We start from the raw sequence: 72,089 nt of genomic DNA, 5'->3' as shown, positions 1-72,089 counted from the left end.
AAATTCAGCCACAAATAATTGACCACAACTCTGTTAGGATATATAGACAAGTACCTATGAAGAGTTTCCAGCTGTACTGTCATTGAGGCCCGTGTTTTGAGAGCCTTTGGCTGTCCTCATTGCTGGCTGCTGCTTGGGGAAAATGATCCCACTGTGCCATGAGGCTGCCACTCAAAAGCAGTTGGGTGATTATGACCACAGTCAGAACACTCATGGTTGAACTTGCATGGTGAGGGCAAACATTTACCTGCAGAATCTCAGCAAACAAGCATCCCAATATCTCAGGATATTGGAAGGATTCATGTAGTGGAATCCTTTTCCTCCTCTGCCTTCCTGTAAGGACCTCTAGTGGAGCCCATTGCCAGAATGCTTACCAGTCATGAATGCAAAACTTCCAAAATTAATAAATATGTTTATAAATAATCATGAATTGGTAATAATACATATATCCAAAATCTGAATTCAAGGATTGTGCCATACACCACCCAAAAGCTTTTCACAGCCAGGAATATCACTAACTAAATGCCAGTGCCATCTGATTTTTTTTTTAACTTGATAGCCTAAAGTTGAGAATTCTAAGGACCAGACCAATCGCTGCATAGTAGGTTTATTAGATGTTGTAAATGAGGCAGATCTATCCATGGACCCAGTTCTAGTAATAGCTCTATCCAGGACAACTTGAGGATAACCTCTATTCCTAAATTGAGCTAACATAATTTTTGCTTCCTTCTCAAATTCGCTTTTTAAAATTTTTATTGGTTTTTACAATATCTTAACAATCTCGTTACATCTAATTAAGAAAATATAGACTTCCCGCTCATCAATCTGCACGATTCATTAACTATACAAGTCAACCATTGCTATAGTAATTCAAAACATATATCCTACACATTGCAAACTTGATTTTGCTCTACCCAACCTGCTATGGTTACTAAATTTCAAACCCTGCTGAAAGGTCCATATTAGAAAAATAGTTCTTTAAGTATAGTAAGAATGGTTTCCAATCTTCTTTAAAAGATTCCAAGTTTTCATCCCTTATCAGTACTGTAAGTTTTGCCATCTCAGCATATTCCAAAATTTTTATCAACCAATCTTCTTTTGAGGGCATTTCATTGTCCTTCCATTTCTGCACATATACTATTCTGGCCGCCATGGCTGCATACATAAAAAATGTTAAGTTTCTTCTGGAAAACTCTCCTTGCGTTATTCCCAGCAGGAAGGATTCTGGCCTCTTAGGAAATGTCATTTTAAAATTTTTCTTCAACTCATTAGATATCATATCCCAAAAGGCCTTTGCCTTCCCACAAGACCACCACATATGAAAAAAAATTCCTTCACAATGTCCACATTTCCAACATTTGTTTGGAACATTTTTATACATTGATGCTAATTTTTTGGGTGTCAAGTACCACCTATACATCATCTTATAATAATTTTCTTTTAAAGTATAACATGCAGTGAACTTTAATTCCATTTTCCATAATTTTTCCCAAGCTGCCATATCTATATTATGACCCACATCTTGAGCCCATTTTATCATAGTCGTTTTAACCACTTCATCTCTTGTCTCCTCCAAAAGCAACAACTTATACATCTTAGAAACTAATTTTTCATTGTTTTCACACAGCTCCTTCTCAAATCTCGACATTTGATTCTCAAATCCAACTTTAAGATCCTTCTTATAGATTTCATTTAACTGATGGTACTGAAACCAGTTACTAACCAAATTTTGTACTTCGAATTTACAGCCCTTTTCTTGGAAACATAACAAATCCCTATAGGTACCCCATTCAGATTGCATATTTGTCTCTTTACGTGCTAAAGCTTCAATCGGGGATAACCATAATGGAGTTTTAGATTCCAACCATTTTTTATATTTTACCCACACTCTCATTAGACTCCTTCTTACATAATGATTAAGAAAATCTTTATGCACTTTACTTTTATTGTACCGCTTCCTTCTCAAATTCCATAGGCTCAGTGGCAATGCGTTTAATTCTTAATAGCTGACTATAGGGAATGCTGTCTTTCATTTGTTTAGGATACCAAGAGGAATAATGTAAATAAGACCTTCTATCAGTAGGTTTAGTGTACACTTCAAAAGTAAGATATCCATCATTATTTACCCGTACCCTTGTGTCCAATAATGGAATTTCACAATTATTAAACTGACCTGTAAAATGAATCAGGATGAACATTGTCCATCCATTGCATAAATTCCTGTATGTTATCAGGATTGGTATAAATCAAAATTCCCCCATGTGGAATGCGGAGCAGCTATTCTGGTGGTGGTGGGGAATAGAAGAAGTAATGTTGGCAGGTCAGCAGGCCATTTCAGGGGAAGGGTGGCCAGAAATTTAATAGCTGTCTCCCCTTCCAGCTGCCCTGTCAGCTCTTTGACCTTGGGAAGCACTGCCAACAACCCACATAGCCTTACCTTGCTCCTTTGCAATGCCAGATCGGTCCAAAATAAACCTGAAGTCATCCATGATTTGGTTATGGATGAAGGGGCTGACCTGATGTGCATCACCGAGACTTGGTTGGGGGAGGCTAGTGGCCCAGTCTGGTCCCAGCTTCTTCCTCCAGGGTATTCTGTAGAAGAGCAGGTGAGGGGACTTGGGCAGGAAGGTGGAGTGGCTGTAGTCTATAAGGATAACATCTCCCTTACCAGGGTCCCTGTTAGGGTATCAGACCATATTGAAAATTTGTACTTAAGTTGGGGGACCAGGGATAGATTGGGACTTCTGTTGGTGTACCGATTGCCCTGCTGCCCAACAGAATCACTTACTGAGCTTGCGGACTTAGTAGCATAACTTGCGTTGGAGTCTCACAGACTTCTGGTACTGTTCGTTTTGGGACAAACTTGTCCGGGGCAGCTCAGGAGTTCATAGCGGTCATCACAACTATGGGCCTATCCCAAGTGGTCTCTGGTTCGATGCATATTACAGGTCACAGACTTGATTTGGTCTTTTATTCTGATCAGGGTGGTGTTCCATGAGTGGGGACACCAGTGATATCCCCATTGTCATGGACGGATCACCATCTGGTTAAGGTTGGACTTACAACCACCTACAACCTCCGCAGGGGCGAGGGGCCTATTAGAATGGTCTGCCTGAAGGGGTTATTGGATCCGGTAGGATTCCAAGAAGCCTTGGAGGGATTCAGTGTTGGCTCTGCTAGTGAACCTGTTGATGCCCTGGTTGAGAATTGGAACAACTTGCTCATGAAGGCAGTAGACACGATTGCTCCTAAGCGTCCCTTCTGACCCGCTTCAAAATTGGTCCCTTGATATACAGAAGATCTATGGGGGCTGAAGCGGCAAGGTAGGTGACTGGAGCGCAAGTGGAGAAAGACTCGACTGGAGAAAGACAGATTACAACATGAAGCACATCTAAAGATCTATGCTCAGGCAATACGTGCGTCACAGAAGCGGTTCTTTTCTGCCTGTATTGCCTCTGGGAGTTCATGTCCAGCGGAGTTGTTCAGGGTTGTGAGGGGACTAGTATCTACCCACCCTTGAACCAGAATTTGGAATCATCAGTTACCCGCTGCGATGTGTTTAAAGAATTTTTCGCAGATAAAATCTCTCGGATTTGGGCCGACTTAGATGAAGACTCCACAATTAATTTGATGTCAGAACTGGAGGTGTCTATTCCTCTTATGTTATTCGAATGTGCGGGTTTCAGTTTGTGACTCCTGAGGATGTGGACAAGCTGCTTGGGGCTATGAGGCCTACCATTTGTTCTCTTGACCCTTGTCCAACATGGTTTGTTCAATCTAGCAGGGAGGTTGTTATAGGCAGCCTGGTGGAAATCATAAATGCTTCTCTGAGCGAGGGCAAGATGCCTCCTTGTCTTAAGGAGGCAATTATTAGACCTCTTCTAAAGAAGCCTGCATCATATCCCTCAGAGTTGAGCAATTATAGGCCTGTTCCCGATCTCCCATGGTTGGGCAAGGTAATTCAGAGGGTGGTGGCCTCTCAGCTCCAGTCGGTCTTGGAGGAAACTGATTATCTAGACCCATTTCTAACTGGTTTTCGGGTGGGCTGTGGGGTAGAGACTGCCTTGGTCGGTCTGAGGGATGATCTCTAATTGGGAATTGACAGAGGAAGTGTGACTCTGTTGGTCCTTTTGGACCTCTCGGTGGCTTTCGATACTATCAACCATAGTATCCTTGTGGAACGTCTGAGAGTGTTGGAGGTGGGAGGCACTGTTTTACAGTGGTTGCACTCCTACCTCTTGGACAGATTTCAGATGGTGACGATTGGAGATTGTTGCTCTTCAAAATCTGAGCTTAAGTATGGTGTCCCACAAGGCTCCATACTTTCTCCAATGCTTTTTAACATCTACATGAAACCGCTGGGAGAGATCATCAGGGGATTTGGAGCTGGGTGTTATCAGTATGCTGATGACACCCAGATCTACTTCTCAATGTCAACCGCTTCAGGAGTTGGCATATCCTCCCTACATGCCTGCCTGGAAGCAGTAATGGGCTGGATGAGGGAGAATAAACTGAAGTTGAATCCAGATGAGACAGAGGTACTTATTGTGTGGGGTCAGAACTCTAGAGACAATTTTGATCTACCTGTTCTGGATGGGGTCACACTTCCCCAAAAGGAACAGGTTTGCAGTTTGGGAGTACTTCTGGATTCACACCTCTCCCTGGTTTCTCAGGTTGAGGCAGTGGCCAGGGCTGCTTTCTATCAGCTTCGGCTGATACGTCAGCTGAGCCCGTTTCTCAAGATCAGTGACCTCAAAACAGTGGTACATTTGTTGGTAACCTTCAGACTTGACTTCTGTAATGCCCTCTATGTGAGGCTTCCTTTGTACGTAGTCCGGAAACTTCAGTTGGTTCAGAATGCGGCAGCCAGGTTGGTCTCTCAGTCATTTTGGAGAGACCATGTTACTCCTCTGTTGATGGAGCTACACTAGCTGCCAATAGGTTTCCGGGCAAAATGCAAAGTGCTAGTTATAACTTACAAAGCCCTAAACGGCTTAGGCCCTGGGTATTTAAGAGAACATCTTCTTCGCTTTGTGCCCCACCACCCATTGAGGTCACTTGAGGAGGTCCGTCTCCAGTTGCCACTTACCCGTTTGGTGGCTACACAGAGATGGGTCTTCTCGGTTGCTGCCCTGAGATTGTGGAATGCGCTCCCTCCTAAAATAAGAGCCTCCTCATCTCTGGCAGTTTTAAAGAAACTTCTGAAAACACATCTCTTCAACCAAGCTTTCTCAGCTTTTTAAAAATTGTTTTAAAATCATTTTGGCTATTTAATTGGTGTTTTATGATGTTTTAATTGTTAATTATTATTTTATGCAATTTAATAATTTCTGTTTTAATTGTTAATTGATTTTAATGGTGTTTTAATGTAAACCACCCTGAGCCTTTTGGAAGGGCGGTATAAAAATTTAATAATAATAATAATAATAATAATAATAATAATAATAATAATAATAAAGATGTCATCTATATATCTCCAGAACATATAGATCTGAGAAAGAAATGGATTGACACAAGGGTTCAAGTAAAATGCGGTCTCAAGAGAGTTCATAAATAAAATGGCTACATCCAGAGCTACTGGTGAACCCATAGCAACTCCTCTAATTTGAAGATAAAATTGCTGCCAAAATTTGAAATAATTTTTCTCAAAAATGAGATCCAAGAATTTCATCAGAAAAAACGTGGGAGGATATTTATCAAGTTGAGAATCCAAAGTGTCTTCAACAACCATTCTAGCCTGTTCAAGAGGAATACAGGTGTATAACGATTTAACATCCATGGTCATAAGGACTGAATTGGGAGGGATAAACTTCCCTTCAACTTTTTGAATGAATTCACGTGTGTCCCTGATGTAAGTAGATGTTTTTAGTACAAAAGGTTTAAGATAATAGTCTATGTATGTAGCGAGGGGAGCTAAAGCAGTGCCAGAGCCACTTATAATAGGCCGACCTGGAGGAGGACTAATTCCTTTATGTATTTTAGGCAATACATATATAACCGGAATGCGTGGAAACTTGTTCACCAAAAAAGTAGCTTCCTTAGTGGAGATAAACCCCATAGTCAGAGCCTCTTCCACTACTATCTTAATCAGTTGGATAACATTATCAGAAGGGTCACTATTGATGGGAGCCTAACTCTCCCTATCTGCTAACTGCCTTTCAATTTCCTGAATACAGTCATTTGTGTTTAAAATGACAAGAGCTCCCCCCTTATCTGCATGTTTAATAACTATATCTGGATCATTGGATAATTGCTGAAGTATGTCTCTCTCCTCATGAGTAAAATTAGAGGGACCTTTAGATCTAAACCTCTCTCACTGTTCAAGTAAATTCAAATCCCTTTTCATCACTTTATGAAACATTACAATTGCCGGGTTGTCCATAGTAGGTACAAATGAGGAAGGGACCTTAAATGGATCCTGCTGATATTCCCTATTAGATCCAAAATGTGATTTCAGTTTCAATAGTATGATTAAGTTGTATAGATCAATACAAGTCCGAAAGGAATCATACAGTGGTTTAAGAATAAAATTTAAACCCAAAAGCCAATATACGTAGTTCATGAGCTGTAAATCATCTAGAACAGGGATCCTCAACCTTGGGCCTCCAGATGTTCTGGGACTTCAACTCCCATAATCCCCAGCCCCAGTGGCCTTTGGTTGGGGATTATGGGAGTTGAAGTCCAATAACATCTGGGGGCCCAACGTTGAGGATCCCTGGTCTAGAACTCAAATTTACAATGGGGGATTCTTGAATTGGGAGCGAGGTCTCCCTCCCCTCCCAAAAAACCAGGATGTACTTAACAGCTTTAGTTCCACATTCCAAAAAGGCTATTTTCCTTCTCAAAAGATCATCTTCCTCTGATGAATTACCAGTATCAGTTGCAGACGAATCTAAATCTGAAAGTGGCTCTCTCCAAGATACCCCCTTTTTGGTTTATTAGTCACGGGCCTAAAAGACCAATTGTATATATGTCCACTACCATAATCCCTTTCATATTTCTTATTTTTGAATTCCTTCAACTTATCCTTGAATGAATTGATCTGTGTCTCAAGCTCCTGCATCTTAGCATCCATATCATCTTTAGAGTATATAGCACTGAGCTTACTTTCAAAGGTACCCGTCTCCTCTAGTATATTTTGAAATTCATTCATAGATCTTTGAATGATCAATAATATTAAATCTACAGAGCAAAATTTCTGACCATCTAGCTTTAAATGTTCTATCTCTATCAAACAGTGCTGGAGGTTTCTGAATACGCAAACCTCTGGGTATTTTGAGATGTTCTACATATTTTTTAAGATAAACTGCATGTAGATGAAACTTGACCACTCTCTTGCTGAGATACAATAATTGAGACCACTCCTCTCCTGGGTTTGGGGAGGCACTTTCCTCATGGAGGGGGGCTCTGCTCTGCGTGCCAATGGTGTAAGAGGCTTGGCTGTCAAGCTCACGAAATGGGGCCTTCTCAGTCATTGCCCCCAGGCTTTGGAATGCTTTCCCAGCTGGTATCTGCTCCTCAGCCTCTATCTCAGTTTTTAGAAAACAAGTAAAGACTTGGTTCGTCACCCAGGCTTTTATATGAGAGTACAGTTTTTGCTGCTGTTGCTCTGTGTTTTGTTTTACCATTTTATGTAGGTTTTAAAACTTTTATATAGATATATTATTTTTATAGTTAATGTCTGTACTTTTTATATTTTAAATGTGCATTGTTTTAATTATACTGTATACCACTTTGAGATTATTTTAATGAAAAGCAGTATAGAAATTGAAACTGAATAGAAATTACAGACTTACTGTATAGCATGAGGGAAGGTGCTTGCCCTCATCCTACCTTTTAAATCCCTGGAAATGAATACTGGTAGATGTGTCAGGCACACAAATTGATCATTCAAAAGAACTTGGTTCATGTGCTCAGAGCTATGGCAAGGAGAAATAAAAAATACAGAATGAAATTAATAGCTAATGCACTCCCCTTTTTGCCTTTGGTTCCACCTCTCCCTTCTTTCTATGCTTGCTCTCTCCTATTTTCTGCCCTGAACTATGGCCTTTGACTTTACTTTTTCTTATAATCAAGTGACATCTTTCCCCCCACTGAAGTAATGCTAGCTCTGCTGAATCCAGATTGCATGAAAGGAAATTTGCATTTCAAGGCAACTTTTCTATATCAGCCTTGTCTCAAAGATGGGAGCCCTTGGTGCCAAGCAGGAATGAAGAGATAGGGAGGGGAAAACAATTATGCAGAGAGACGATAGGTACGTGCTTTGATTTGGCAGCTTCTGGGCAGCCTTTTTCAGTACATGCAGTGCTTCTTGTCAGCCTTTTTTTGATGCCAAATCTCATGGTGCTATATAGGAATTAGTCTGTCATTTCAAGGCTGAAGAAAGCTGATACAGAGAGCCACAGTTCTATACCACCACCATCACCTCCCCCCGCCCACAAAAAAAAATATTGCTGGGGATCAAATCAAGGCTGGCTTATACTGTATAAATGAAGGCTACGTTATTCCACATAGTAAACTGGAGGCATTTTCAGATACTCAGCCAGCAGTATGGGAGCTGTGTTCCACTTCTGGGAACTGCTGATGAATGTTATACCAACATGGGCACGGCTGCTCATGTGGGTCTATCCCACTTAACTGGTACTGTGCCAAGAGGGAGTATTTCCATTGCGGAGAACCATCATGAGACTGACCCTTTCCATTAGGGGTACACACGGAACTGGTTTTGGCAGTTTGGTTGGAATTTGAACCGAATTCGAACCAAACCGTCAGTCTGAGAGCTGCCTCTGTCAAACTGGCTGGTGGTCCAGTCCATTCAGTTGAACTACTTTGACTCAGTGTGAGGGGCTCTGCTTGTAAAGGGGACTCTGGTGAGGATTCCCCTTTACAAGCAAAGGAGAATCCTCCCTCTAAAAGGGTTCTAAGGGTGGCCAGGAGGGCAGCGAGAGGCGGGCACTTGACCAGCTTCAGAGGTGTTGTGGCGGTGGTGGCTCCTCTAAACCTCTCCAGCACCCTCCCTCAGCAGCGCAGGCTGGCAGTAGCCCAGTTTTAGTCCCGACAGATGCACAGAGGCTATTTGCATGCATGGAAGTCATGCAAATGGCCTTCACGCATCCGCAGAGGCCAGAACTGGGCCACCACCAGCCTGTACTGTTGGGTGGGGGGAGCACGAGCAGAGTTTAGAGAAGCCGCCGCCTCCAAAGTCGGTAAGGTGCCCTTTCATCCCCCCTGCCTTGGCTGCGCTTAGAATCCTTTTAGAGGAAAGATTCCGCTTTGCTTGTAAAGGGGAATCTTCACTGGATTCCCATTTATAAGCAGAGCCTCTCAATCCAGGCTGAACCTGGTCAAACCAGTCCCTATCAAACTGGGCCTGACCAGGTTCGAACTCAGACCTGCTGCCTTTTTTTGAGGCCAGTCTGGTTTGAGTTCAAACCGGTCAAACCAGCCTGTATCCACACAGCCCTAGTTTCCACATGGTTGCAATAGCCAACACATGCTCCCTAGCAGCATACAGCAGCACCACCATCACCACAAGAAAATGGCTCCTATGCTGTTGGTTGTGTCTGTGAAGGAGGCCTTGGTAAGATGTTCATGAGCAGTTTTTTGTCATGTGCAGTTTTCTCCATATTCTACTTTGCTTAAATATGGCACTACTCTGTGAGATTCACAGGCCTTCAATGAGTAGAAGTTTCAAAGTTTCGAAGCTTTGATATAATCCTCCCCAAATATTAGTTTCCTGGAGGGTTTCATTCTTGGAGAAAACAAGTCACCTCTTAATTCCCCCCCCCAATTACTTTACAACTTTATTCCAGTGCATAGTATTAGACTATGCAGGGGGTGATAATTTGCATAGGAGAAAGAAGAAACATTATGATTACGTGTTTATAAATTAAAAACAAAGTAACAAAAAGAAATATTTTCCATTTAATCTTCTTAAGCATTTTCAGTTAATCTCTTTTGAAAAGTCTTCTGCTAAGGTGGCATAAATGTATTACAACAGGGACTCTAACTCAGCATGGAACTTGTCTAATCTGGCTGGAATACTGTCTCACATATCACTGTACCTAGTCAATATTCTATTATTGTAAGTTAAGTGGTTTGCTACACTATTCTGGTGCAGGCTATTAGAAGGCATGTTACCTAATTTCCTAAGCAATAATGGGATAAACAGTATGCATTTTTTTATTATAAAAAACTAACAATTGCCTCCTCAGAGTTAATGGCTTTTTATATACAATTGACACTTGGGATACTGAGTCATAAATCAGAACAAAATTAAATGCAAAGTCTGTGAAGATTTTGGAAAATGACAATTTATTACAGTTCTAAGGTGTTTAATTCTACCTGGACTTACCTTGATCTTCAGATGTATTGGAGATGTACATGTTTGTTTATGGTAAGTTTGGTTACTGTCCACAACTGAACATAAATTAATAGCAATTTTAATGCTGCCAATGCTATCAATGCTCAGGAATATGACTGAGCCACCTCAGAATGCTTAGGGCATTGTTTGTCAACATCTCCTTGTACTTGGGAAGCACAGTCATAAGGGTAAAAGCTTCCTATAAGCAGTCTTTGTTGTTTAATGAGATTTTTCTGCAGGGGTACCAGCAAGGGCCCCATCACAGACATTCTGAAGTTATACAGTTATATGGAGGCTTGCATCACGCGATCCTGAAATGAACAATGATGAAATGTATCTTGTCCTCCTGCTCCAAAGAACACTAGAGCTCCATAACAATGAGCCAGCATGGTGTAGTGGCTAGAGTGCTGGATTAGGACCGGGGAGACCCGAGTTCAAATCCCCATTCAGCCATGATACTAGCTGGGTGACTCTGGGCCAGTCACTTCTCTCTCAGCCTAACCTACTTCACAGGGTTGTTGTGAGGAGAAACTTAAGTATGTAGTACACCGCTCTGGGATCCTTGGAGGAAGAGTGGGATATAAGTGTTGTTGTTGTTGTTATATAATAATAATAATAATAATAATAATAATAACGGCCATTGGAGGAATGCTGTTGGGGGTGGATAGGGATAGTTGCTCTCCTCCTGCTAAATAAAGAGAATCACCGCTTTAGAAAGCTGCCTCTGCTCAGTATATCCTAAGACATATTTAATATTCTACCGAATCTTCTGCTTCTACTGAACCTCTGTGAAGCAGTCTTCTGTTGTATCTGACCATTGGTCCATCTACCCCAGTATTGCCTACAATGATGTCTGGCAGCAATTCTCCAAGTTCAGGCAGGAATCTATCTGAAGCTACCTTGGAATGCCAGAATTGTACCTGGCACCTTCTGCATGCAAAGCTATTCCATTCTGTTCTATTCTATTCTATTCTATTCTATTCCACTTAGTGCTTAAACCCATGCAAGTGAGTTTAGGATCACAGAATATGCTCTCATCTACACAGTATTTTTGTTGGAGGGGAGAAATTAAGTTCACCCCAATTTTAGCAAAGCAAGCATGTGTGGGAAGAGCAAGACCATTAAAGAGTATCTTGAGACAAACTAAGTTCAAAAGCAAATAGGTTTATTTCGGAAATTACACACTTGGAAAGTCTGTACCTATGAGCTTTCTATCATCATAGTGCAGAACAGAGAGGGAGAAAAAGAAGCCACGTGGCTAATGGAGAATGCAGCGGAGCAGGGAATAAAAAGGAGGAAGTGAGAAACCCCTGAGAGTATCAGACTACCAATCAGAGAATGCCAGAGCAGACAGAAAGACAACAAGAAGAGGGAATAAAGGGGCAGGGCTGACCCTAGGGGATTGTGGGGCGGAGGGTGAACCAGCATGTTCAAGGCCTCCTTAACATTTGATACTGACTGATGACATACTGTGTGTAAAGCCAACGAGGTGTAGTGGTTAGTGGACTAGGACCGGGGAGACCCGAGTTCAAATCCCCACTCAGCCATGAAACTAGCTGGGTGACTCTGGGCCAGTCACTTCTCTCTCAGCCTAACCTACTTCACAGGGTTGTTGTGAAAGAGAAACTCAAGTATGTAGTACACCGCTCTGGGCTCCTTGGAGGAAGAGTGGGATATAAATGTATGTATGTATGAATAAATAAATAAATAAATAAATAGTGGGAGTGAGTGAGTGAGTGAGATTGGACATGTCCAACCAACTTGGACATATAGTGAATTTTTAAGGAAAGAAGTTAAAAGCACAACACATACCCCTTGCTTCACAGTTCTCACTCAGACCTTTTGGATTGCCAGCCAACTTGAGCATAGTGCAATTATGGAAGGAAGGAAGGAAGGAAGGAAGGAAGGAAGGAAGGAAGGAAGGAAGGAAAAGTTTGTTTATTTTGCCGTTTCCAGTTAGCTGCACTTTCACTAGGTGTGTAGTGCTCTATGGACAGAGAGAACTCTTTCTGGCACGTTTACCCAAGAAGGGAAAAATTATTACAAATCAAAGGATTGACCAATCCACTTCACATTAAATAAAACAGATCTCTCCTACCCTGCCCCACATCTGTGCTCAATATCAAAGCCCTATGCCAAGCCATTCCATGGGATCTAAAGGGTGAGGCAAAAAGGGGATGCTTTACCCATTTTTATGAAGGCAAAGGCCAGATTCATCTACATGGGAATGGAATGATGGCATATTCAGAATGTTTTCCCATTTTCTGCCATGAAACAAACCATTTATAGGACCTTTTTGATGGGCTTTAAAATTAAAAAAATTAAAAATATATATATTAACCAATCTGCTTCAAATTAAACAGCTCATCCCCCTGCGCTGCTTCTATGCTAAATCTACACTGGCTGCCGATAAGTTTCTGGGCAAAATACAAGGTGCTGTTTATAACCTATAAAGCCCTAAATGGCCTGGGCCCTGGTTACTTAAGAGAACGTCTTCTCCGTTATGAACCCCACCGCCCATTGAGATCATCAGGAGAGGTCCGTCTGCATTTGCCACTGGCTCGTTTGGTGGCTACTCAGGGATGGGCCTTCTCCACTGCTGCCCCAGAGCTTTGGGACATGCTCCCTGGTGAAATAAGAGCCTCCTCATCTCTGACAACTTTTTAAAAGTTTTTAATGATGCACCTATTCACCCAGGCTTTTAATTAAATATTGTTTTAACAGTTTTATCATCATTTTAAAATGATTTAAAATTTAAATTGTTGTAATGTTTTAACTTTTACTATGTCATTTTATTTTATTTTTGTTTTAACTACTGTTTTAAGGGGTTTTTTTGTTATTTATTTTAACTAATATTTTAACTTTCTGTTGTTTTGTTGTAAACCTCCCAGAGATGTGAGTTTTGGGCGATAGAAAAATGTGTTAAATAAATAAATAAATATGCCAAGTCACTCCAGGTGATCTAAAGGGTGGGGCAAAAGGGGGGTTGCTTTACCCTTCTTTATGAAGGCAAAGGGCAGATTCCTCCACATGAGGGTGGCATGATGGTCCGGGAGAGGGGCTTCAGTTCCAGAAGTATTTGTAATTTTCTTCCATGAAACAAGCCACTGATAGGACTTTTTTGTGGTTTTAGAAAAAATAATTAAAAAATAATTAAAACCAACAGATTGTCTACTCCACTTCGCATTAAATATAAAGCCCTCCCACCCTGCCCAACACCTGTGCCTGATATCAAAGCGCTATAGCAAGCCATTCCATCAATATACAAGGGGCCGGGGGATAATCACAAAAGGGAAATCTCATATCTTCCATTACTGGCTCTGAGGAGGAAGAAGGCACAGGCTCAGCACATGGCTGAAGGGCAGGGAAGAGGATGTGCACAGCACTCGGGTGTGAAGCCAGCACTGGCCACTCTGTCTCCTTTCTTCTCTGCTGCCTGCAGGGAGCCACTGTCTGTCAGCCCTCTCTGGAGAGCTTCAGGGAGGCTGGCAGACAGGACTCTAGAAGCCCCGCCCACCCACCAAACAATTCATAGTTGGGTGGGGGGAGCTGTAGCTGGGAGCGTGCCCCAGTGTGTGGGGTGCCTTTCAATGGCAGGTAAGCTTTCCTATCCTGGCCAGCCCCATGCTGCTGGTGCATGGGGCGCAGAGGAGGCATCTTGGAGTCTGTGTTGGCTGCAGGGAAGGGAGGCCGGTGCGGAGGTCTGCAGAGGCTGGGGGCGATTGCCCTGGTTGTCACACCCTAAGGACAGCCCTGTAAAGAGGAAGATTCTTCTTCACTATCTCTGCTCCCAATGTCCCTAGTGGTCACTAGGATAGAAGGTGCAAACAGACAATGCAACTGGAACTGTGTCTCCAACAATTTTTCCACTGCTACTACATCACAAGTGTTAGTAACTCCTGCTAGGAACATATTGATTGATTGATTGCATTTCTATACTGCCCTATATAAAATCTGAGGGCAGTTTACAATTTAAACAAACAGCAACTAAAACCTTAAAATAATATAAAACAGATTAAAAATATTATAAAGCAATCTTTAAAACTTTTTAAAAAAATAATAAACTAAATGCCTGGTGAAACAGGTGAGTTTTCAAAAGTCGTTTAAAAACAACCAGAGATGGGGAGATTCTGATTTCATTTGAGAGTGTGTTCAGTTCCTTGGGGCAACTCTAGAGAAGGCATGGTTCTGGGTCGCCACCAAGCAACCCAGTGGCAACCGCAACCAGACCTCCCTCGATTATCTTAATAGGTGGTGGGGCTCATGAAGAAGGAACTCTCTTAAATACTCTAGGCCCAAGCCATTCGGGGCTTTATAGGTAATAACCAACACTTTGCATTTTGCCCAGAAACTAATTGGCGGCCAGTGTAGATCTTTTAAAACAAGAATAATGTGGTCTCTATGTGTGGCCCTGGAGACTGACAAACCTGGCTGCTGCATTCCACACCAGTTGCAGTTTCTACATGCAGTTTGCATGTAGAAAGGTAGCCCAACATAGAGTGCATTGCAGTAGTCAAGCATGGATGTTACCAGCATATGCACCACTGTTTTAAGGTTTTGTCTTTAGAAATGGATGTAGCTGGTGTTTCAGTCGAAGTTGATAAAAAGCACTCCTGGCTACTGCCTCAACCTCAATCAGGGAGAGATTTGGGTCCAGAAGTACTCCCAAGTGACATACCTGATCCTTCAGAGGGAGTGTATCCCCATCCTTAATAGGCAGATCTAAACCACTCCCTAAGTTCCAGCCTCCCACAACGAGTACCTCCGTCTTATTTGTATTCAACTTCAGTTGAATATATCCAAGGAAGCACTAAAATAGTTATGTGGTGGTTTCAACCTTAATAATGTCATACTTTCTGCTCACACAAAGGGGGGACCCTCCTGTCTCTTGTGCGAGGCCACTGAAAATAAGTCCCTGAAGTCTCCCAACCCTCAGGGATGTATTTCTCTTCTATTTAGCAGGGGGAGAGCAACTGGCCTTATCCAGCCCCAGCACGGCATCCCTCCAGTGGCTGTTGCCGGTGTTTACCTTATTAGAATTGTGAGATCTTTGGGGACAGGGGACCATCTTATTTATGTATTATTTATTTTTCTGCGCTTTGAGAATTTTGTTGAAGAGTGGTATATAAAAATTCATAGTAGTAGTAGGAGGAGGAGGAGGCATTGGGACCAATAAAGGGAAGGGAGATATGGGTAAAATTCTACCCCTCCTCACATGATTGTTCCTCCATGAAAAATGCCCTCGTCAGAGAAAACTGGAGCAAGCCTTCACCCTCACTCCCACTTTTCTAAGTGCAAGGAAACCTTTGAACAACAGGAAATGTAGTCATGTGAGCCCTCACATGCAGTCTGAAGTTGTATAGCCCAGTCACATGTTTGCCTTTGAAGATCAGAACTGGGCCAATATTAATACAGCAAAAATATGATAAAATAAAGTTAAAATATTAAAACCTCATTAATAGAAATAAAAAGTCATATTTGCATTAAACTGCATGTGCACATACAAGGTGGAAGTATACTTTGCTGTTTGCTCTTTTGTTTGCTTTTATGATAACCACTGTATCTTTTCTTTGCATGCAGTATCAAGAAGAGTGCATGGAATGCTCTTTTACTAGTCATTGAATAAGGAATTACAGGCTCGATGTTTCAGGAAAGCTAGATTTCTCCTGAGTAGGAATTATCTCTGTTTTAATTTTGGTTGAATCCTGTTTATGTTGGAGCCATCTGTTACCCATTCCTTCACTAGAAATGCCAAGCAGACTAGGTGAAGTCATGATTTCAGCAGCAGGAAAGAGGGCTGTCCACTTTTTGATAGAAAGCTCTTGGATGGCACCATACCGAAAACCTAATATTCCAGTGAATCCACAAGGACCTGAAGTGACTAGAAGTGTCAGTGAAACATGTCAAGATGCCATCAAAATGGCATATCTCTATGGGATTCATATCACTTCTTTTCTACCTCAGCAAGGAGGTCTCTTAGAGTTAGCAACATGAAGGGATGGAGAGCACTGATAAATGCACACACGCGCGCGCGCGCACACACACACACACACACACACCCTTCTAAAAATATAGCTATAAAGATTTACAGCTTTCTTCAAGGTTTCTTTCGAACATTTTTTCTTTAAATATAGTTTTGCCTGAAAAATCGGCATTCAATTTGAATAAAATTGAATACGTTTCAGGGCTCAAGCAGCGTGTCTTCCATCTGAAGTAAAACGGAGATGAATTTCAATTAGATGCTTCCATTATAATCTGTCTCCACCTGTAGTTTTCATCAAAATTGCTAGGAAGTGTGATAAAATGTATGATCAGGATTTGCCCACTGGCAGCAAGTTGGCCCGTTATCTTAGCCATATAGACAGCAGTGTCTTGCAGTGTCGTTTAATTGTAGTCTGTACAATTGTAATCTGTGTGGCATTCAGAAGACTTTATATCCTCATCCTCCCTTCAGTCCAGCAGACACCAATTACTAGTTCCATTGACACAATAACAATGTTTTTGTGAACAGAACCTAGCAGTCAAATAATCCCTGTAAAATGCCAATTTTACGGTCTTATTTTTTTAAGAACCTAATTTATGGAAATTCTTTTGAAAAACCTCAAAGCCCGCCCCCTTCTCTCTCAAGTTGCATGATTGTATTGTAGGATTAGTAGAGTGATACTTTTGAAGTTTGTAACAGCAATTCAAACACATTTAACATAACTAGCATTGACCAGCACTTTGAGTTCCAGTGCTGTTGTTTTGCTGAGAGCTGGTATATTTCTCAGATGAAGGACTTTATGAAAGGTGATGTTTCCCTCATTTCCAGAGTTTTTATTGGGAGTATCTGTTCAATAACTCCCCTCCTGATAATAAAATAAATTAATTTCACGCCTATCTTACTCTGAAACCTAGGAAGAGACCAGAAAGATTTATACTCCATGTATGTCAGTGTGAACACACTTACAGGTACATTTTATTATCTGTCATCACGTTTTATATTTTAGAGGTTAGAATTACTTGGTTACGCTTAAAAGGCTTACAAAATGACAGTTTGATACTACCTATCACAGCTGCTGTTATTAATTTATTTCTTGCCAGTACTACTATGATATTGACATGCCTTAATTAATGCCAAGAATCCAAAGTCTTGACCTGTCAGAAGCATCATTATTATAAGCAGCTAGGTGTCTTCCCTTAACTTAGTGTAGGTAGTTTAAAGCATAACATGACAATGAGAAGAATTAGCAACTGTTGCTTAATTTTATCTGAGGATGTTGGATTTTGATTCCTTTTATTAATAGCAGTATACTCACTCTTCACTCACTGGTGATAGAATTAAATTGGAGGCTTCCTAAACTGTCAGTCTGATGCTCTAAAATTCTATCAAATTGCCTGTAATGTTGATGATGACACAAATTGAAAACAAAACAAAACACAGCAGAAGCATAGCTCTTTTCCAGTGTGGTTTTGCTTTTGATAAATAACTTGAACCATTTCTCTGTAGTCGGGAATCCACAGAGAAAAAGTTATTGTGTAGATACATAGACATGGAAATACTTATTTCTTTAACAATGGATTGTCTCTCTGATTGGACCAACATTTGGGCACTGCTGACATGAAAATCAGGTTTCACTGAACAAGTGTCTGGGGGGAAGTGGGGGAGCAGGATTGTAATAATAAGCCTGTTGAAGCTGTGAATAGAGCCTACACATATGTTCAGAGGAGATACCAACAGTGCTTCCATCATCAGTCTAACTTTCTATCTCTTTAGTAACTGTTAACTTCTACCCACCATTATGCACAGAGACAGGGGCCAAATCTTTTCATCTTCTGTGGGTCAGCCTAAGATTTAAGAACCAGATAAATTGTTTTTGCTCTCAGCCTTTATACTTATGACTTCTGAATTTCATTCTTTCTCCCTCCCACCTATGGTGGGGGGGGGGGGGGAAGAGAGATTTTCTGACAAAAATCTTTTCCCATTATCTGACACATTCTTGCTCCTTTTAGCACCAGGCCCACCATATTTCCTTTAACTGTGCTGTTCTTAAGCATAGAAGTCATGTCTATCATGGCAGTGCCAAGAAGAGAACTTTTTTTCTTTGTTTCTTGCATAAAAACTGCTCTCCTAGGGTCTAGGTATTAAGCTAGCCTTAATATAGGTCATTCTTGTTCTTATTCTGGGCAGCGCATTAGTATTTTAAATGTTACCATGCAACATCCTGAGTTGTATTGAACATTAAAAGCTGCAGAACAAAACAGTCTCCATATAAAAGTGCTACCTCCACCCAACCAAATAATGGCACTGCAGTGGGTGTCTGGATTTGCATGAGGCAAATACTCCACCACAGAGTTCTTGTAAAGGCTAGTCCACTTCTGTGGTGAAATCTGATAATATATATTCTCATGTAAGAATATGGCCAACTCCGAATGCAGGCTAATATTTCAGGAGCTGTCCAACCCCACAAAAAAACCTGCACTGAAAATTTAGAAGAAGATTATTGTAATATGAATAAAGTTAACCAGTTACAAAGCAGAATTTCCATTACTCTTTCTGAGATCCAGAAATCAAAGGTCTACAGTGGATGACTGGGAATCTGATTGGCATTAAAGAAAGCTGTAGTCAGAGCAGATGTTCCTTAAAACCACTAGAAGAAACATGAACAATTAGTAGTGACCTTTTAGACTGTTAAAAGTGGAAAAGGCCACTAATGTAGTTTCATTAAGATGCATTTGGTTTCCAAATTTGTTAAACTAGAGTTAGAAGTGGATGAATTTGCAAATTCCTGCTCAGTGGGTCTGCCAAGATAGAAGTGCAGCTTGGATGTTGTCTGCAAACATTTTTCACTATTATTCATAATCTCAGTAGACTGGTCTTTCCTTGCAGGAGAACCAGTATTTCCACTGCATGTTCTTTGCCTGAAAGATTTTGGGTGGAAAAGAAACAAAAAAAGCCTCGGGTATTTATGACACTTAAATGATCATTCAGCTTTTGATGCTTTAAGCAATGTGAGACATATTAAGGCAGTTCACACAACTGAAAACTGGGTAGGACAAGCATTGCAACCAACCTTGGGAGTTGCACGTGCTCCCAATTTTCCATCGTATGTGAGCAAACTACAGATCTTGTAACCAGCATTTTAACAGAGCAGAAGGAAAAGCCATGCTACTCAGCTCTCCTCTCACATACTGTATGATCACTTCCCTCTCCTGCTTAATTGTTTGCTCACACATGATCAAAAATCAGGAGTGCACAGAACTCTCAAAGCTGATAGGACTACTCAGCTTGTCCTACCTAATTTTAACCATGTGAATTGCCTCATTACCTAGAGTGTTCTGTCAGTGGTGTCACAAGGAGCAAGCAAGTTGGAGCAAGACCCATGTGATGATGGTGTCACAGATTTGGATGCTCTAGGTCAGGGCTGCACATCTTTGGCCCACCTGCAGTCCTCTTGTTGGACTTCAACTCCATCACCCCTGATTATTGCCCACAGTGGCTGGGAATGATGGGAGCTGTAGTCCAAAAACAGCTGGAGGGCTGAAGTTGTGCAGCCGTGCTCTAGGCCGTGTGTCTCACAGTATTGTTGCTGCTATTGCCTTTGCTGACATATAGGGAAAAGCAGTGGAGGCAAGTTCCTTCCCCTCACTTGCCTCTCTTGGTAGCCACAGAGCTACTACTAACATTTTAGGGCATTCTAGATATACTAGAAATTTCACAGTAATTTAATTGTCACTGCCCCAAATTTGCAATTTCACTATGTGACAGCAGTATGTTGGAAGAGTGGTGCAAGCCCCTTCTCTCTGTTATACAGGTAACCTGTCATGGGGCCTTCATGCAAAAACCTGATTCTGCAAAGACATTTGCCCCATTCAAGCATTCTTGAGCACAGCAGCACTCATGGTTATAGCTCTGAAAGCGAGGAGGGAGGGGGAAGTGCCATAATAACCGTGATGGCTGGCGCTTCCATGAGCAACAGCCTTGGACGATCCAAGCTAATGCTCATGGAAGCGCCAGCCATCACGGTTATGGCACTTCCCCCTTAACACAAACAGCACCTTAACAATGAGTGGCCAGCTCAAGGGGGTGAGTGACAGCTCTGGGACGGGATTTCATCCCTGCTTTTGGAGCTGTAACTGTGAGTGCCCTTGCACTCATGAACGTCTGAATGGGGCTTCTGTTTGTGTGATTTCTCACCTCCCCCCCCTTTCTTTTAAAGGAATAAATCAGACCCTTTGCATGACTTCATTTGGGTGGTGGAGTGAAGGGACTCATATTATGGGGAAATATGGCTGTGCTAGCCCCCAGAGATTCATGAAGAAGGAAAATATGAGAGGAAAAATGGCAGATCGTGCTTTATAATAAAAATTGATTTTACTTTTTAACAAATCTTGCATGTCTGTTAGCACTTGTGGAATTAAATTATCTTCTCTCTCTCTCTCTCTCTCTCTCTCTCTCTCTCTCTCTCTCTCTATCTCAACATAAACTGGTTGAAGAATTACTAGAATACTAAGAGTTTGGATACCTTGTACATCAAAATCTGTCCTAGGTCTCAGGTTCTATTCCCTTATATATGGATTTTGCCATTTATACTTGGTATTAATGGATGTAAACCACTGCTGTACTGATTCTGCACAAAGAATACAGCAGCTGGACATCCAGCCCGGGAAGCATACCTAATATCAATACTTGTGTAGCAGCATACTTTGAGTTGTGACATATAAAACACCCATGCAAGCTGAATGCCATTTTCAGCAGCTCAACTCTGTTACCTGAATGCTTTGAAAAGGACTGTAAAATGCTTAAGAGCCAGGAACGCTGCATGGTGCTGAATTATGTCAAGAATAAATATGTACTTGACCTGCAGGAGCGCCATTATGGAGCATAAGGTAAATCAGTTGCCAGGAAAGCTATAGCTTGTCCTTCCTTCCTTCCTGAAGGATTGCCAACTGTGCTCACGTGTAATGACAACACATGAATGTTCGTGCAGGTTTCATTTAGCTATCTGCAGCAAAATCATATTCTTAGTTGTAGCAAGTTGAGCTGGAGTGGGAAACCCCACAAGCAAATCACCATTTTAATCTCTTTTCTCATTCAGATATCAAGGGATGTCTGTATTAGTTGAGGCCCAATTATAGGGAATCTTGGTCACGAGATATTAGTGATGCTATACTTTGATAGATAGACCAGGCATTCACGTTGGAAACAAGAGGGTTTTGTGTTTTTTTTTTTAATCATTAGTTCTGCTAAGCTCAATCTGTGGTAGCTTATCTATGGATTTTCTTTTTAGAAGTTCAAATATTCCCTCTGCAATTTAGGTTTCATCAAACAAAGGAGATCTGATAACTCTTCTTGTAAGAAAGCAATTGGTGCTTCAGTCTGCCATTCATTCTGATCCATTGATGCTAGGTTAAGCATTCATTTATCAGAATTCAGAATCAAACACAACATATTGCATTACATTTACAATAAATTGATAGGTAAGTAGTTTTAAGCACTTGCCATTCATAGGCACATTGGAAGCTGCCTTCTACCGAGTCAGATCATTAGTCCATGTAGCTCAGTATTGTCTACACAGACTGGTAACAGCTTCTCTGAGGTTGCAGGCAGGGGTCTCTCTCAGCCCTATCTTGGAGATGCCAGGGAGGGAATGTGGAACCTTCTGCATGCAAACATGCAGATGTTCTTCCCAGAGTGGACCCCATCCCCTAAGGGGAATATCTAACAGTGCTCACACTGTAGTCTCCCATTCAAATGCAGACCAGAGCAGACCCTGCTTATCAAAGGGGACAATTCATGCTTGCTACCATGATTCTAGCACTCTTCCCACAAATATACCTGATCTCTAAGAAGGCAGGAGGTACTGTACAATATAACGAAGTTGTGCCCATGACCATTTTCAGTGGGTGGGGAGGCACGGGGGAAGGTAAGACCAAGCTTAACTTCCCCCCAGATGATCAGTCCTCTTCTGTATAGCATGCAGCATGCACACCCACACGATCTGTGTTGGGCAGAGCAGTGCAGATCTCTGGAAGCTGGAAAAAGGAGTCCAGGCCTCTAAGGTGCTTTCCAGGCTGCAGGAGGAAGTGGTGTAACATCCCATGGCTTTTACCCTGACAGTTTGAAGCCACTGTGGGATTTAACAACACTTCCTACTAGGAGAGAGTGAGATAAGGGGGCAGGTAACTGACGGCTTTCGCTCACCTCCTTCCCCCATGAGGTGAATTTGCACATGGACACCACCAGTCCTCTGGGGACTTGCTGCTCACCATGCCTCCTCAACACCCACATGTAAGGCAAACTGGGGAGGAAGACTGAACAGCTGGGGAGTTGGGGTGGAGAGTGGTGAATTTCCTCTAGGGGCTTGCTGGGGGAGTTGCGGTGGAGTGGTGAGGGGAGAAGAAATAAGAGGTGTGGGGTGAGAGAGAAGGAGGCACATACATACCACGAGGAGGGAAAGAGTGTGTGGGGAAGCTGAAAAACAGAGCAAGGCTGCTAGAAACCCCCAGCGATTATTTTATCATGCACGTACAATGATTTAAGCCTGAAACATCAAGATAAGATCTGATTCAGGCTGTGGCTCTGCAAACATTCCTTTATGCAATACGGTGTCAAATTTTATTTTTAAAATTTATTTGTTGAATTTGCCAAATACATACAAAATCCAGAATGAACGGATGGACACCAAGCCTATATGTTGCAAAGCAATTTTAAGCTGCCATATGGAAAGCAACCAGGACTTACAAGATGCCGAGTGCAAACAGGCATGCAGCCCAAGCATACACACAATCCCAGACCTGGGTTAGAGACCCGAGTACTCTAATCCAGGCTAAAGGCTCAGTTCAAAACCTGGGCTTCAAAGGGAGGCCGCATTGGGATTGGCCTCGATCCCAGCACTCCAAACAAGCAGCACAACCCAGGTTGGTCTGCCTTAGCTTGGGTTGGGCTGCTTGTGTGAACAGCCTCAATATCAGCCAACACATGGAACTTTGAAGAACCGTGGTTATACTGAAAGTTCATCAAGAACCAAGGAGTTGTTCCTTTTTTGCATTTGTTTCTGGTTTTGAATACATGAGGGATGGAACAGGCACAGAGGCACCCCACATTGGGCTGATTCTTAAGAAAGTACCTATGTCATCAGCTATGCATAAAAAATCTCTGTGCTATTCTCCGGACACATAAGCAGATGTCAGGGCTCTACCAGTGCAATGATTGCATCACTTGTTGTTGACTATAGCCTGACCTGTGGAGTCAGCCATTCAATAAAGCTTGGGAACTGCTGTGAAGCAGATGCTTTCCCACTTTCCTAATCCTCCACTGCTACAAACATGTAAAGATGTGCTCACCTGGCCACTGGTGGAAGGTTTCATTTAGGTCACAAACGGATAACAGGATGTTAAAATTATGAGTAAATAACCCCTCCACCAGTGTTCCCTGTAATAGAGATTCCTAGATGCTTTTGACTACACCTCTCATCATGTGCAGCCAAAGGCTATTGTAGCTGGGGATGGTGGGATTTGTAGTCAATAAAATCTAGGAATCCCTGTTACAAGGAGCACTGTCCTCCACTTGTTTGGAGAGGAGGATTTGTATACTTTAGTTCTGAGTGAATACAGGTTAGTATAACCTTTTTTGTGGGGGGTGAATCAGTGGCTGACATTCAGAGCAGCCACTGGGCATGCAGCGAGGCTGCTTTTACCTTGGCCAGAGTGTTGCCAAGCAACAGAGTGCACGTGTGAGAGGAAGGGAAGCAAGTTTTGCTCCTCTAATGACAGCAAAAACCATCAGGGACATATTTCTGGACAGCAAAACACACTTATAGGGGCATGAGAGAACATGCTCTCCTCTTCCCCTGCACTCCACTGCTCGGCAACACTCTGGCTGAGTTAAGAGTAGCCGCTCTGCACAGAACACAGTGATGAAGCTCTGCTGCATCCCCTGATGGCTTCTCTGGATCTTAGCCTGTAGCTTTTATGGCTCTACAAGCAAGACTATACTGCTCTGAGTAACATGGCACTTGGTGGCCAGTGTTAGTCTCTTGCCTTCAAAAAGAGCAAGCTCTCGGCCTGAGAGAACTTCTGATAGATGAAATAACTGACTAATAGAGCAAACAGGATGTCTCTAGGCCAGTATTTAGGATGAGAGTGCCATCTGAGGAAGCTGTCAGAGAATTATAGCTCTTCAGTGGCTTTGCCCAGTTCCATGTGTATGATGAACATTCCATCCTATTCTCAGATAAAATAGCAACCAACAATCATGGCTTCATCAACCAACAAGGATCTCTGTGGCACAAGAGAAATTTGAGTGTCCTCTGCCTCCTAAAGCTTCTAAGTCCAGTCCACTTTAATAATTTCCATATGAAGGCTTTTCACCTCCCTCTTTTAATGTTATATATGTGGATTAATAGGATTTTTAGTAAATGCATCTGGTTTCCCCTCTAAAAGCGGCCTGCTGGGCCATTTTACTTTAAGTAATAATATAGGAAGCATGGCCTGCCGTGAGCTGAAGATGAAAAATATATGTCACTAGAGGCCCTAATTCAGTTGCTGGCCACTTGGTGCCACTCTAGCTTTATGAACTACCCAGCATCACACAAATACATATGAATATAGCTATTTTTCTCTCTAGGTTTTTTCTTCCAAGGCCTGAAATATGCAGCCCTTTAGCAACCATTCCTCAGCTCTGATGTTCTGATCCTGAAGGATATGGAGGGTGGAGGAAATGTTGAAGAGTCAAGAAGAGGGATGGTGGAGGTCAGACTGCAAATGTTACTTTTCTGAAATGACCAGAGGCAGGGGTGGTGGTGCGGCTGATGCCGCCAGCTCTTCTACACTGTTACTCTTCTGTCATTTATTACAAATAGGCATTTCATACAGTTCTGCTGCCTTGACGAAATGGCAGCATTGCAACTATGTGCTGCATTTACATCTGCAGTGACCACTTTTCAGCCACAGATGAAAGCTGTGCATTTCAAGGTTATTTTGTGTGTGGTCTGAAAACTTCTGTAGAAATGGAAAGAGACAGTAGCTGAGCACCTCCCTTCCATGCTACCGACTTGCCTGCCAACTCTCAAAATTGCATGCTCATGGAGTTGTCAAGACTCCCTCTTCCCCACTTCCATTTTAATTGTGCATTCAACATGAAGCAAACAGCAAACAGTCTGGGGGAGATGGGATGTATCTGTAAACAAATAGTGCTTATTGATATGAGTTTGCAACTGGGATGAGCAGCTGGCTAGAGTCCTTATTAAATATTTCATATCTCACTCATTCATCCATTATAGCGCATCTTATACAGCCTGGTTGGCAGAGACTGGAAGTGGTGTACCGACACAAATCCTGTCATGATGAACTGTGGTTTGATTAGTACAGATGTACATTTTGAACATCGCAAAGGCTCAGGCCACCCTGAGATTCACATCCATCATCATCATCATCATCATCATCATCATCATCATCACATCATCATCATTATTGCTACACAGTCAGACAGGTGTTATTAACTGGTTTGTTTTATCCAGACATCCAGTCCTTCCCAAGGACTTGGGATGGCTGAATTTTATTATCAATGTTGTTGTTGCTGCTGCTGTTGTTATTATTGTTATTATTATCTATATTATTATTTCTCCAAGACGGGCCACACGTGGCGATGTGGTAGGAAGGAGGCGATTGGCTGTTCTCCAAGACAGGCCATGCGTGGCGACGTGGTAGGAAGGAGGCGATTGGCTGAGTTTGCTAGCAGAAGCACTTGATTGGGCAGTGGGGATTCCATATGCAGAGTATGCAAGCAGAAGCACCTGACTGGGCAGTGAGGATTCCATATGCAGATAGGGAGAAGGAGCCTGTGAGAGCAGAACACCATGGTGATTGGGCAGTGGGGATTCCCTATGCAGATAAGGAGGAAGGGCCTGTGATGGTTAAGGTCAGCTGGAATGCAGCTGTTACTGGTCTGAAGATGTATGGATATAAAAGGAAGAGCAAGTGGAGGAGAGAGAAAGAGAAAAAAAAGGGAGGGGGAAGAGAGACAGAAGGAAGGGCAAGGGATGGGTCTGAGCCTGTCAGCAGCCTGACAGGGGAATGAGTGGCCATGGTGGCACTGGCAGCAAGGAAGGGTCCAGGCAACCACTGCTGCTGTTTGGGGCTACTGAGGCCATTGTAAGAGGGAGGCAGGCAGGCAAGGGATGGGCCTGGGCCTGTCAGCAGCCTGAGGGCAATGAGCAGCCATGGTGGTGGCAGCAGCGAGGAACGGCCTAGTCAACCACTGCTGCTGCTCATGAAGGGAGAAGCAGCAGCGGGGCTCGGGAGAGGGTGGGGAGGTCTCTGGGGATAGGGGGCTGCAGTTTGGCCAATAGGCGGCAGCAATGCTGCAGCCACAACCAAGAAGGGTGAGGAGGATGGAAGCAACGGGATGGAGGAGGAACAGGAGTGCAGACCAGTTGAGGGTGGGGAGATCTCTGAGGTGAGGGGAGCAATCAAGTACTAACGCGCAGATGTAGAGCGTGCAAGAGTTCCAGCACTGAAGCAGAGAGAAATAATGGCTGCGGTCAGGATGCAGAGGTGGAGGGCTGCAAGGCGAAGCCCCTCCGACCAGAAGAGGTGGGTGGACGGCGGGCAAAGCCCCACCGGCCAGGAAGAGGAGGCGGTGGCAGGGAGAAATGATGGCGGCATTGAGGAGGTGGGCAGACGGCGGGCAAAGCCCTACCAGCCGGGAAGAGAAGGTGGGAGGCGGTGGTGGGATGGCCTGGCCCTGGCCCACCCAATGGGGAGAGCTGCAGGGGGGGAGCAAGCGAGTGAGCAGCGGGGGAGAGCGAGCGACCGGCGGGGGGAGAGCGAGTGAGCGGTGGGGGAGAGCGAGTGAGTGGGGGGGGGGAGAGTGAGCGAGTGGCATGGGAGAGCGAGCGGCGGGGGAGAGCAAGCAAGCGAGCTGCGGGGAGAGAGCGAACGAGCTGTGGGGAGAGTGAGCGGCAGGGGAGAGGGAGCGAGCGGCGAGCGAGCAAGCAGCGGGGGAGAGCGAGTGAGCAAGAGGTGGGGGAGAGCGAGTGAGCGAGCGGCGGGGGAGAGCGAGTAAGTGGCAGGGGGAGAGCGAGCGAGTGGCGGGGGAGATCGGGTGAGCGAGGGGAGAGCGAGTGAGCAGTGGGGGAGAGTGAGCGAGCGTCGGCGGGGAGCGAGAGAGAGAGCAGCGGGGGGAGAGCGAGCGAGAGAGCTGCGGGGGGAGAGCGAGCTGTGGGTGATGTCACAAGCTCAGTACACAACTGCACAGATGCTCTGTGCGGGGTCAGCTAGTTATTATTATTGCATCACTAACAATTACAAATGTGCAGGCTTCAGCAACTACTTCATTTTTTCCTTATGAGGAAAATAAAATAAGATCTTCTTCTCTTTCTGTTCTGCCTCACCCACATTGGCATTGGGACAAGTAGCTTTTCACCAAATCTGCACCTTCACCCAATCAGTCATGGGGTTCCAATAAGCGGCACTGTTCCTGTGCTGTTCCTAGTATGAGTTTACTCACCCTCCACAACTTTTCCTGGGGGCTTTCCAGACTGCGCGGGAGGAAGTGGTGTAAAATCCTATGGCAGATCCTAACATTTTGAAGCCAGTTAGATTTAGCCATGTCAGATTTTATACCACTTCCTCCCACACTGAGGCTTTGAGGGGAGAGGATGGTGTGGGTAACATGATGGCTTTCCCTCCCCTCCTCCTCCCTTTGGTGAATTTGCACACAAGCACCAGGCTCTTGCAAAACAAACAAACAAACAAACAAAAAACAAACCCAGTGATTTTTTCCAATACCACTGGCACCACTGGTACTGTTGTGCAAGATAATGAAATGGCGCACCAAAGCAAAACACACACACAAGTTTTCTCCCTAGACCAAAAAGCAGACAGGTCATTTCAATTACTCCCAACAATAATAATAAAACACACAGATTCAGACACACACACCTCTAAAAGGCACAGAGGAGGAAAGACAGCTGCTATCCTATGCACTCTTACTTGCCCATTGAACTAGATTGTTTGCAAACTGTTCTCAAAACTTAAAAAACCAGCTATTTTATCATGCACATGCAACACTTTAAACCTAAAACATCAAGAAAAGATGTGAATACAGGCTATGGCTGTGCGAACAGCACTTTGCTGTTCCTGTATGCAAAACGATGTCAAAACCCAGATTGTATAAATGCATACCAAGTCTCTATGTAGTGAAGCAATTTTAAGTTTCTGTCTGGAAAGCACCCAGGCTTCTGTTGTCTTTCCCAGCACAAATTCTTGCTCTTTTCAGACAACATTCACAGCGCCACCTGCCAGTCATCTCTTCATCTATCAATATTGAGAGAATCATTTTTTTCCTCATCCTATCATGGTGGGTTTGCAATCAGAAAGCTGCTGCTGAAATAGTTAAATTATCCTGTAGGAAGAGAAGAAAAGACCATCTATCCTAAGGAAAGTAACATTCTTATGCATTTATTATTTAACAAGAAATATCAGTTCCAGGACAAAATTCAAAAGCTTTTCAACACTTGAGGGGAAAAAATGGACATTGCTGTTCAAAAAAGATGTGAAGTCAGGGGTGAACAGTGACATAGCAAGTATAAGATGGCATCAGCTGACATGATCGACAGTGTTCTAGAGATGAAATGCTGCATGCCAGGTCTGCTGTGGAGCCAGAAGGCAGCCCCAACACTGGTCAGGTGGAAGCACAAGCAGTGCTTCCTCAGTTTCCCACATTCATGGTATCATATCAGGGCTGCCAGCAGCACCGGCATGCAGCGTTCCATCTCCAGAATGCTGCGGATCATGTCACCAATCTATAAAGTGAGGATGGTGGGATTCCAACCAGATTGTGAAGAGCTCCAAAAGGACCTTGCCAGATTGGGTGATGGTCTCGGAAATGGCAGGCGAAATTCAGTGCAAGTAACTGTAAAGTATTGCCCATTGGAGCAAAATAAAGCGGGGCGGGGGCTGGAATGTCAACTCGGTATGTTGTGACAGTCATGAGACTGTATTAGGAATCTGTATCTAGATTCACTGTATGCTGAAAATAAAGCTGAAATTGAACAATTAAGATTGAAAGGATGGCATACAAATTATATAAACAAATATGATAGATCTGTAGTATAGTTGCATTTGGCTGGCAGCCCCATCTCAAAAGGGGAGATAACAGAGCAAAGATAACAGTGGATGGAGCACCTTCTGTATGAAGCAAAACTCTAAGGCAGTTGGTGGGATTTTCAGCTGAAGGAAAAAAAAAGATTAAGAGGGGGATATAACATAAATTTATAAAATTATGTAGAATGTAGAAAAAAGTGAAAAAAGGGATGTTTCAGCTTTAATAATGCTACAGACTAATTCAAAGAAGATGATTGGCAGGAGATTCAGGAGAGACAAGAGAAAAGGCTTCATCATATAACTTAATTTACAGAAACAGAATGATGTTCCAGTCTAGCAAGGAAATTCTGATGGTCTTCCTTATGCTGTTTTACACATAAACATAGCCGTGGCTTATTCCCTGAGAATATGCTTTTCCCTGTTGTTCTACTTAATTACTGATTGCAATGATACTCTAACGTCTACATGGCCATTTAATCCAAATGCATGCATTGCTATTTGTCACAGGCTCCATGGATTACTTTTACAGTTTTAATGCTAAGCAAACATTTACGCTTCTGTTACAATGAAGCTGAGAATGGTGACCATTTGTTTTACAAGATGTCCATTAGTGTCAGAGCTAATGGAAGACCTCATTTGGAAGAAAGTTAATTACTGAGAAGGAAGGGCTGCAGAAAGGTTTGCGTTCTTCCTAATCTTGCTTCATTACTTAATCTCAGCATACCATGGAGTGCATAACTGACTTGGCTCTGACATCAGGAAGATGCACACTACAAAAAACCTGTCATGTTTATAGGGCTAACTTCTTCTTAGAAGTAAGGTTTGATACATTTCAATATTCTGTTTGTCTTCAAAAAATCACCTTCTGGCCAGAACATAGTTTGGATGCCTGTGAATGAGAATATAATCAAAATTGCAATATGCCCATGAGAGCAGCTCAGCATTGAGGGAAGGTGTTTGGATTGCAAATGACAGACAAAAACAAATTTGTGAAAAACTTCATCTGGAAAAGTACTTAGACTCCCATCCTTTAATTTAAATTATACTTATGAGAAATGTGTTGAGGTTCACAGTGGCTCCTCCTCCTCCATGTGTTAATTTGAGTTGAATGCACCCAGTTCTACCTTATGAGGGAAATTTCAGACACGCTAAAATCTTAAGTGACAAGATCTTACTGAGGAGAATTTCACTATCCTATTTCCTCAATCCTGAGAAAAGACTTTTACTTCTTTTGTCACCCCCATTGGAAAATGTTCTTCTAGATAAATACCTTTGCACAAGGAGATAAACTACCACTTTATGAGACTATAAAACCATAATTGTCCCTGGACTACTATCCTAATGTTTCTTCCCTAATTATACTTCCAGTTCTTATGAGTAGGGGTGTGCAGAACCAGTTCAAACTGAATCTGGTTTGATTTGAACTGGCCTGGTTCAAATGGTTCAAGCTTGAACCGGACTGGCCCCCCCAAAAGAGGGGGCCAGTGTGACTTCAAACCAAACCAGGCCCAGTTCGACCAGTTTGACTGCCTTCTTGTAAAGGGGAATCCGGTAAGAATTTCCCTTTATAAGCAAATAGGGATTGCCTATGTAAAAAATAAGAGGGTGTGTGTGGACAAGGGGCACCTCACTGGCTATCACAGTGGCTGTGCTGGTGGCTCCTCAGCGGCAGCAGGGGCAGTTCAATGGTGGCAGCCCCTCTCAGGCCCCCAGAGCTCCCCCACAAAACTCTGGGCCATGGGTGGCCTGGTTCCAGCCTCTGCAGATGTGCAGAGGCCATTTACATGACTTCCATGCATTATGACACCACAAAATTTGTACATGCTAATTTGTGCATGCAATTTGTGTGGTGATGTAAATGGCCTTTGCACATGCACGGAGGTCATGCAAATGGTCTCTGCGCATATGCGGAGGCCAGAACCAGGCTGTGTGCTGGCCAGGAGAGGGAGTGCCGGCGGGGCTGAGAGGGGCCAATGGCAGGGCCGAGAGTGGACACTGCCACTGCCATGGAGCCACCCCTGCCTCTGGGGCCACTGCCACAGCCACTGCCTTCAAAGCCGATAAGATGCCCTCTTGCCCGCTCCCTGAACCCCCTTTTATACAGGCATAACAAACATTACAATCCTCTCTAATAAAACGCTTGGTGTCCGTCCGTGGACGGACACCAAGCGTGTGTCTGTGCCTCCCTGCCCTGTTCTGCGCCTGCGCAAAGCGCAGGCCCAGAACAGGGCAAGGGAGACACACTCGCCGGCACCCGGCAGCCATCTTGGGCGGCCAGAAGCGGCTGCCCCGAAGAAGCTGGAGAGGTGGCGGCGGGAAAGTGACCAAGGCGGCAGCAGAGCCGCCGCCTCGGCCAAAATAGATAGAGGCCGGGGGCGGAGCGGAGGCCATGTAACCTTAAAAAAAAATTTACTCCCGCGGCCGACGCCGCCGACCGCCCACCCTCCCTCCCAGCTGCCGAGTCCCCCTTACCCTGGCCGACTGCTGTCGGCCGTACACAGCCCTTAATTTAAGAGGCAGAGAGGAGCTCGCAAGCAGAGCTCCTCTCTGTGCAAAGCCTCTTGCCGAACTGCCACTTTGGGCGCTTGCGTCTCTTGCGCCCAAAGCGGCAGTTCGGCAAGAGGCTTTGCACAGAGAGGAGCTCTGCTTGCAAGCTCCTCTCTGCCTCTTAAATTGAGGGCAGTCTTTGGCCTACAGCAGTCGGCCAGGGTAAGGGGGACTCGGCAGCTGGGAGGGAGGGTGGGCGGTCGGCGGCGTCGGCCGCGGGAGTAAATTTTTTAAAAAAAGTTACATGGCCTCCGCTCCGCCCCCGGTCTCCGTCTCCCCGGCCTGGCGGGGGCAAGTGCCTGGGCCGATTTGGCCCTTAAAGGTAGGGGAGGGAGGGGGAATGGCGGCAGGGGGCCAGGAGCACCGTTACTCGCGCCCGTTATTCAACGGGCCAAAATTCACTTGTCAAAACAATAAAGAGCCTTCTATAGCATCCCAAAAGGTGCAAAATAGCTTGGCCTCCAGTAAAGATTTTAACAGTTCAGCAAATTTGTTTAGGAATTATTATTTATGAAACTACTGTCCTTGGGGCCTTGCGTTCAGAGAGCTGGAATAGCATAGAGGTTACGAGACTGAGCTGCAGGGAAATTCCCTAGGTTGAATCTCCTCTCTGCCCCCTCAGGCAAGTCACTCCTGCCTTAGCTCCCCAGCAATAATATGGGATTAATAATACTTAATTTATTGGTTGTTGTAAAGATTATATTAAGATAATGCTGTAGATGTGAGGCACTTCATACACCCAAAAAACACTATATAAATGCTAGGTATTACTATTAGAGATTAGGCTGAACTTCTTAGGAAAAAGTGTTCATCTTGAGTTCCTTGAACCTACTGTTCAACCAACAGATGAATAGAATCATTAGCATTGAAAAATAATTGAAACTGGGTACATATTAACACAGTAGCACAAACACTGGGCAATCAAGTTCCTTATTAAGCAGATGATGGATTAGTCTGATGCATCTGGTAAACTGATTTTCATATATTTTTAGAGTGGGCTGAGGAAGTTATTTTTATTTCAATGCTTCCATGTCACCATGGTGACAAGGTCCAGTCTTCAACCTTCCATATGCAAATATCAATTTTCACAATTAAAGCCAATGAGATTTCTCCCTTATCCCATTTCAAAATATTTGATCCTATTATTGGTTGAGGCTGTGTTCCAGAAGGGGTCCCACCTATGGTCTGTGTTTGTACCTGCTTTCTTTGTGGAATTTAATGTTTCAAACTGACCCGAAAGAACCTCCAGGCTTGACTTTCAACTCTCTTGAGCTCAAAAATAAGTTGCAGAGTTGTTGTTTGCATGCTATTTCTCCCCTTTTACAAATGTCATTTTAAAATCCTCATATATTTTTGCTTCAAGGTCGTTTCACAAATTACACAGCAACCAATAAATGAATCCTCCAAGGAGTCTCAGCTAATCCTGGCTCTCTGACGAGCATGCCTGTGCAGTATATTTGCCCTGACACCAATGAAGACATGAGGCAATAACCACTCAGACAACTAAATGTGGGTGAAAAGCCCACAACTTTATTGAAATAACATATAACTTAGTCAACTTCAGCAGATTTAACCAGAGGTGCACCTAGGTAATTTTGGAGCCTGGACCTAAAGGCCTTGGAGGCCTCCCTCCCCTGCAAATTAAGCATCATCATTCTTGGCTGGGAAACCATGCCACCCAGGAGAGACTAAAGAGGATTGCGGGGGATAGGCCCTGTGGAGGCCCTGGACTTCGGCCCAGGAGTCCAGGAGTAAGAGCGCTTCTTGGATTAACCTCTACTTCACTCTCACAGCAGTATGGGCACTGAAGTCTAAGGAGATTAGACACAAAGGAGATTAGCAGAATTGCATGGATCACATTCTGGCTCAGAGCAATTCAGATCCCTGATCTTCACCGCCAACCCCTTAAAGGGGCTAGGGTAATTTCAGGGGCCTCATCCTTCCCTCGGCCATTTAGCCTTTGAGGTGGGTAATGTCACCAAAGGAAGGGGGCTTTCAGTCCTAGCCCTCTTGATGCCAAGCTGCTAATGACTGATAGACATTAACCCCCTTTACACAACCATGCCAAGGAGTGGTGCTCACCGGTAACTCACCATTACTCCTATTGCCTGCCTGCACGGGCCTAAAACTAACTAGTTGTTCCTTTTAGGTCAGTTGTTACCTAAAAGTAACTAAAGAGGACAGAATGAAGTAGGAGAAAAAACCCTCCCAACTGGGCCAATCTATTGGGAAGCCAACAATTCCTACTTGGACCCAACAGAATGTCCAGCAACACCCATTCTGTCCCCAAGGGAGGGAGGGAAGCTGAAGAACAAGCTGAATGAGGTGCCAAGCAGAGAGAAGCGTTCAGTGATTAAACTAGTAGCTCACATACCGTGCAATGCACAGTGGGCTGCTGAAGCATTGCCCATGCAGCTGCCTCCATATAAACCACATGAATTGAGTTGCTCACAAGGGCAGCTCCACTCTGTTGGAAAGTTGTGCAAACACAGGTGCACAATGGGCAATTGTGCTTGCACAATTTTCCGACAGAGCAGAGCTACCCTGGTGTATAACTCGGTCGATGTTTTTACAGAGGCTGCAATGCGGGTGTGGTTACAAGGGACAATATGTCTAGTCAACTAATGTTAGCATCATTTGTTTGTCTTCTTTGTTTCCAAATTGCATTTGAGCATTCCCCACTAGCTTGGGACCCTGTCTCCCTGCCTCATTTCCCCCCCAAGATCTATTTAACAGTATTACTTCATGGTCTTTGAATGTGCTACCTTAGGGCATTTTGTAGACTGTGGTACTTTCTTAATTGAAAATGTGTCCCATCTGACCTTGAATTCTGTAAAATCTGCCTGTTTGCCTTCTGCCACTTATTGAGCATCATACACTTTATTGCTTGGGTAGGACAAGGACAGTGAATTAGTGATCTTGTAACAGTGTAAATGGCTTTTAGGATATTTGGGAAGAAAACTCATAAACTTAAACAGGGGTTGTGCAGGGAATTAAAACAGATTTTTGGTCACTCTTATGAAAGAGAGATAAAGGAAGTGGTTGCAGAACACCCACTTTCTCTTATGCACTGTGTGATGATCCTGGTCTGCTTAACGTGTCTGCTTCCATTTTACACTGCCCAAACAGCAAATATGGTAAAGAAATCAAGCAATCAATCTTACTAGCAGTAGCAGGGCATGATCCCTTTGCACCTGAGGCAGGGTGCCAAATGTTGTGTACCCTGCTTTAAAAAAAAAGCACAGAGAAGAGGGCATTCTGCCCACTTGCTGTTACCCCAATAATCTGTTGCCTCACCTTGCCTAATGACTGCCCCTGTTTTCTAGATATGCATTTGTATTGCTTGTGGGGGGAGGGCCTTAGCTTGTTTGAGGCAAACAATGAATGACTTGTCAGGCTCTCTCTCCCGCCCCCGCCCCCGCTTTTTAGGCCTTCCTAAGAAACAAGTTGTGTATTCTGCCTAGAGTGTAGGCCCCTAAAAGTTAGAAGGCTTTATTTCCCAGCAATAGTGAGCACTAGTGTCTGAGGTAATTCATGATTTGCCCAGGACCCTGGAGTGAAGCAGTGGAGGTCAGACCTGGTTACTGAGGTGGAGAAGAATTTTATTTTACTGAGAAGCAGGGTGGGTTGAAAAAACCCCCTCTCTTTTATGGGTTTGTTCTAACTGATGCTTGTGTAAGAGGCACATGGGCTGGCTAGAGCTTCTTCAGGGCATGGGGGGTGGGCTACAAATCAGGTGCTCAGTGCCATTTTGAACACTCTGAGATGCATTGAACAAAGGTCTCTAGGAATTGTATTTTTTTAAAGTCCTGCTGGGTAATTGCAACCCAGCTAAGCAGTGTTGAAAGAAAACAATTGAAATAACACCAGAAGAGCCCTGCTGAATAAGAACAAAGATCCATCTGGTCCAGCATCTTCTTCCTTCCACAGGTGCCTCTGGGAAGCCCACAAACAATCCTTTATTTTCTCTTGTTGTATGCTACAGTTTTCCCCGTCTCTGTAATACAATGAACCCATTCTCATGACTGAATGAGAGGGCTCTTGGGGTGGGAAGTGGGGAAGGCTGCTTAAACTTTCCTTCCCCACAGAAGACTGCTCTTCCATGGCTAGGCACGCTCACTGTGTGCCCAGGTGATCCTCCGCTACTACAGGCAGCATGGAGGGGACCGGGATATGTCATCCCAGCCCCGTAAATCCCATAATGCACTATGCAAATGCATGGTGTATTGTGGGAACCCCCTCAATGACGGGCTACAGCATGGGCTAAAAGCAGCTGGTGCTGCACACAATTTTTTAAAAATGGGGCTAAGGGAGCACTCACTCCCTTCACCTCATTTAGGAGGCCCTACTTGATCTAAAAGTTCATCAAATCCAGCATCCCGTTTTCCCAAGCAGTGCCTCTGGAAAGTCCAGAAGCAGAAGATGAAGTCTATTGTCCCCCCTACCACTATCCAGGTACTGGTATTTAGTGGTATAGTATCTCTGAATGTGGAGGTTCCACATAGCCATCTTTACTAACCTGTCTTGCATTTTATACAAGAGACTGCCCCGGTTGCTTGATTATATGCATTCTTGAAAAACCTTTAGGTTTTCAAGAAGATAATTGATCAGTCCAGGAAAAGGCAGAATTCTTTCATGTCATTGTGGCACATGGATTTTTTTTTTTAAGGCTTTCAGAATAGTCTGTTTGAAGACTCTTGCTCAAGGACAGTCTATGTCTTTTGTTTAATTAATGGTAGGCTGATGGCAGTAATTAAGAAATAGTCCTTGCCAGCAGGTTAGAAGAACATGTATAGGCTTGGGATGAGTGTTCTATTCCACCACAGCCAGATCTGGGATCTGCAGTAAAAAGAAGGGGAAAGCCTTTGTACACTGATGCTTAAGATTTTGAAGCAAAGAGAGAGAGAGAGAGAAATGATGGTTTGCAGAAGTCGAAAAGTAGCTTTGGAGGAACAGAAGGGTATGTTCTACACACCTCTGTTGAGTCTGTCTGTTTCTATGATTGCTGTTGAACCTGAGGTTGCAAGAAGCGTAACATGCCAACCCCATCTATGGATTATTATCTTCATGTCAATTTCCCTCTAGATAGTTTGCATTGCAATACAAAAATACTGATTTCTCACAAATATATCTTTCTCTGATTCTTCTCTACAGTCAATAGAGCTCTGCCCACTCATGCCTGGGCTATTACTTGACATTTTGAAATTTATTGGCTGTGACTCTCAGCACTTATCACATCACAGACAGACAGTCAGTCAGTCAGTCAGTCAAACAGATAAATGCCACTGAGCTGAAGATATAGCTTTGCTTCACTTGGCCTGTTATTTTACTGTGTACATAACACTGTTTATTGAATCTTCTCCATCCATTCTTCACAGAGAGGGTTTTTTCCCCGGGGTGTGTGTGCATTAAGTGCTGCCCCCATATTTAGCAATGAGAACTGCCTGGTCAGATATGTTTTCTCCTATTATCACCAAGTCCTACCTCTTAGAATCTGAGGAATGGGGATCATGATGTGAACCAATTTCTCCCAGAATGAGGCTTTGCAGTGGTGGTTTGAATTCTGTATTTTGCTAAATCTGCAAATGAGGCTAAGCCTGTTTACATTTTGCTTGTCTAAATTCAGAGCTTGTTCAGCAGAAAAGAATTGATGCCAAGGTAGATAAAAGCACCTTTTGGCCCAGTGGCTCTCTTTTATATCCACTTGTGCCTGACTTTTGGCTCTTTCATTTTCAGAATTCCCTGCGTCTGTGTATGTTTTACGTGTTTACAGTGTATGCCAGACTTCAACGCAGTGTCAAAAGCATCCTTTTCTAGTTTCTATCTAATTGCTTTCAGTAATGCTTTCAAGTCTAGAGCTGATCTAGGCTGAGAAGGCCCAGGATATGCATTGGACAAGTCACCCTGTCTTTGATTTATTAAAACCTTCCACATTTTCTAATCTTCTCTTGCTCCAACCAACCTCTCAAGCTTCCAATGACTTATTGCGTGGGAGTGAATCTGGTGTCCTGAGATAATTTATCTTTTTTGCTTTCTTCACTCACCTCAGTAACTGTGCCATTTCCTTTCAAAGGTTTTTATTTACCTTGGATGTGCGTATGCAGTAGGCAACTTTCCTTTTGCTTTCATTCATATCCTTCACATCAGTTTTCATCGAGTCCACGAGAATGGCTTTTCCTGTGACCTTACGGATGAAGGGTTGCTGTTTCAGTCAGTATTTCTCTTAGAGCACTATCCCCAAGGAATGTCTCAAAGGCATCAAGCTTACAGTATTACTGATAACATTAAATACCTCTCTCAGAAGGCATGCATTAAAGCTAAGGTCCCTCTGCTGCTGCTTCCTTTATCTTTCCCTTTCAAGGATTTCTGCCCATTCTGCATGCAAAAGCAAGCAGGACTGAGGGGTCTTGAGTGATTTCATGATAAGGAGTGGAAAATCATTTTGTCTTGTTAGAGTACTCCAAACCCTCAGCCTGCTTGGGGAATAGAGACAAGCAAATCAGAGCATGGCCCCTCCAGGTGTCACAGTTTAGGACTAGGATTAACCTTGTCCTTTTCAGAAATTGAGAGAAACTGATGGCTTTCCTTCCTCTCCTGCACTACCTATAAACAGTTTGCAGTGTCAGTGTCAGTTCTAACCCTGTTTGGGGAGAAGCTGTCTTATTATGCAGCCCTGTAGTTACTGTTGCACCTTTTCTGTGTTCAGGTTTTGTCCATCCTCCTCCATCCTGTCCAAACTGTTTTAGCTAATCAGTTTCAATAGTGTCCTCAGTACTACTTTAGGGATATAGGAAGCTGCCTTCTACCGAGTCAGACCATTGGTCCTTCTAGCTCAGTATTGTATTGTAACTGGCAGCAGCTCTCCAGGGTATAGGAACATAGGAAGTGGCCATATACCAAGTCAGACCATTGGTCCGTTTACCCAGACTGGCAGCAGCTTCTGCAAAGTTGCAGGCAGGAATCCTTGGAGGTGCCAGGGAGGGAACATGGAACCTCAGATACTCTTCCCAGGGTGTCTCCATCCCCTAAGGGGAATATCTTACAGTACTCACATGTGGTCTCCCATTCAAATGCAACCAGGGTGGACCCTTCTTAGCAAAAGGGACAATTCATGCTTGCTACCACAAGATCAGCTCTGTGCTGAAGTCCATGCAAGGTATTGGGGAGCACTTCACACAGGATTCAGGTTTTGTCATTGCTCATTAGAGCCTAGCCTGATTTCAGGGGCACAGCCACCATTGTGTGACTGGATTCAAAGAACCCAGGTCACGGCCCCAATACCCACCCCTTGCGTCTGACGTCAGAGGCAAAAGAACCCATAAAAGAATCCACTTTTTTGGTAAAAGAATCCACTTTTTGCTTTGATTTTATTGGACAAATTAGAACTCACAGTAAATCCATGGTAAAGCCTGCTGTCTGGGAAAACTCCTGGAGATACCAGGAACTGAACCTGGAATCTTTTGCTTGCAAAGTAGATGTTTTACCACTGTGTTACGGCCCAACCACATAGATAAATAAAAGCAAGCCCAGTGGCTGAACAACAACACATTTAATTGTTTGTCCAGTTACTTCTTGGCCGGAACTGCAACACACATACAATAAACTCAGAATTTTGTGATTCATAAAGATCAGCATGAATGAGCTGAAGAGATGTCCTGAATCTCTTTCAGTATCATATCTACACTACAGATCTATAGGGGGCTAGATTTCCACCATTATCTGGAGGAAGCTATTCATTTATATTTTATTTATTTATTTTTAAATGTCTATTCTACTTTTCTTGGAAACTTACTCAAGGAGGCTGACACCAAGCAAAACTAAAAACAATTGAAACCAAAAACATCACTATTCACTGAGCAGTTATTCCACCACAAACCGAGTCTAATAAAATTCCTTCATTTCTCAAAGCAAATACAAGCAAAACCTTTTGGAGGATGAAACCGGAACTAAACACTATTTTATACTGCCAACATTTTAACCAGCCTAATAAACTGAAAACCTTCAAGCTCATTCTGATTTTAAAAGTCAGTTACTAATCATGGTAACTCGTTCCATCTCCTTAATTAAATCATTTGATACAGTCTTTGATAGGAAGCATCAGTTAACTGGAATCAAGCTGACAAAGCAGAGCAAAGTTGCACTCTTTAATATTTTATACCACCCTATGGCAGCCTCATAGGGACTCTTCAAGGAATTGTTTAATAGGGATATCTTTCAAAGGTAATGGGGCAGATGCTTTCTAAATAGAAGGTTGTAAAATATAAATAATTAATCTGCATCAACCCCCATACCATGACACTAGCAAAAACTAATCCCTGGGGGGGGGACCCTGTAAATGTTAAGAAATCCGATGAAAACAAGTACTTCGGCCAAAAAAGGCACTGGATATTGGGAGCCCTGTAGCTTCCATGTAGGCTCTATGACCACTTTAAGTGGCCATATGTAAACCATTTGAGCAGTCAGAACCATATGCCTCATTACTGTCATTACCACAGCTGACTTAATTGTAGTATAAAGTGTAATTCACATGCAATCCCTGCAGACTTACTAGATAGCAAAGAAATGGTGCTTGCTTATCAATTTATGTTCAGTGCACCTCTCCTAATTGTTCTACTAGAAGTGATAGGATCCTGGTAATTCAAAATTCTCTCTCTCTCTCTCTCTCTCTCTCTCGTTGGCCAAGGTTTGGGGCAGCTTGGTTTGAATTCCAACTGAGCTATGACTGTCACTGGGTGACTCTTCTGGGCCCAGTATCACAGAGTTATTAGTCTCACAGAAAGATTATGTGTGCCACCCTGAGCTCCTTGGAGGCAGGGTGGGATACAAATGTGATAAATACACACATGCTTAATGTCCTTTCCTTCCATTCTCAAAATGTTCTTTCTTTTGTGTATAGGAAGTGTGTGTGTGTCAGTAGTGGCTCGTGAACGTGCCACTGCGGGGGGCGGCGGGAGGCATCTTTAAGGGAAAAGAAAGTTCTGCTTGCCTCCGCAATGCGCCTCCCAGCCGGTGGCAGAGCCTGACCACCAGTGGCCTGTGCAGAGGCCCCGCTCACCACGCCCCCTGTGTCTGAGGTCAGACACAGGGACTAGCCATGCCCCCACATATGACATCAGACGTGGGGGGCATGGCCTGGCTCGCGAACGGAGCCCTGTAGCTCAGGCTGGTGCAGGGCTGGCCATTTAACTCCCAAAGGGGCCATGCAGCCCCTTTGGGAGCTAGACTCAGGCTGGCACTGCGTTCTCAGGGCGGCCCAGAGTGGATCTTCCCTGCAGGGAAGAGCTGCTCCGGGCCATGCTGCGAATGCAGTGCTGGCCATCTAACTCCCGAAGGGGCCACATGGCCCCTTCGGGAGTTAAACCTCTGCTGGAGCTGCATTCGCAGCGCATTCCCTGCAGGGAAGAGCCACTCCTGGTCACACCGCGAACACAGTAGCCCTTTAACTCCCACATCTGACGTCAGACGCGGGGGGGGGGGCATGTCAGGGCCACAAAGTGCCCTGATTGGGTGCGGCCCAGGTTTCTTGAACCCATTGGCCCAATGGTGGCTCCACCCCTGCTCCCAGCAGCCCCTGCAGTGGGGAATCGCCACTGCCACTTACCTGGCATAAACAGACCTGAGCCCCTGCCAGCAGCCAGGTGAGTGGTGGCAGCGAATCCCCACTGCAGGTGCTTCTGGGAGGCATGCTGCAGAGGTAAGCACTGACTTTCATTTCCCTTAAAGATGCCTTCCACTCCCCCCCCCCCCAGTAGTACGTTCATGAGCCACTACTGGGCTCTCTCTCTCTCTCTCTCTGTAAGAAGATGTCCTTGACAATAATCCAGGTTGCACCAAGCTCATAAAGTAGAGAAATTCACTAAAAATTTATTCACAAGCAGATATGGAAATGATGTATAATAGTAGTCTCTCCTAATTTTAAGTAGCTGCAGGGACAGATCTCACTCTTCCTCCTCTATATAATTATTCTCTAAGAGAATATCTCTAAGAAAAGGAGGACAGCTTTATATAGCTCTACACAGACATTATCCAAAATGGCACTGTTCATGAGAACAGTGCCGAAAGTGGGACTGGAAGTCCTGCTGCGGCACATCACTCATCCCACAGTTCTGCGTTATGGCATCACTCATCTACAGAGGGAAATGCCATGACTACGACGAGTAGTTAGTAATTATGGAGTTAAAGAGGGAATCTGAATAGCTTCGCATCCCTGGTCCAGGAGGGTTTGGAGAGGGAAAATGGAACAAAAATAAGAGTAAGCCTGAAGAAGTTAGGTTAGCATGACAAGTGGGGAAAGGCAAAGTGACATAGAAAGGACATATGGAAAATGAAGGGGAAGACTCTCAGCCCTGGGATGTGGGGGAGAGAGTGCAGAGAGTTGGGGAGAGAAAGCATCCAATGCCCGGGGAGTCTCAGATATTGGGGTTAAAAGAGTCCTGCTAAACCTCCAGGTAAGGCAGCAGCAGCTATTTGAAAGTGAAGCCCGAGCAAGCTCAAGTAAGCAAAGATTGGGGAGATTTAGTTTAGGCGGCAGCTTGGCTTTCCAGCCATTGTTAGATTGGCAGGGCAGAGTCATGTAAATGGGCGGAGATTTGGGGGCTTCTGGGGCCAGATGCTCAGGAAAACAGTGTCTTCCCTGGGCCATCAGATGAGTGCTCCAAGTGCCATAGAGGACCATGATGGGTCCTGGGCCATACTAACATTCTGGGATGGAGTTTTAATGGGAGGTGGCCAAAAACCAGCAGAATTTAAAGAGCAACTGAATGGAGCCCCCTAGCAGGGGAAAATCCATGAAAAATCATGCTGGATCACTTTGCCCACTCTGGACCTTTTCCAGCTTTGCTTTCCTCTTCTTCCATGGTTTTTTGACTAGCAGGGGAAGCTCTCATGAGGGGTGGATTTCTGGGCAGACTGATTGAGAAGCCACTTGGAGGTTTCTCTTTTTATTCTGGGGAGGACTTGTGCATCCTCCCTGCAGGGATTGGGGATGTACCTCAATCCCACTAATCTGGTGAAAAATAGTACTCAGGGTGGGAAACCTTCCAGCCTAGCTAGCTGGATTCCTATTCCCATCTTCACTCTCACACACATACAACCTCAAGCCAGGGATGGGGGGTGGTTGGGTTGGGAAGGAAGGGCATTGCCTGTCCTGGGTCAAGTGGTGGAAGCTCGAATCTCCAAGGGGAAGGATGCTAGAGAGCAATGCAAAATTCAGTTGGGCAGCAATCTTGAGCATGTGTCTCAGAAATTGTGCAAAAATGGAGGGGGTGAGGAATATATATTTTATAGGATGGATTCCAGGATCTCAAAGAGCATACCTGGTTACTAATTACCTGTGGCTATTTCCCATGTGGGACAAAGGACAATATGAAAAATAAACAGTTGGAATAGAAGAATCAAAAGGTGTAAAAGGGGGGTGTTTGCCTGTCTGCGTGATTCCAATTTGATTTTGAGAGGGATGGGAAGGAGGGAAATTGATCTTAATATTCTGAGCTTTTATCAGGGAGGCATCCTGTTTCCCTCTGGAATTAAAGGGAATATGGAATGATGATTCAATGAGATAGCTATCTGGAGGAGTTGGTGAAGTAATGCCAGTGTGTATTACATATTTCTAGGCAATGAAGTTTCAAGATGCGAGTCTCAGGAATGGCTTGGTTTGGTTTATGGGAATGTTGGTTTTCAATGTTGGGTGGCCTTTTGCAGACTCCCAAATGATCAGGGGGTTGCTACCCTGTTTCTTCTACATGATCTCCCCTAGGTTACCCTTTGCCATAGCACAAAACAAGGATTTCCCTGGACTATGTTACAAGTGTATCTTAACCAATTCATGCCAGACACTTCATATAGGGGTGTCTAGGGTGTGTCCAGACCCTCCAAAAGTGAGTAACAACACATCGGGTGGGATTTACGGATGCACTCTTGGCATTTTAATTGTGTACAGTGCCAGTTTAGAGAATGTCTTTATAGGGCTTATATCACCTATCAAAACAAACAAATACACCCAAGCTGACTTTCCTTGCTTCTCAACCCCAGTGCCACATTTATTTATCTCTCCTTCCATGCTAGTAAAAAAAGACCACATATTTCACTGTCAGTTCTTACAGGTCATCCTTTCCTGAGAGCATCAAGAAATTCTGGCAATCCTGCTGATGGACTTGGCACATTATAGAGAACTGTATAAAACGAACAAAAAGATGAGTAGCCAAAACAAGGCTGCAGCTTTTTTTGGCACAACAGTGAAGAAGCTTCTCAGGTTTGGAGGCTGAAGAACTGGGCCAATTTGAGGTGACAAGGGAAATTGTTCTAAACTGTCTTGAAAAAGTAAAAATTAACAAATTGCCAGGGCCAGATGGCATTCACCCGAGTTCTGCAGGAACTCAAATGTGAAATTACTGATCTCCTAACAAAAATATGTCACTTGTCCCTTCAATCAGGCTTTGTACCAGAGGACTAGAAAATAGCTAATGTAACTCCAATTTTCAAAAATGGATCCTGGGTGATCCAGGAAACTTCAGGACAGTCAGCTTTTCTGTGCCAGGTAAATTAATGGAAAGCATACTTAAGGACAAAATTGTTAAACATATAGAAGAACAGGCCTTGCTGAAGGGGAACCAGCATGGCTTTTGCAAGGACTAGGGATACGCACAAAACATGATTTGTAAACAGAATCATGGCACATCCCTTTAAAGCAGAGGGATTACACATCCCCTTTATCATGGAGGAGAGCAGGTACATACTTCCTCCTCCACTAGCCACCATTTCTGTAATCGCGGTGCTCTCCCGAGCTATTCTCATATGTCAGCAGGGCTTCTCCCAGCTCCCTCCATGTGGCACCACCATGCACATGGAGCCAGCACATATCTTTTGAAGTCCCTTGAGAGTGTCAACAGGCTTGTGGATAAAAGTTATCAGGTTGACATAGTATACTTGGACTTCCAAAAAACTTTTGACTAGCAGTCATGGGATAAGGGGACAGTTTCAGATGTGGATTGGTAACTGGATGAAGGACAGGAAACAGAGGGTTGGAATAAATGGACTGTTTTCACAATGGAGGGAAGTAAGAAGTGGGGTCCGACCCCCAGGGATCTGTAGTGGGACCAGTGCTCTTTATATGATCTAGAAGTAGGGACAACCAGTGAAGTGGCAAAATATGAAGATGACACCAAACTATTGAGGGTAGTGAAATCCCAAACAGATTGTGAGGAGCTCCAAAAGGATCTCTCCAAACTGGGTGAGTGGGTGACAAAATGGCAAATGTTGGTTAAGAACATAAGAATAGGTGCAGAAGAAGGCAAGGATCAGGGGCCTGGAGCACCTTCCTTATGAGGCAAGGCTACAGGATCTGGGGCTTTTTAGTTTGGAAAAGAAGTGACTACAGGGAGACATGATAGAGGCGTATAATATTATGCATGGAGTAGAGAGAGTAAACAGAAATTTCTCTCTCTCCTTCTCTCACAACTCTAGAACCAGGAGTTATCCCATGAAATTGAAGGCCAGAAAATTTAGGACCAACAAAAGGAAGTACTTTTTCACACAGCGCATAATTAATCAATGGAATTCTTTGCCATGGGATGTGGATGGCCACTAGCTTGGATAGCTTTAAAAGGGGCTTAGACAAATTCATGGAGGACAGGTGTATCAATGGCGACTAGTCTGGTGGCTATAGGCCACTTCCAGCTTCAAAGACAAGATGCCTCTAAATACCAAATGCAGGGGAGCAACAGCAAGAGGGAGGGCATACCCTCACCTCTTGCCTGTGGGCTTCTCAGGGGTATCTGGTGAGCCACTGTGCAACAGGACTCTGGACTAGATGAGCCCTGGGCCTGTTCCAGCAGGGCTGTTGTGTTCTTCTTAAGAAGACAGACCTGTGGCACATTCATCAGTAGTCTCTTTGGTTTTCATGAAAAGCAAGATGATTGTGGCTTAACCCTTGCAGAGTTCCTCCAGATCAAATAGGTATCATGTATCTTACTTTGAACATCAGAAGAACAAAAGCCACAGGTATTCACAATGGCTTATTCAGGAATTGTGCCTTAACGTGTATTAATTGGATATTGTCATCAGAGCAGAATCCACATAACGCTTTTCATGTTTTAATAAAAGACATTATTTTCTACAGTAGATCTTCAGTCGAAGATCTACTATACAAAACGTTTTCAGATAGAAAATGAGAAAAATATATACAGGTGAAACCTGAAAAATTAGAATATCGTGCAAAAGTTCATTAATTTCAGTAATGCAAATTAAAAGGTGAAACTGATATATGAGATAGACGCATTACATGCAAAGGGAGATAAGTCAAGCCTAAATTTGTTATAATTGTGATGATCATGGCGTACAGCTCATGAGAACCCCAAATCCACAATCCCAGAAAATTAGAATATTGTGAAAAGGTTCAACAGTCTAGGCTCCAGGTGTCCCACTCCAATCAGCTAATCAATCCATAACACCTGCAAAGGGTTCCTGAGCCTTTAAATGGTCTCTCAGTCTGGTTCATTAGGAATCACAATCATGGGAAAGACTGCTGACTTGACAGTTGTGCAGAAAACCATCATTGACACCCTCCATAAGGAGGGAAAGCCTCAAAAGTAATTGCAAAAGAAGTTGGATGTTCCCAAAGTGCTGTATTAAAGCACATTAACAGGAAGTTATGTGGAAGGGAAAAGTGTGGAAGAAAAAGGTGCACAAGCAGCAGGGTTGACCGCAGCCTGGAGAGGATTGTCAGGAAAAGCCCATTAAAAAGTGTTGGGCACTTTCACAAGGAGTGGACTGAGGCTGGAGTTAGTGCATCAAGAGCCACCACACACAGACGGATCCTGGACATGGGCTTCAAATGTCGTATTCCTCTTGTCAAGCCACTCCTGAACAACAAACAACATCAGAAGCATCTTACCTGGGCTCAAGAAAAAAAGAACTGGTCTGTTGCTCAGTGGTCCAAAGTCCTCTTTTCTGATGAGAGCAACTTTTGCATCTCATTTGGAAACCAAGGACCCAGAGTCTGGAGGAAGAATGGAGAGGCACACAATGCAAGATGCTTGAAGTCCAGTGTGAAGTTTCCACAGTCTGTGTTGATTTGGGGAGCCATGTCATCTGCTGGTGTTGGTCCACTGTGCTTCATTAAGTCCAGGGTCAACGCAGCCGTCTATCAGGAGATTTTGGAGCATTTCATGCTTCCTTCCGCAGACGAGCTGTATGGGGATGCTGACTTCATTTTCCAGCAGGACTTGGCACCTGCCCACACTGCCAAAAGTACCAAAACCTGGTTCAATGACCATGGGATTAGTGTGCTTGATTGGCCAGCAAACTCGCCTGACCTGAACCCCATAGAGAATCTATGGGGCATTGCCAAGAGAAGGATGAGAGACATGAGACCAAACAATGCAGAAGAGCTAAAGGCCGCTATTGAAGCATCCTGGTCTTCCATAACACCTCAGCAGTGCCACAGGCTGATAGCATTCATGCCACGCCGTATTGAGGCAGTAATTGCTGCAAAAGGGGCCCAAACCAAGTACTGAATACATATGCATGCTTATACTTTTCAGAGGTCCGATATTGTTCTATTTACAATCCTTGTTTTATTGGTTTCATGTAATATTCTAATATTCTGGGATTGTGGATTTGAGGTTCTCATGAGCTGTACGCCATGATCATCACAATTATAACAAATTAAGGCTTGACTTATCTCGCTTTGCATGTAATGCGTCTATCTCATATATCAGTTTCACCTTTTAATTTGCATTACTGAAATTAATGAACTTTTGCACAATATTCTAATTTTTCTGGTTTCACCTGTAGATGCTGCCGTGAGGAAGAGCTCTGTTCACAACACATAGGAAATTTAGATCCTGAATTAACAATTTAGATGAAACTAGGTTTTTTCTAAAAAAATAAATAAATTTCCTCCTGCGATAGTCCTTGCTGCTGTAGGGGTAGCCCTATTGTCTGCTTTTTCATATTCTGCAGTTAGAGGAGGATGGTAATAGGGACTTGTGAATATAGGGGAAATATCTAGCTTTCCTGAACCTTCTTAAACTTTGATTTCCAAAGTATTTTAGAATCACATCTATTGTATGACATTATATACTAAATATATAAAAATAATGTATTAATTAGACTACATAAAAATTAGAATGTGCTGACATCTCTGATAACTGAGGTGCCAGTAAACCCTTGTGTATCATCCTTGAATTATTCCTGTAATAGTTGCATTTTCTTATATCTATTAATAGTTTGACCTTTGTGTGCATGTGTGTTTTCTAGTTTCATTCTTAGTGCTTCAGGCCAAGCTGACATGCTCTAAATCATTAACCTTATGCTACAGGGAACTGATCCTTTTGGCAATATCTTTGATATTAAATTGGTATCCTTCCGGGCTGAATTTAATTGACTGGATTTCTAGGGGGATAGCTGATTCCCCTAGGTTTCCACTACTACCTAACTGTCATGATTGCTTCAGTAGCTCATGTAGGTTGCATTCCCCAAGCTTGTGCTTTGGACTTTAAGGGGACTATTCCAAAGAAAGTAGTTTAAGGACAAGGAAGTCTAACCCAGACCTTTTAAAAATTGCATGAGTGAGACAGGTTGCGTATCTGAGCTCAAAGGCTGTTCTTTGTAGTTTGGCGTATATGTTTCTTCACTGATGGATATTTACATGTTGTGGCACCTGGTATGCACTATTGCCAGCAAAAACAGTTTGGAGTGGGCAAATTAAATTTTTATAGTGCTTGATGGCATATCACATTGAAATATGCCCACAATAATAAATCAAAGATGATGTGCCATTTGTATTAAAGCAGAGAGCAAACTCAACCAAATGCTGTAGCCAGGATGGCTGTTTGCTTTTTTGATTACGAAAATGGATTGTGATAGGTCTGACTACTGGAAAGAGATCTCACCTAGCCAAGCCACCAAAGGTTTTGTGGTTTGGCTCACCCTAGGCCAATTCATTTGTGCGGATTTACAGTATTTCGTACATAAGGAAGCATTTGTCTGAAATCACTACATTATGAAAAACATGAGCTTGCTATGTCCAAAAGATGCTTTGAAGCCTTCACTAAGGTATGCCAAGTGCTTTCGTTTTCACATGAATACAGTTTCAGAATAATGCTTTCCTAAGTGCAACTATGGTTGAATAAGCATGGAGGTAGAAGCTAGGGTTGTGCTTGAACTGTCCGATGGCGAACCAGTCCACCACACTATGGAGTGGTCATGCAAATGGACTCAGTGACAGTTGAGTGAGGACCCAGCCGGGAGCCAGGATGCCACACTGCCGCTGCACCACTGGGGGGAGCGCCGCTGCAGTATGCACTGGTAAGCACGAGCAGCACCTTCTCCTTTACTTCTAAAGGTGCCCACCACCACTCCGCCCTGGTGCCACCTGTCTGCCCTCACCATGGATGCCCTTAGCTTTATCCTATTCCTAACTTTACAATACCTTTATCCTAGCTTTACCATAGCCGCTTTAACCAATGAACCAGTTCAATCCAGTTCGATCTAACGGACCAGACCAGCTGATCGGTTTGACTAAACCTGTTCGTGGACCGCAGTCAGGTCCAAATTTGTTTTGAATTCAGACCAAACTGCGCATAAACGTTGTGTGCACACCCCCTAGTAGAAGCAGACAAATCGGTATTAAAAGGAATGCTGCTCAGAAGATAGTCTGACCAAATTTAGATACCTTGGAACTAGACACAAGAAAGATGTCAGTTATTGGTAGCAGCTAAGGAAAGATATGAACCAGAATAATGCTAAGGTGATGGAAAGGCAGGTAGCAGGAATTAGCTCCTGTAGCTGCAAGCAAAATACCCAAGCCTAATCTGGAAAAGAGCCCAAAGTACAAGATTCCCCTAGGGTTTGTGTGGACAAAGGGTTTGTGTGGACAAAGGACCAGTTCAAACAATACTGGTAGCAGCACATGTGAAGAAGGAAGGTGTGCACACACTGGGATGTCCTCCATGGATGCCCCAGTGCCTTCCTGGTGCATCCCTTTATTGTGTGTGGGACAGTTCACTCGAATGGCTTCTAAACTTGTGCTTCAAGTACTGGTTTAAACAAATATTTGTTGTTTTTTTAAAAAACAAGATTCTGCAATCTGTTTCTTGGGCAAAATGATACCAAAAAGGGCACCATCTTTGTAATTATTTGGAGTTTGAAATTTTCCCCCAAAACATGATGCCACCCCCCCCTTTAATTTTAGGGGAAGTGATGTGAATGCATGAATTTAAAAACAGAGCTGATGGAAATATTCACGGAAAAATTCTTATTCATATATTGTACTAGATTCCAAATTTAATCTGGCTATAAAGTCAGTCTCTCTTCCCCCACCCCCCATAAAAAATTAAATACTCCCATGAACTTCAACAATCAACAAGTGTTAATTGATTAACTTCATTCCTATGGGTTCTGTGATTTTGTAACCGATTTGATTAGAAATAAAATTAAGCTACTCAAGTGGTGCGGGGTGGAGGAGAGGGATGAGTACCTCAGTTTAAACTGAAGGTTCCCTCAAAACTAAAATACATCTTCATGAATTTAAGTCATAACCATAAGCACAGACTTCATATGTACATATTTATATCAAGAATTACTATTAGTGTATTAGTATTAGGGATGTATTAGTATTAGTATTAGTGTTTATATCAAGAATTAGTATTAGTGTATTAGTATTAGGGATGGGCTGCACTTGAACCAAGATGGAACCAGACTGCTGGCACTTAAAATCAAAAAAGTTGCAGAGCAGCTTTCAAAATGATGCCTGGGGAATAGTCGACAGGAGCTGGGCAGTATCCGGTTTGGCAAATGCCATCCTTTAAAGTGCGAGGGTGAAAAGGATGCAGATAAAACAGAAGGGGACAGAACAGAACCACATAAAGAGCAGACAGGAGGCTGGGCCACCTGGTCAAAGAGTCAAAAGAAAGATAGTATACATCAGGTGAGAGGGTATAGGTGCTTATATGCCAATGCCAGAAGCCTCTGAGCCAAGAAGATGGGTGAGCTGGAGTGCTTGGTTGCTAATGCAGAAATAGACTGCGTGGGCATAACACAAATATGGTGAAACAGTGAGAACCAGTGGGACACTGTTATACCTGGACATAAACTCTACAGAAAGGACAGGGAGGGGTGCCTTGGAGGTGGAGTAGCACTGTATGTTAAAGAGGGGATAGAATCTAAAAAGGTAGAAAACCTAGGTGGACTGGAGTCCTCCACAGAAACCCTGTGGGTGACAATACAAGGCCTGAAAGGAAACGTGCTACTGGGGACATGCTATTGCCCTCCAGATCAAAACGCTGACAGTGACTGGGAGTTGCAGCAGGAAATCAGGGAGGCGTCAAAGAGAGGTAGGGCTGTAATAATGAGTGACTTCAATTACCCACACATAGACTGGGTAAATTCACAGTCAGGTAATGACAGAGAGGTCAAATTTCTAGATATGCTGAATGACTGTGCCCTAGAACAGTTGGTCTTGGAACCCACTAGAGAGAAGGCAACCTTGGACTTAATCCTGAGTGGCACCCAGGACCTGGTGCGTGATGTCAGTGTCATTGACCCTTTAGGGAACAGTGATCATAGTGCGATTAAATTTAGCATATATGCAGGGAGAGAATTACCAAGTGCGATCAAATTCAGCATACATGCGGGGAGAGAATCACCAAGGAAGTCTAACACAGAGATTTTGAATTTCAGAAGAGGAAACCTCTCCAAAATAAGGAATATGGTGAAAAGAAAGCTGAAAGGGAAAATCAGGAGAGTCATTTTGCTCCAGAATGCATGGAGTTTACTCAAAACCACAATACTAGAAGCCCCGTTAGATTGCATACCCAAATGGAGGAAACATATCACTAAGTCCAGGAGGATGCCAGCATGGCTAACAGGTAATGTCAAGACTTCCTTCGGAAATTGGAAGGCCTGTCCAAATGAAGGGAACAGAAAGGAACACAAACTCTAGCAAAAGAAATGCAAGGTGACAATAAGGGTGGTGAAAAGAGAGTTTGAGAAACATTTAACTAAAAGCATCAAGGGGAATAACAAAAACTTGTTTAAATACATCAGAAGCAGGAAACCTGCTAGGGAGGTGGTTGGACAATTAAAGAATGAGGGAGTGAAAGGGATTATTAAGGAGGATATGGAAGTTGCAGAGAAGATAAATGGGTTTTTTGCATCCGTCTTCATGGCAGAGGATACTGAGCATATACCTGTTCCTGAACCAGGCTTTTTGGGGATGGAGGCTAAAGAACTGAGTCAGATAGAAGTGACAAGAGATGATGTTCTAAACTGTCTGGAATAACTAAAAACTAACAAATCACCAGGGCCAGATGGCATCCATCCAAGAGTCCTCAAATAACTCAAATGTGAAATTGTTGACCTCCTTGCTAAAATATATAACTTATCCCTGCAATCAGGCTCTGTAATGGAGTCCTGGTCCTTTGTAGCTGAGGAAAGTAAACAACGATTTTCAAAAAGTGATCCAGAGTGATCCGGGAAATTACAGTCCAGTTAGTTTAACGTCCATTCCAGGCAAATTGATTGAAAGCATCCTCAAGGAAAAAATTGTAAAGCACATAGAACAGGCCCTGCTGGGAGTGAACCAGCATGGCTTCCACAAAGGTAAATCTTGCCTCACAAACGTTTTGGAGTTTTTTGAGAGTGTCAACAAGTGTGTGGATCAAGGAGATGCAGTTGACATAGTATACCTGGACTTCCAAAAAACTTTCAACAAAGTTCCTCACCAAAGACTCCTGAGGAAACTTAGCAGTGATGGGATAAGGGGACAAGTGCATGTATGGATTGCTAACTGGTTGAAAGACAGGAAACAGAGGGTGGGTATAAATGGAGAGTTTTCACAATGGAGGGAAGTAAGAAGTGGGGTCCCCCTGGGCTCTGTACTGGGACCAGTGCTTTTTAATTTATTCATAAGTGATCTAGAAGTAGGGGTAGGCAGCGAGGTGGCCAAATTTGCAGATGATACCAAACTCTTTTGGGTAGTGAAATCCAAAACTGATTGTGAGGACCTCCAAAAGGATCTCTCCAAACAAGGGGAGTGGGCGACAAAATGGCAAATGCACTTCAATTTTGGCAAGTGTAAAGTGATGCACATTGGGATGAAAACCCCCAACTTCAATTATACTTTGATGGGATCTGAGCTGTTGGATCTTGGGGTCATGGTGGACAGCTCGTTGAAAGTGTCAACTCAATGTGTGGCTGCTGTGAAAAAGGCCAATTCCATGCTAAGGATAATTAGGGAGGGGATTGAAAATAAAACTGCTAATATCATAATGCCCTTATACAAAACTATGGTGTGGCCACACTTGGAGTACTGCGTACATTTCTGGTCACCATATCTAAAAAGGGACATTGTAGAACTGGAAAAGGTGCAGAAGAGGGCAACTAAGATGATCAAGGGCCTAGAGCACCTTCCTTATGAGGTAAGGCTACAACACCTGGGGCTATTTAGTTTAGAAACAAGACAACTGCAGGGAGACATGATAGAGGTCTATAAAATCATGCATGGTGTGGAGAAAGTGATAGAGAGAAATTCTTCTCCCTCTCACATAACACTAGAACCAGGGGCCATCCCATGAAACTGATTGCTGGGAAATTAAGGACCAGCAAAAAGAAGTTTTTCACACAACGCATCATCAACTTGTGGGATTCTCTGCCACAAGATGTGGTGACAGCCAACAACCTGGATGACTTTAAGAGGGCTTTGGATAACTTCATGGAGGAGAAGTATATCAACAGCTACTAGCTGGAGGGCTATAGGCCACCTCCAGCCTCAAAGGCAGGATGCTTCTGAGTACCTGCTGCAGGCGAGTAACAGCAGGAGAGAGGGCATGCCCTCAACTCCTGCCTGTAGGCTCCCCATGGCATCTGGTGGGCCACTGTGCAAAACAGAATGCTGGACTAGATGGGGCTTGGGCCTGATACAGCAGGGCTGTTCTTATGTTCTTAGTGATTATTGGAAAGATACCAAGAAATAAATGATACCAACCAAAACAGCTTATAAAAAGAATACTTATGCCATTTCATTTGTTTCTTAAAATCTGGGGCACTTTATACCACAGGCTAAAAGCAGTTTTCATTTGAAGAAGAATGACTTTATATTTCCTCTTATGGTAATGCATGCATTCAAGTAAATGTGGACTTGAAAGCCAAAGTTGAGATAGAGCTGGCTGCATCACTTGATCTCTATCTCAATGTTACTGGCATGATTATCAGAGTTCACTGGCTCAGCAGGGGACTTAGGAGATGGAGAGACAGAAAGAAATTACATTTGCAAGAAATACAATGGGGAGGGGGAGAGAATTTTCTTAGCAATTACTAAGTAAGATTGCTCCTGTATGTTGCCGAACACTGCAAATATGTTACTGGAATAAAACAGAGACTTTTCGTCAGGCGGTGGGCATGTGGTATGGGAAAGTTAGTACAATGTAATAGTGAATTTGTGGAAATAAAGGCAAAGAATGGATGGAGGCAGAGAAAAAGGATTAATCAGCTATAGTAGGGTGGAATTATGGAAAAGACAGCAAGCAATTTCATTGCATCAAAATACCCTTTTGAAAAAAAGAAAAGGCAGGAGAGCTAGTGGCATTCATTTCACTGGTCCTGCCCTGTTTTACATTTGAATTGTCCCGGCATTCATTAGTACTGTATGGTAAAGAATGGAGTGCAGTGAAGCAACAAGGAAACTCTAGATACAAATGTAATGGCGCTACAACAGGAAACAAAGGGGAGCAGCAGGGCAGCAAAATAAATGGCAGGAAGAAAAGTGAATCTTTTTCAGCCAATGGGAGTGTCTGTGTGTGTTGGGGGTGGGGTGCAGTGGGGAACCGGCCATTAGCACAAATAGCTTCCCTCTGTGTACAAAGACTATTACCGGCTTTTACAGTTCTCCACTTTCGCTCTCTTACCTTCTTAGTACTTTCCCCTACCACAAAACATTCTTTCATGGTCGGCAGCTTTCCCAGCAGATAGCAGCTGCAGAGATGCTTGAGGCCATTTCCCACTAATCATCTTTGTCATTTACCTGTGTCAACCCTCTCTGTGAGATTCTTACTGTATGTTCCAGGTCTGTCTTATCCCACGAGAGGAGAGCAGGCATGGTGTCTTAGAGATCTAAAATGAAGGATGGGATGAACTCTGATTCCATCATGTTCTTTAGAACTTCCTTCAAAGTACTCCTGCCACTGCAAGTGCTTTCTTTTTCTCTGCTCAAACACAAAGTCAACAGGGATAACATGAGAATCCCATTCAGAGCGCCCATTGTTGGAAGCTTATTTTATGAGCCCTAGCCCTAGGTTTTGGGGAAACCTAGGGCAAGATGTTATAACTGCAACCCTTACAAATATAGGGGGGTACCCCTCCCATACGCCCAGCCCCACCTCAGGGCAATGAGGAGTCTTGCAGAAGGAGAGCTAGTCTTGTGGTAGCAAGCATGAATTGTCCCCTTTCCTAAGCAGGGTCTACCCTGGTGTGCATCTGAATGGGAGATATGTGAGCACCATAAGATATTCCCCTTAGGGGGGTGGGGCTGCTCTAGGAAGAGCATCTTCATGCTTGCATGCAGAAGGTTCCAAGTTCCCTCCCAGGCATCACCAAGATGGGATTGAGAGAGACTCCTTTCTGAACCTTGGAGAAGCTGCTGCCAGTCTGTGTAGAGATAATACATACTGAGCTAGATGGACCAATGGTGGTCTGCTCATAGGAAGTATAGCAGCAGATGCTCCCTGCTGCTCCCCAAAGTAAAAGTGAGAGTGACAGACAAGGATGGTGAGGAGGAGGAGGGAGGAGGAGGAGAAAGAGAACGACAGCAGCACTGACCTTTGGCCACAACGAGGAAGAGGGCAAGCAAGTGAACATGCAGAATTGACTCTGCCTCTCCTCCTCATTTGTGCCATTCACTCATTTATCCGCAGTGTTCCGTGTGAGAGAGTAAGTAGGTGATCATATGATACTGTGCTAGCAATGAGAAAGACCACCAGCAGTGGGCCCATGCCACTGTGTGTGCCCTGGAAGGAATTCCAGGTGTCACTGTCCTAAAACCAGAAATTGCTAAATTAGCAATGAATGGAAATCTGTGGAATGGTAGTTTTGGGTGAAAATTAGACAGTTGCTTATCCTTAATGGCTAACAGTCTATGCAGTATTAGAGCTGGGTAACAGGAGCTGTGTTAGTGGAAGAACCTGAGCAGGAAAACATGCACAGAAGGGGAGGGGAGTGATTTTCAATTTTGTCTCCAAAAGGAGACAGAGCCCTTCCTCATGATTACGTGAGAGGGCTTGAGGGTGGGTGGCACGGAAGGTAGCAGAAACTCATATTCCCTACAGACTATTCTTGTGTTATTGCTGGGCACGCAAATCATGCACCCAGACAATCAGCTACTGCCCCAGGCAACATGGAGCTGCAGGGGCATGATGTGTCATCTTGCCCCCCGGAAATTCCACAATGCATCACGCAAGTGCACAGTGCATTGTGGGGATTACAGTGGCTGAAAGGAGCCAACACTGAAACACAGTCTAGTCAATGGGGTCAAGGGAGAGCTCACTCCCTTAACCTCATTTAACTGCCTGGCTTTTTAGCTGGGTTTGCCGCTGAGGCGCCACCAGCCAGGAGCCCTGTGGCTCCCGGTGGTTCCCACAGGCAGCCAAGCCTGGGCTTAGCTGCCCTAGCCAAGTCTTGGCTGCTTGTGAAAACTGGCTCATTGCACAGCCCTCAAGTCAAAGTAAAAAAATCATTTGGGGGGAAAGAGAGAGCAGTGAAAATTGCTCCTCCCTCCTGTTCCATGCACATTTCCCTACTTGGCAATGTACTGGGTAGAGCAGCGATGCAGAGTTTTCTACTGACACTGCTCCTGTTATGTGCTGCTAACACTGCACATAATGTCAGCCACTGGTAGGTCTGGACAAAGGGCTGCTTTGGTGAAATGGAAGAAAGGGAACAAGAGCTGTTTGGACTAAATGGAAGGAATTACAGTGGAGATAGAGAAAGGGGGGCTTTTAAATATTACACATGACAGAGAAATAAGATGTTAGGTATACACCATTGACAGTGGCAAAATACTCGGCTAGACTCAAGCCCTCTTCTGACATTCAGGCTCTTTTCCCGATCAGTGAGAAGAGCTTCTGGCGGCTCTGCAGCGGGGAGAGAGGGCTTAGCCTGCTCTCCCCGCAGACGAGCAGCCTCCAAGCCCTGGGCAGCAAGATTGGCCACCCACATGACTGCGCAAGTGCTCGGGACATTCTGGAGAGACCCCCGAGGCCAGGAGGCTGGCTGCAGCCTCTCAGCCGGGCGTCTATTCATGAGTCACCACACGCCATGGCGGCATACGTGCAAAAAAAGAGGTGAATGGAGCGCTCGCTCCGTTAACCTCATTTAAGGGGAGGGGGGATTAGGGGGGCTAGCCGCCTTGGAACTAACGGGCTCACCCGTGAGCCCGGTGGTTCCGATAATCAGTAGAAAGTGGGCTAGGTTCCCTTAGCCCACTTTCTACTGATTGTGAGACTAGTTTGATTATGTTGTACCTGCATTCAGATGTCTATACACTCATATACCTGTTTTTGTGTGAATAACTGTGCCTGCATTCCTTTTGAAAGTATTTTTGTGTGAATGACAGTAGTCCTATTCAGACATTGAGCCTCTTCTCACGTCATGAGCTGCCTGGATTACCATGTCGTCTGGATTACCATGCCATCTGGAGCGCCAGGAACCCTCCGGTCTTGGCTGCTCCAGACCTTCAGAGCCCGACTTTGCTACCCAGCTCTTTACTGACGTAGAATGAACTGACGGTTCATTCTTTCCTGGTAGGCAATCATGTGAATGATGACCCCGGGTATATGGTACCATATTACACAGGTACAGAATGATCTGATCCTGTGTCTACTGTACACTTGTATAAGTGTTGAACATAATGTGTGAATAGGGTTTGCACCTACATTTATTCTGAAAGTGAACCGGGGCTCAGGTCCCTCTGTATTTAACATAACTTGTGAATAACAGTATAGGGGTGTGTCTGAACCGGTCCGGCGGCCATTCTAAAGAATGGCCGAACTGCCGGACCGGTTCGGCCCTGGCTGGTCCGGGTCCGGGTGGGGGGTATGTCTTTAAGGGCGAGAGGGCTTGCTTACCCCTCCCGCCTCTTTGCCCCCTCCAGCGCCCGTATTTAACAGAATAACGGGGTGCTGGAAACCAGCTGCCCCCCCCGCCGCCCCCCTGCCGCGAGCAGATTTAGCCCAAAAACTACCGATACCACTGCCGCCGCCGCCCGCCAGCCCTCCCTCCCTCCCAGCCACCCGCCTGCCCGCCCGCCCGAGTCCTGACCCGATGCTTTGTAAATAACGAGAGGAGCTACCCAACAGAGCTCCTCTCGCTAGGAAGTCCTGCAGCATACTGAAGCTTTGCGCGCGCGCGCATGCACGCACCGCAAAGGACGCCGATTGCCGGAGGCCCGGTCTACCCGCCGGGAAAAGGCCGGGTAGACCGGGCCTCCGGCGATCGGCGTCCTTTGCGGTGCGCGCATGCGCGCGCGCGCAAAGCTTCAGTATGCTGCAGGACTTCCTAGCGAGAGGAGCTCTGTTGGGTAGCTCCTCTCGTTATTTACAAAGCATCGGGTGAGGACTCGGGCGGGCGGGCAGGCGGGCGGCTGGGAGGGAGGGAGGGCTGGTGGGCGGCGGCGGCAGTGGTATCGGTAGTTTTTGGGCTAAATCTGCTCGTGGCGGGGGGGGGCGGCGGGGGGGCAGCTGGTTTCCAGCGCCCCGTTATTCTGTTAAATACGGGCACTGGAGGGGGCAAAGAGGCGGGAGGGGTAAGCAAGCCCTCCCCGCCCTAAAAGGAAGGCCCCCCTTCGGTGCCTGTCCGGACTGCTCCGGACCGTGCACATGTCTATAACAGTACCTGTGTATGGATTTGTAACTGTGCACACTGCACACTGTACGAGTAAATATTCTCAGAAGTCAGCCACTGATATATGTATTTTATACAGCTGGTCTGTGCAGCTTATGGCAAACATAGGCCATCAGCCCTGTCTTGTGACCTGCCAGGTGGTTACAGTGGAAAGCAGGGAAGGCACTGAATCCAGGAACAGAAGAGCCCTATTCACATGTTTTATCCAACACTCATACAATCACTGTACAGTGTACACTGGTACAGATCTGTCTATAGCTGCAATTATTTACCTGTCATGTTGAACACATGAACAACTGTAAACTTCCTATCTGTAGCAAGCATTTGATGGGTTCACTTTTAAAATGAGTGTAGGTACAGTCATTCACTCAAAAACACATACAAGTGTTTGTATGTGAATCTGCATACTTATGACAACATAATTTCTGAATAGGGCTAAGGTGAGAAAAACTCAAAGGTGAACATGAGACAATTTAGTGCCAAATGTGTTACGAGCATTAGACCTCTGTGCCAGGCCAATTCAATCCAGCTCTTTCAAAGAAAAACCACTGTGTCTTCTACACTGTCTCAAAGTGGGGTTGTCTCCTTCCTCAGACAATTTTGCTGTCCCTCACATGTGTTCAATGAATAGAGACTTTAGATGCAATATTAATCTTTATTTATTTATCATATATTATACCACCTGATATGTACATCTCTAGGCAGTGTACAAAATTTAAAATATAAAACAGATTAAAAATCCACAAAACACAATTAAAGCAATCTCATAAAACAAGTTGTTAAAACAAATTCTCAAAATTAAAATATATTTAATTTTAAGAAATATGTAATATTTCTTTGATGAGTAGTTCTAACTTGTCCCTTTCTGCCTTAGTTCATTAGTTCAGTTAATTAGTTCATAGCTGGTTGTTTTACCAATTACATTTTTGCCTATGTAATCCTTGCACTGTCTGTCTTTCATTATGGTTGTTTTTAATTATTAAATTGCCTGTCAGTCATTTGAAAAAAATGGGATGATGATCTTTGGGATTTGAAGCATGTTGACATTGTGCAAGCTGATAGATTTCCAGACTTTCCAGTCAGGATTCCTGTGAATGGATTTTAATCATTGTTTATAGCCAATCTTTTCTCAATGCTAATGTCTCTGCTTTCATGTACGCTTATTTTAATAGGCAGTAGTAGACTCAACCTATGGTATGTGTCAATTGTTTATTTATAGGAGTAAATAAATAAAATAACTATGGGCCTACTCATACAGGAAGTAAAGTACCTTTTTCTACTACCCGCCCCACACCCCCAAGTAGTTTTTCTGCATAATCCATACATGGAAGCTATGCAAGAAGATTAGTATGCACGCACAGCATAGTAATCCAAGTATTATTAGTATTACTACACCACATTCATAGCCTGCTTTTCTTCCATCATGGAAGAAAAGCTTATAGGGCTCCCAGGGCACTGACCAGGCCCAGACTTCCTTACTACCAGCAAGCTTGTCATGATACATCCTTCCCTAAAGGTAAAGTATGCCATTGAGTTGGTGTTGACTCCTGGCGCCCACAGAGCCCTGTGGTTGTCTTTGGTAGAATGCATGAGGGGTTTGTCATTGCCATCTCCCGTGCAGTATGATATTATGCCTTTCAGCATCTTCCTATATCACAGCTGCCCAATATAGGTACTAGTGTGTTTTCGAACAGGCTACCTCTGGCTTGCTAATAGTCATTTCCCCACTTTGCCATTAGGTATCCTTCCCTAGTGAGCATTTGCTTCAAAAGTGCTTGATAGGAGAACTACCTGCAAGGACCTTGTTTGGGTACTGTCTTGGAAATGCAGGGTTTCTGGTGTATGTTTTCCATGATGCAGATCAGCTGCAATCCAGCAAATGTCAGTCACCAGTCACTACCAAGTCCCAATGAAATCAATCAAATTGAAATTAATTATGAATGAATCCCTTTCTATACTTTCAGTGGGAATTCATTGTAAGTAACCTTTGCTGCATTGTGCCTGTCATAGTCTTGTACCACAACAGTCCTAAGACCCTTTAACAGCCATTGCTTTGATGCAGAAGATACATGGATGTTCCAGTTACTAATAGCCCAGTTAAAATTGCAGGATAGGGTATTTGTTTCTCCAAGGATAGATTAGCTTATTAGGAGGGGGAGAGGCATAGACATTTATATGTGACAAACAATGGCCAGCTCAATTTTATCCTAAATGTTGCAACATTCATGAAGGGGAAATAAATCTGAACTTCACTAGACTGTTCTTCTGAAGATAAAATCCAGCCAAAGTTTATCTCTGGTGATTTCTTTTCTCTAATGCTGCATACTGGGGAAAGTTTCATCTCCCAATATATATTTCCCTGCCCTCTGTTAGAACTCATCTGTGAACCCTACCGCTCCACAGTCTTTTTCCGCTTTCCTGTGAAATTGGTGCTTATGCTGTCCTGGTGATGCTGTTTCTGCCAAAATCCATTGAGCTGATTCTTACTCTGACGCAATGTGAATGGGTGTGCTTCTCACTTATTACATATCTTAAATTCAATTAGTGCCCCTTATGCCATGGGAGGCCACTGCAATATTGGAAATGGAGAAAAGGCAACATTCCAGGAGACTTTTTTCATTAATCTCTCTTACTATCTTTTGAGAGACAAGAGAGAGAATCTGTTAGGAATTTAAATTCTATTCACAGCAAGTGTCACAAATCAGTGATTGTTAGAATGCATTATGAAGAAATAAACATTTATCAAATTGTCTTTTGAGAATGTGAATAATTTAGCTGGGGGTGGGGGAAGGCTCAGCGACAACAAAAACCATGCTGCTGACTGACAATTTATTTTATTCCACTGAGATACAATGAGCTGTTGTGTGTTGAGTGAATATTGATCAGCAGTACACAGAGAAATGAAATTTCATTTAGAATTCTTGGCTGGCTAGCTTGGTACCAATTAAAACTAAACAGCATGGTCATGAACAAAAAAGTATAAACACTCCTGAGGGCTGTTTCTTTGCAGACTCAGAAGACCATGAGCTAAGCCGCTGACTCCAGCACTCAAAAGGATAGATGGTCTGAAGTGCAGCTGGCCTTTCTTAATGCTAGGTTAGGCTTTATAAGTATCCGACTTTCAAGTTGGGACTGCTGATTGACCTCCGTTTTTACTTTGTTTTTGTTTATATGCTGTGATTGTGTTACATCAAACATCTAAAATAAAATTAAAATAGAAAACAAAGTTGAACTTTTTAGTTCATTCTATCCTTTTCCAGTAGTGTGTAGAAGGAATTAAGGTTTGGTTTCATTCTGCCATTCTGCCCACTGCATGCCGTCAGTATGGCCTCTCTAGAATTGAGAGTCTGTGTAATGGTAGTGGTCAGTGTGTCACTCAGAGGTGTAGCTAGGGGAGAGGGGGCCCATGTTCACCCCTCTCCCCAGCGGCCCCTCCGAGTGAGGGAGATAATGAAGAAAATAGGGAGGGGCGGAGCTGGGGCGGGGCGGCCTGGGTTCTTTGAACCCATCCGCTCAATTATAGCTGCATCCCTGGTGTCACTCCAGGAGTGGGGAGATCTGAGATTAAATCCTCAACCTCATTAGGTCACCTCAGGCCAGTCACACTCTCTCAGCCTAAGCCACCTAACAGGGTTGTTGGGAGGATACAATGGGAGGAAGAATCATATTTGCCAAAAGGAAAGGGTAAACATGTAATTGATAATTTTAAGAGTTCTTACTGCTTTCCATGAACATTTTTGACAGTGCTGAGAAGTGTTTCATTCTTCCAACATTTTTTGGCAATTGCTTCAAAAGAGTCCTGTCTATTCACCTTCAGATTGTTTGCCTTCAATGACATTTCCAAATCTGATTTGCTACACATTATTGTGCCATTATGCCAGTTGCTATGAGATCTTCAACTGGTGAGATTGCCCATTTGACCAATTCAAGATGCAGCAACTAGAGAAAAGAATGGTAACAAACAGATTTAGAAAAGGTATTTTCATGTTTAAGATTTCTTGAGGGAAATATTCCTGCCCCTGGATAAAACCAGTTTTAACAAACAAAAAATTCAAACCAGAAGAACATTTTATACAATGGTAGGCTTGGTCATTCTGGAATATTTACAGGCTTAAACTTGCTTCAGTGTCTGATTTGTTTGTATTACCCTGTGAATTACTCCCACTTTATGTAGAGCTGAGTGTTATCCTGGCTCACTTTTCACTCCCAAAGTAGCAATTTCAGGGGAGCTGAACTCATTCTCAAACCCAACTTACATCTTTTCATGGCTGTTTGCAATTGTTCACAGGCACTGTTTCCCCTTCCTTTTTGATGACTTAGCGGGTTTTTCCTCTGCCTCATTTTCCCTTGAATTATCTCACACAATCAGGGATCACATGTAGAGATCATTCACACAATCAAAAACTGTGTTCTACCCAGGTTTTGGAGCTAAGTGTGCTTCCAGTTTTCGTGAGCTTTTCCTGGGTAAACCTGGGTAGCTTTTCCTCCTACCTTGCTTCCACACAATCACTTCTACCCAGGTTTTCCTCTTATATTGCTTCCAGACAACTGAAAATTGGAAGCACATATAGCTCCCAAATCCAGGTAGAACACAGTTTTTGATTATGTGAATGACCTCATGCTCTGACGGCATTATGTTGCTGTGTAGCCCAATAGATTTGACTATCTGATGGGCTACAGATATTCTATTTCTATTCAGTAAAGATGACACGAAGCCCATTTAAATCAAGAGGAAAGCTCCTTACACTTAGGGGGGCTATTCTCATGACTAGGAGGAACTGGGCTAAGGTAGTCTAGCCCGGTTCCTCCTGGTCGTACGCTGCCACGGGAGCTGTGCGGCTCCTGGCAGCAAACCTCACAAAATACCCCTCCCCTTAAATAAGGTTAGCGGAGCGAGTTCTCCACCGACTCCGTTTCGTGTGCTGCTGTGGCTGCAGAGCTGCCACGGTGCAGCTCCGCAGCAACACACGAGTAGATGTGTGTCGCCCAGGGCGAGCTCCCTGCTCATCTGTTGGGAGAGTGGGCTAAGCCCGCTCTCCCCACAGAACCCCGCTAGGCTCTACACACGGATCGTGTGTAGAGCCTCAGGGAATCCTAGCTGATCAGGAATCACTCTTACAACCAACCATGCAGCCTCTGAAAAGTTGTCAGATATGGAACCCCTCTTGATAATTATGAAGCTTTTGGTTTAACTCCACTTCCATTTCCTCTTTTCATGGCTCCAGTATAACAAGCGAAGAGTAGCTGATGCATCTTTTCCATGGTGAAATGCCTTCACAATTGGAGGTTATGCATGAATTATATCTCCAGAAATTTCAGTAGTATCTCAAAACAACAACAAACAAAACACCACAGTGAGTCACTCACAGTTCTCTTACACTCCTTTCTATAATGTGCAAAAGTGCCCTCTGAAGCCGAAGGAAGCTGAAAATAACCTCTAGATAATGAGGGCCTTTCATGTCACGGTTATATTGAGCATGTCATCCACAGGATAGTTATTGCATCAGAAATACAGAAGGGGATGAAGTAATGTGAGAATGCATTTGTAGTGAGGCAGTTCAGTAATATTAAGACACCCCTAATTATTCCCACCCTGATGCTGATTTAGGGTATGAATCCCTAATCATGTAGGATATGAGCCCCTAATCGAATCACCTTCTAAAACCATCTCTTATAATCTTGTTTCCTATATACAAGCTCTATAGAGGTTGGTGGGTTTTTTAAAAAAATGCTGGCCACCTGTAAATTATTTCCTTAAATTAAGAGCATGATTTACATAGAGTGCATGGACAGATGCTTTGTGATATATCACAAACAGAAAAGAAGTTGACAAACATAGATATCTGTTTGTAATAATTGATATTTCTGAAGCTGGAGATTTGTTCTGAAATGGATTGTGATAGCTGTAATGCTGGGCCTTAAAGCTAATGATGTTTCAGGGCAAATGTATAAGTGCCCTGGCTCATAACTGGCAGGAAAAAGAAAAAGAGATAAAAAGAAAATGGCAACAAGCAAGAACTTTATGTGAGCTGTTGTCTATGATCTGACACAGCTCTTTAGATTATGTTGTTGGGTTTTTTTGTTCTGCATCGTTAAAACAAATATTTCAACAGACTGCATCAAATCTGGACCATAGAGAATAAAGAAGCCACCACAACGGTCCTAATAAAAGCTAGGTACTTTGGCAAAATGTTTTCCATTGAGATTTGGGGTGTGGGGGGGAGGTTCTTCAGAGGCCTCTTCCTCATAAAAAAAGGCTGAGAATAAACAAGCAATTCAATGGGATTCATATCTTTTATGCTGAGGCAGAGCTTGAGTTGTTTTCAGACATCTATTCCCTTGCCCTCCACTCTGACTCCCTAACGATCAGAATCAGAATCTGGAACTTGATTTGAAAATGACACTTCGTCGTACAGGCAGTATTAAAAATACCATCATTTCCAATCGCTTGAGGCAATGAAAATATTGATTCAGCAACAACATTGTTTTTCATAAAGCCATGTTAGGAGTCTTGTTTCTGAACTACAGTCCGTTGCTGCAGGCACTGCAGCAGATCTCTAACAAGCAGGGAGAAAAGCCACTGCCAATGCATTGGCAGAATGCATTGCTGAAAGAATCAAAACTATTGAAGGAGGCTTACTGATGGGGCAGATTTTTTTTTTTAACTGTTGCTTCCGCTTCCAGCTAGTTTAGAAATAAACTACTCTGACTCCCATAGGGTTAGTATCATTGCTTCTCCTAATTCTTGGGGGGAGACACCATGATTAGCTCACCATGAGATCCTATTCACTGAACATCTGTTAACTGTAAAAACCCTGAGCACCAAATGGGACACTCTAACAAAATTCAGAGGATTTGAACAAATTAAAATAATAAAATACTGATGAACCACACACCAAACTGTGCTGTAGTTTATATGGAAATGGGACATTACAAACCAGGCCGGAAACACTTCTTTGTAGATGCAATGCAATTATCTTTTCATTAGGAAGAGAACAATGGGAAGCTTGGGGGGGAAAGCATCCCCTTCCTAGGTCTATTGATCCCCACCCCCCACCCCTAAAAGCTTGTTTGACAACCAGAGCAAATAAACTGTGCACACAGAGGGAGATGGTGAGAGAGGAAGAAGAGCCAACACAGAGTGCAAAGGTAAAAAGTAGTATATAGCACTAGGATCAACTGACCTTCCAAAATGTTTTGGCATCTTCCAGGCAGAGAGGGACTTGAGTTCCTAGAATAAGTGTGGTAGGGAATAGTCTGCAGAGCACCTTACTGAAGCAAAGCAGGTCCAGACCTGTAATTGGATGGGAGACTTTCTGAAAACCCCTATATACCACCTTGAGCTCCACAATGGAAGAAATGAGAGATATAAATAGTGCTCTCAGGCCAGCCTGTAGGCACAATGATATGGAAGGAAATGGAGGATGAGGAAAATGGTGTCAGATTAAAGATGGAAAGGTTGATCATTGCGGCTGCTGCTGCTCTCATCCCTCTTTAAGAAGACTTACCTTATAGGTTCATGGGCCTCATGTTTCTCTCATACATGCCTCCACCCTTTATAGAAGCACCACATGAATCATTCTTCTCAAGCAGAGGTGCACCTAGGTAATTTTGGAGCCTGGACCTAAAGGCTTTTGGAGGCCCCCCTGCTGCAAGTTAATCATCTTTTTTTTTTAACACATAGGTTCTTGAGGGCACAAACCACACTACCCAGAACAGACTAAAGAAGATTTTGGGGGCCCCAGGGGGTGTGGAGGCCCTGGACTTTGGCTCCAAAGTCCAGGGGTAAGAGCACCTCTGCTTATAGAGCTGCAGGTTGGTCACCCCTGCTACATAACCACTTGCCTTGAGGAAGCTCCTGTACCTTTCCACTGCAACGCAGTGGTATTCTCAGAAAACTTCTGAGAATGACACTGGAGGACTCTAGCAAAATTTTTACACCCAGATTTTCTTTACCAAGGTAGTGGGAGGAGAGGAAAGGGTAGAAATAATTAAAACAAGAAAAGCTATGCAAAAGGCATGCTCCTTTCCATGTACAGCTCCAGATAATGCTCTTTGCTTCTGCCCCACAGTAACAGCAAATGCCTTTGCGACTGCAACACACATCCTGCACACACACACTCCTTATGTTTCTCTCTGACTAGCTGAAAAGCAGAGAGACACTTCTGTGCTCTTTTTATAATATGTTATAAAACGCAGCCGCCGCCTCCTCTTTTGCCATGGCTCTTTAATGCTGGCCACTCCTGGACAGAGACTGGAGCAGCTTTCTGTAATGGTCTTCTGGGAGTTGTAGTTTCAGCAATTTCCTCAAGTTGTACTGAAACATCTTTAAGTTGTTCATGGAGAAGATCAATAAGGTGTCAGGACATAAAATTACAAATGACTTACTTCTTTATTTCTTTTTAGGATGGGCATGGTAAAGAAGAATGTAGAATTTAAAACAAGTCAACAACATGCATTCCTGATGGGTAGCTCATTTAATATGCTGCTCCAAATACAAGGGTCTGATGATCCCTCCTGAAGCAGCAGCTGCTGCTGAATATGCCCTTCATAGACACAGGGGACAGCAGGAGTGGACAGTGAGAGCAGGAGCAGAAGGCAGGAGGAGGGAGGGAAGAAAGGGGAGAGAGAGACAGGAAATTTTGGGAGGAAGTGAAGAAGAGTGAGGCTGGAGTGCAGAAGGCGTCTTCCTCAAAACACTGTATTCCAGTTCTTCTTACCCCTGGTCTGCCTGCTCTTCCTGCTCTGTCCCTGAACACAGATTCCTCCCACTCAAGCTCCCATCAGAGCAGGCGGCCACTCAGGCTCCCACCCTCCCAAGCAACCCTGCTCTGCCTCTTTGGCCTGGAGCAGCCTTTCCCGCTTGCTCTTGTGGCGCTCCAGCTCCACATGCTTGGAGTTCCTGCTGGGAAATCTGCCCTGGGAGTGCTTGGGCTTCTCTTTGCAAGCCTGCCTCTTGTCTTTCTGTTGTGTGAGGTTTTGCAGCTGCTGGCCCCCTGTGCACATGGCAGCGGCTGCCAGTGAGGCCCACCATTTGCAGCGTTTCTCTTTCTGTGTGTTCGGCACTGCACAGCATGAGCACGGGCAGCGGCACAGCCTCCCCGCCACCCATGGAACTCCCCACACCTGCTGCCCTGCCCTCCCCAGCAACAGAAGCACCGGGGGGCGGCCCATACAGATGCTGCCACCAGCACTTAGAGAGGGGTGGAGCACTGCCATTTTAGAGCCCTGCCCCGTTGGCCAAGCCAAGGCAGTTTGCGGGTGGCCCACCACGATTTCAGGTGCAAGGCCGGGCTGGATGGGTGTTTGAGCCACAGCGGAGGCCCCTGGGAGAACACTTGGAGTCCCTTCCCATAGCAGAGGATTGGACCTGGTCCCCGAGGTCCGATCTTAAGTGTGCCCCTGTTCTCAAGTCTTGAGAGGATGCACCCCCACTTCTTTGCTCATATGCAAAGAAAACAAGGGACAGTGAATTGTTAGGAGTCTTGCATCTCTATCCACCGTATAGCTTTAATGTTTAAAATCACATTTGAAGACTGCATATACTGCAAGGATCATTCTTAAATAATTGTTTATAAAATCTCTTTAGAAGAATGCCGACATCTCTTGGCAAGGTGATAGCATTTGTCTTGTCAAGTTGGTTAAGTCATACCACATTATATCAAAAGATGTGACCTCTCAGTTTTTAATTATGTGACTCCGAGTGGCACATTACACATTATCACATGTCATCTGTGGCATCTGAGATGAAAGGACAAGAACTTTTCTCTCTCTTAGAGGGAATAATAACTATTCCTCACTGAAATGTTACATGAATGCAAACTTGATTTATGTAAGAAAGGATGCTTAGCTACAAAAATCTGCAAGAAATAACTGACTAATTTAGAACAAACTTTTCCTCATTGCTACCTCTTCTGAAACATGTTAATACAAGGGGCTTACAGAAGTTACAGGTGCCTAATTTTTTCAGCAGCCTCTCGTCATCTCCACCCACCCTCAGTCAGTGGTGTTGATTATTTGATAGCAAAATCAGTGGCATTATTGTGCTTTCCTTTTTAATTTAAGGTGGGAAAATGGATCCTTAAAAAATTGCTCTCAAATATGATTGTATACAATGGCTGATCTGGAGGCTTCATCCCACATACATGACTGTTCAAAACAATTTATACTAATTATTTCCATTAGAAGAATGCAGAACGCTGTTTCCATAATGAACATGGTGACATGTAAATTATAGTGCAGAGTGTGCACAAAAGTCTTTAAAATCAACAATCCAGGGTCAAAATCATACTCAGAAATTTGTGAGGGCAACTTAATTAAGTTTTCTCTGATGCTAACAGTACACTTAGAACTGGAGCTCAGTTATTCAAGCTCATAGGAGCGCCCTGGGTGCCAAAGAGCTTTCCTCTTGACACAAACAGAAGCAATGGAGGATCAGGACTGAGCCATGGGGGGATCAGGACTGAGCCTCTTCACCCGGTTTCTGCTGCTCGTGAGACTAGCCTCAAGGAGTGCGATTTGTCACAGTTATTCATTATTATTTATTTATTTGATTTCTATACTGCCCTTCCAAAAATGACTCAGGGTGGTTTACACAGAGAAATATTACATAAATAAGATGGATCCCTGTCCCCAAAGGGCTCACAATCTAAATAGAAACACAAGATAGACACCAACAACAGTCACTGAAGGTACTGTGTTGGGGGTGGATAGGGCCAGTTACTCTCCTCCTGCTAAATAAAGAGAATCACCATATTAAAAGGTGCCTCTTTGCCAAGTTAGCAGGGATTAATGCCACTGATGAAGACTGTGCATCAGTTGAAATGCTTTTATCTTTATTATGGAGTGTATATTTTTATTAATTGTCTTTTTTATACATATTCTGTTTTGATTGACATTGGTTTTATCTATATTACCTTTATGGTCATATGGTACCTATCTTTACAAAGTGAGAATATAGATTGTGGCTCCTGATGGCCTATAGCCACCAGCCGTTGATAGACCTCTTAGTCTCCTAGACCTCCTAGACATCCACAGCAAGGAAGCATCGGTGTAGCAAGAGGAACAGACTAATAGCACTTCCAGACTAACGGAAGTGGTGCACTGGGAAAAGGGCAGTTTTTGGACCCTCAGGGACATATTGGGGGGCGGGCACAGAAGGCTTCCTGGGGAAAGGGAGGTTTTCAAAAATTGTTCCTTTCCTGGTGCACCAGTGCAATTAGTCTGGATGTCAGCCAGTGAGACTTATTCCTGAGACTTACTTCCATAGGGTTGCACTGTAAACATTGTTGTGCAAGTCAGAAATGTCAGCAAGTATCAGCAATGATGGCAGGAAGACAATACACATTCTCAAGCTTATATTTCTTCCCTTGAACCAGACGGTGATAAAGGCTGGTTGTGAAAGAGAGGAAAATAAACCATCTTTTAGTGTCCTGTATTAGCTTCCCTTCTGGCAGCTACTGGTTTTATCCAGTAAAACTGGATGATTGTGGTAGATATTCCTGAAAACAGGTGCTCAAGAGTGTTATGGGAGCTGAATGCCTAAAATAGCTGGAAAAGAAACGGATTTATATAAGTAAACGCTTTCTCTGAATTTCATTTGCATGCTTTGGGATTGCAGTATTCTAATTCTGAGTGTCCGGGCTTGTTCATATACATATCACTTGATCTCTCACCACAAATACGCCACACTTGATAATGTTCATCTCTTATCACAAATACTCAACACTGAGATTATGTTTCAGCAAAATGTTTGAGGTAGCTCCCTGAAAAGTATTTTGTTTCAGTTGATATCAGATGATATGCAAGTTCTAGCTATAGTGTCTCCATTTACACCTGCAAATCACTACTTGATATGAGTGGGGATCACACATGTATGAACCAGACTTTATGGTGGTTTCTCACAACTATTTAAAAAAATGATAATAATGTGGAGACTTTGCAGATGCCAACTTCTAGTCTTGTATTCAGAAACCTCAAAGTGTCAAGGCATGTGAACATGATCAGCATCATGAACTGAATGTGTGTTAAGTCTGCAGCTGATCATCCTGGCTCATCCTAGGAATGGCTTGTTTTTATGTCCATGTGTGTGCTGGTGCTGTGCAGGGGGTATTTGGGCCAAACACTGCCTCAGCAGGAAGCTGTATGGGGTGGCAGAGAGCAGGTAAGGACCTGCTCAACTCTTTTTTAAAAGCCGCCCCCCCCCGCCCCCAATGCTGCTCCTGAAATGTGCTCTAACCATACTTCGAACTGCAGTTTGGGCACATTCCTACTTCCCTGGTAAGAATTGCAGGTACAGTGTGGAATAGGTAAAATTAGGATAGTGATTGGTGATCTCTAAGGCACTTATTAGATATGAGGAGTCCTGGGTCAGTCCCTAGCTGCATGATGGGGAGTGGTGGTGGTGGCTTTCTCTAACCTGCACGAGCAAAGGGGCATCATATTTCAAGTGAACTGACCTTTTAAAGCTTTAGCTGTGGTATGGGGGTGGATGGGAAGGAGGGAAGTTTGCCAGCGGTCTCCTCATGCTTCTTTCAACCTTTACAAGGAGTGTGAGGAGAGGCAACCTGTGCCAAGCTTAGTCCTGAAAAGCTACTCTGATGGTGGGTAGGAGCATCCTGCTGCCCCAGTAATCTGCTGCATCACCTCACCTCATGAAAGGACCATAATGATGTATATTTATGAAGTATGAATAATAAAGTATATTTATTATTGAGCAATCTACCTTTCCAGTGCTTTGAAAAGCTGTATTTATGCAACTTAAGACTTCTCCATAATATTAATATATTTGCTTGTTCACACAAATACCTCGGCTTTACACACAGATTAAAAAGGGACTATAAACTGCATCTATTGTACTGTATTTTGACTACTGGGCAATTACAACAAAATATTGAAGAGATTTTTTAAATTAAGTGGCTAATACGTTTCACTTCCAAATACTAAGGCCAATCTCCTCAGAAGAACCCCAAGGAGGCTGCTGTATCATTGGCACTATTGCAGAGAAGAGACAAGAAATGCCTCCTTTTGTATAAGTACACTAAGTGGGTTTTATTTACCATTACACCTAATAGCGCAGTGGGAAAGAAACTTGCCCAGGGAGCAAGAGGCTGCTGGTTCGAATCCCCGCTGCTATGTTTCCCAGATTATGGGGAAACACCTATATCGAGAAGCAGCAATATAGGAAGATGCTGAAAGG

This window comes from Hemicordylus capensis, chromosome 2 (genome assembly GCF_027244095.1).
Source record: "Hemicordylus capensis ecotype Gifberg chromosome 2, rHemCap1.1.pri, whole genome shotgun sequence".
NCBI classification, from domain to species: Eukaryota; Metazoa; Chordata; class Lepidosauria; order Squamata; family Cordylidae; genus Hemicordylus; species Hemicordylus capensis.
The sequence above is the reverse complement of the archived record's forward strand: the minus strand, read 5'-3'. Positions refer to the sequence as shown.